Source organism: Furipterus horrens, unplaced genomic scaffold (genome assembly GCF_987537825.1).
Source record: "Furipterus horrens unplaced genomic scaffold, mFurHor1.1.pri manual_scaffold_17, whole genome shotgun sequence".
NCBI lineage: Eukaryota > Metazoa > Chordata > Mammalia > Chiroptera > Furipteridae > Furipterus > Furipterus horrens.
The window spans coordinates 105,638,569-105,710,657 of NW_028327187.1; the positions used below are offsets into that span (position 1 = coordinate 105,638,569).

Consider the following 72,089-nt stretch of genomic DNA (forward strand, 5'->3'; position numbering starts at 1 on the left):
TCTCTCTCTCTCTCTCTCTCTCTCTCTGTGTGTGTGTGTGTGTGTGTGTGTGGTGTGGTTACTGTAATTTTGAGATTATATATACTTTGTTGCAACAGTGAGAATGTGGTAGCAATCTGGTATTCTTCCTGCCAACAAGAGTGCAGTGCAGAGGGGCCCTTTCCCCAGTTCTTTCCGGGAGAGTATGTTTAGCTGATGCTGGAACATAAGTGAGACAGTGAAAATATGTTTGCAGAATAAATAAATGAATGAATGAGGAATAAATGAAGGGAAGTAGTTACTTGGCTGGGCATGAAGAAACCAATATTTGGAAGCACTTTTGGCTCCTTAGAGAAAAGATACTTGAGAAATTCCTGATTGCCCATTAGCCAAAATGAGGACACCAGGATCACACTCCTGATGAGGTCTTTATTCATATAGGACAGTAGTTCTTCACCCTTTTTGGGTCACAGACCTCTTTTGGAATCTGATGACAACTATGAAGTCTCTCTTTAGGGAAGTGTACATATCGAACACATAAACACATTTTTGCATATAGTGTAATTTTAGGGCGTTCAGAGTCCCACCCTCCCACCAGCTCATTCATGGCCCCCAGGTTAAGACCCCATATTTTAGATACATAGAATTTGGCAGTAAAGTGGCAGGATAGAGAAAGGACTGAGCAACTTCAATTGTAGTCCCTGTGTCTGCTTCTAACTAGCTCTGTGCATGTAATTTCACTTCTCCAGGTGTGTTTCCTTACATTAGAAACAAGGAAGTAGGCCTCATTTTAGCCAGAAATTCATCTGGTGTCCACATTGTGCAGGAGAGGAGGCTGGCATGTGCCACAGGAACAGCGTTCCTTCCACCAAGGTTCCTCTGTGGGTCGCCTCCTCGGTATGTGTTGTTTTCTTTGTATTTTGAAAAGAAGCCTTCTTTCCCCACTAGGTAGGTTCCTGAAAACCCTCGTGCTGCTAATTTTAATCTAACTTGAAAATTTGCGCAGAGGCTGTAGCTCCCTGGCTACCTAACTTCTTCTTCCTTGCGTGGCACCTTCATAGATATGAAAGAGGACTTCAAACAGATCCTGGGCAGGAGTGGGGTGGGTGAGAGGCAGGCTGGGGAGGATATCCTGACACTGCCTATTCAGGTGCATGGATTTTAGCTCATTTATTCTCCTTTCTGCTTTTTCCCTGAGTGGCATGGCACAGAAATAAACAGTGTTCACCACCACGGGGAGGAACTCCGCAATGTGCTGGCTGAAGCCAATTCTCAGTTCTTTGCCAGAGATTCCACTAGTACTAATTCAATATTTTCCATTGTGTGGCAGCTTTACCATGTTTTTTTTTTTTTTTTTTTTGATAGGAACTTTGTTTTCAAATACTTGGTGCTTCCTATGTAGCACAAACTTAGAAGCAAATTACCCAAAGGGAATGCACAAATGTCTCCAGATAAGCCACGCATAGTAATTAAATAGCAAGCGCCCTCCCCTCCCTGCTCCCATCCCTAGTGCCTGTATCCCATTCTTTCAAGGGTTAAAACCCAATTCGACCTCCAGGGCTTGTGCCCCTTTTACAATTGTCCTACTAAGTGGTGGTGATCTAGCCGAATTTTAATGTCCTGAAATGACCAGGACAACTGATTGCATCTTTATATAGCCCTAATCCTGGGCCCAAATCTGCAAAAAATCCACTTCTCTGTAGCTGTACATTCTGAGCCCTACTGTGGTATAGATAAACTACAAATAATTCTATGCCAGGTCTTGCCATGACTGCCTCATCTCACTTAATTCTTACAGGAAATCTGCGCCATCATGCCAATGTAGGTCCTCCAATGGCAGATGGTTGTGTCTGATTTGTTCACTGCTACCCCCAGCCTCCAGGAGAGTACCTGGGTAATGTTGGGCACCCAGTCAGTATTTGCTGAATTTCAAGATAGGGACTGTCGTTATCCCCATTTTACAGATGAGAAAGCAGAGATTCACAGACATCAAACACTGCTGCAAGTTGCAGGACTACTTTAATAGGATCCGAAGGAATAAAGCCATTAGGAGGAGGATACCATTTGTGACCAAAGGCTCTGCCTCTCGCCAAACCCGCAAGGCGGCTGCCCAGCCCACCCATTCTTGAGATAAACACAGGTTGGGGTGGAGAAAGGTGGGGTCAGGGTCCCAGAACACCACTTAGAACGACTGGGTGCTGGTTAGTGAAAATAAGAGTTATCAAGGGCCTTGTCTGGAGCAGTATGTTGCATAAATAACTGCAGCCATGGAGGCTGGATTCAGATTCTCACTTTTGACAGAAAAACTGAAGGGGTAAGAGTAGTAGGAAAGGCAGGAGCAAAAGAAGCAAACACAAACAAACACCACACACCAAACCATAGCAAAACAAAAGCCAGAAAACCCCAAAACCCTCAACCAAACCAATACGAAACTTATGTGCTGGAACAATGGAGAGGGAGTTGCATGAGGGTTTGTCTTATTTTCTGTGGGAAACATGTGGTCCTTTCAGCCTGAGGAGCCCTTATGCTGCTTATTGGACCATTGCTGTAGGACTAAACAATAATGCCCCATTTCAAGTATTGTTTTCTTTCTTGTAAACCCCAAGTCTCTTGTGAGTTTATATCTTCTGCTGAATGGCATTCAATGAGAGAATATCATCCTTACCCTGACTTTTTTTTCCCTTGTGAATGGTCAGGAAAGCCCAAGTATCACAGTTTGTTTGTTTTTTAAGTTGACCAGGAGAAATATTTTTGATGAATGTAATATTTTCTTTGGTAAACAAACACCAAACGCTAACTCAAAACCAACCAAATAAGTTTCTTTGGTAAAGTGAATATTGATGTCTTGGTTGGAATTAATTGAAAAATAAAACTTTTGCAAGTGTTTGCTAGGATCGTTCTTTCCCTCTTCACAGCAATTGAAAAAGTAAAATTTCATGAAGTAAAGACAGATTTTATAGGGATATGATTTTGAGTTACTTCTAAAGTATCTTCTCCATGGTGGGGCTAAACTGGGACTAAACCAATGCTGTCAGAGCAATAATCAATAACCAATATTAACAAATAAATAATGATCTAACAATAAATAATAATAAATCTTAGCATGCAGAGTCCCCCAGTAAAAAAAAAAAAATCATTCCACAGCCAGAATTTCATAAGCCTTGATTTCAAGTGTTGAAAAGAGAAGCTGACAAGGTTGAAAATGCCCTTCATTTAAAAATACAATATCCCAAGGAATACAGAGACTCAATCAAGTTGGAAAACTACTGTCTGTCATAAAACAAAGTTCCACAGTAAGTCATTCCAGCTGACCAAATTGAATGATGAAATTCTCAGCTAAATCCACTTAATTGGTGTGTGTGTCGTATCAGTTTTGTGGAGTCGTTTTAACCCGAGGTGCTCCACGTGGCCGACACTAAATCAATGGCTGATTTAGAACACACCATTCAGAAAATGATTTAGCAACATATGATTTAAGAATAAACCAATCCCCTCTTCAGCCGTGTTTATAAATAATAGCCTAGTTGTAGGCCCCTTGGAGAATTGATCACAGATCTGCTATGTGAACTTGCCCTTTTTTGAGGACTGTACTTGTCCTCAGATTAAAGCTCATTATCTTCTAGTTGAGTGCATAACATGTTGGGATGATCGCTTAGTGTGTCTGCAGAAGAGACTGAACAAGTGTGTGGTGCACTGCACATGTATTTAGAACTGTGTGAACAACAGCACGTAAAACAGAAAGCACAGGTTTGCACTTGGTGCGATTACACCTGAATCATTTGGGTGTTTTTGCTGTTTGGAAAGACAATGGCAAATCTAAATCCCAAACAATTACTCAGACATTAAAGAAAAGATCTGCCCTGTGGCCAACAAAGTCCTGTGTTCCTTCCTTGGAAATGTACTTTGAAGGGAGTAATAGCCCTCTTATGAGAAAATCTAAAATTGGCCTGCCTTGTCTTAGGCATGCTGAAGTGGTGTGATCCTGGGTGAATCGCTTTATCCTCCTAGGTCTGTTTCCTCCTTTGTGGAGGATGGGAAAGTTGCACAGTACATCTGCTAAGGTCCAAAAAGGTAAGGTGCTTTTGGGAAATGCTTACTGCTATAGATGTCTACATAAGCTACATCTCTAAAAGGGAAAAATACTGTAGATAGTTGCCTCAAAATGTGACCAGCTTTTAGCTTCACTGTTATAGACATAAAGAAATGCACGGGTCTGGGGCAACAAACATAGCCTCTGCAGATCAAACCATTTCTGTTTAGATCCTGCAGATACTGCAAGTCAACAGTATAAACATCTAGGCTCATTGACGTGCAGAAGGGCCATGCAGTGAAGTAGAGGGGCACCAACAAAGGCATGGGGTGAGGCAGGAAGGTGAAAGTGCAGCCAGTTCAGCAGGCAAGTTTGACCTTCATCACTGATAGATTTGTAAATCTTCCTGTCATTCCATCTATTTCCCTTTCAGCCCTCTATCTCCCTGCCTGCGGTTTTACAAAGTTTCTCAGTTTCAGCATTTGCGCCCACCAAAGAACCTTTTCTCCTGTGTCTCTGAGCAGGCGTGTGTCATAGCGAAGGCAGACTGGTGCTACAAGTTGGAAGCTCCGGCAAATAACCATTTCAGTGTTCATTTCTCCTTCCTCAGCTAGGCGTGGGCAGATTTTGTTTCTGGGCACCCACGCAAAAAATGCATGTAGGGCCAGACCAGAAACAGCTGTACCAGCTGGCCATATTTCTGTTAAAATGGAAACAGTGTCTCTGGGTTCAGGAAGACACCTGCTTTTCCTCCAGTGTGCCAGGTATTTGGGTTTGGCTCTGTGGTTTTGGGTACTCAGAGCCTCCTGCCAAGAGCTGTAACTAATAAAGCAGATCCATTTGGTGACAAGCAACAAGATATTCCAAAATAAAATCACCCAACTCTGCAATGCTAGAGCTGTCACTGGTTTAAAGGTATATTAACCAAACCATACAAATGTTAAAAGCATATTGATGGGGGGATCTAATAGATTCATTCTAGACAACAAAACTGCCTCACCTGGGTGAATTTAAGGGTGACTCTATTTCAGTCCATGGTGATGGCCACTCCACCATATGTCTGCTTCTGAGGTTCTGGCTTGCTTTTACTGGCCCGAACTTTCACAAGCATCTCCTTGGGGGTGTTGGGGAGCTAGATGAGGCGGCTGAAACCCCAAACAACAGACCCTGCCTGGAGCTATTGCTCTGCAGAAGTTCTGGAAGCCTTATTGTTTGAACAATGCTTAAAGCTATTTCTGCCTTGGCAGCTGACCTTTCAATCAGTAGGTTTTTGTCGCAAGACCAGCAACATCTGCAGTGCGAATAAAATAGGATTCTGCTTGCTAATAATCTTTCTTCTATTTGATCTTAGTTTAAGAGACTGTAAGTCTCCTAGGGTGTGTGTGTGCGTGTGTGCGTGTGTGTGTGTGTAAAAATTCTTTCTTATCACAATCTTTTGTTTTAAAGATTGAAAATATGCAATGCCCATTTTCCCCCCTTGTCCTTTACTCCTTTTTTTTTTTTTTTTTTTTTTTTTTGGCAATCAGTGCCTCTTTCTTATCCTTAGAAAAGAAAGAAAAACTTTAAATTTTCTTTGTTAACATAATCTCTTTGCTCTGGATAAGACCTAGGGTGAAAATATAACAAGCAGACACTATCACACTGTTGTAATTTGGTCAACCACTCGGGTACTATCAATATCCACCATTTCTACACACTCAATTTCCTCCCGGTTTTCAGGATTTTTCTTCTCTTTCCTTTTTTTCTTAGAGGGTGGCAGGAAAGTCAGTATCACAGGTAAAATGGCAAAGCAGTGAAAGAAGGTGACAAATGCTATTAAAAACAAGCACCTGAACAGTGTACAGGTCAGATTTGAAGGCACAGCTGCGAGAGGAATCAGACCAACAATATAGCAGAGGTAACTCTGTAAAATAGCTACCCCATGCACTTCCAGGGCATTTTTTACCCACTTAGTTCTCGTGAAGTCCTTGCCCAGAACGAATGTGGATAACAGTGGAGCACAATTGTCAATTGTGTAGTTAATTCCATAAATTAAGCATAGCACAGAAATGCAGTCTAGTTCTACTTTCCATAATGTCATGAAACCTATCACTCCGAACTCCACGGACACAACCGTCAGAGTGAGCCAGACGTTAATCAGAGAATCTGCCACCAGGAATGCTGAGAAGAAGAGCAGGAACAAAGCACTGATGCAGGAGTTGTGCAGGGGGGCGCCCAGAGAGGAGGCGTATCGGTCCATGTACACGAAGGACGGGTTGAAAACAATGAACTTCACCTTGGAGGTGACAGAAAGTCTCCTCAGGGTCTCCAGGAGATCATAGAGTTCTTCTCTGTTCGTTTCCATGGTCTTGGCCACCAAAAACATTCTGGAGGCCACTACATCGACCTCATCATTGTACTTTTTAGAGAAGATGATGTCCTCTTGGAAATGCGAAAATTGGGGAGCTTTCAGGAAGGAATTTCTCAACATGTCTGTGAAATTTTTCTTAGGCAAGCCAGTGGACACATTGAGCTTCCGAAGGTAATTTAAATAGCTCTCAAACCAGGAAATCCGCACAAACCCCTTGGTATATTCTAGCACGTCTTCTTGGACGCTAGTGTTCCAGTATTCTATGGACTCATATATGTAAAACCCAATCACCGGGCTATAGTTGCTAAAGTACTTTTGCTGGGCAGTAGTGTACTCAATGGTTTGTGTCGCGGTTGCTACGATGTTACTAAGGTCTGACCCTTCACTGACCTGCAGATAGCCCATTAAGGCAAAGGAAATATAAATAAGGTAAAAGAGAACTACAAAAGGCTTGACATAGGTGTTGGTTATCCAGTCACAGTAATAGCGTTTGAGGAAACATACCAATAGGTGACTCTCATAAGTGTTCGCTTCCTCGCCGTCACTTGTGTCCTCGCTGAATCTGGCCGTCAGGAGAAACCTGTACCATGCCGGCTTTTCCTGTAGGGCCTCAGGCTTTGGGACTTTTCTACAGAAGATACTATGCTGGTAATTGTTTTCTATGTAGCCAGTGAATACCAGGCTGGAACCGTAGAATGAGAGTACATAGAGGTAGTTGAAGAAGATTGCAATACAGGAATTGCAGCAGAAAATCCTGGCTGCCTCGATGTTCGTGAAAGGGCTGGCCCCTATGCCAAAGGTGGCCAGGTACATGGCAGTGGTGAGGGAGAACGACAGCATGGAGTCTGCATACACTGCGGCAGTTCTCTCTTTAACATGTTGGTCTTCTCTGGTTTTCCTCCAGGAGGACAACATTTCAAAAGTCCCATATAGTCCATGACCTGAGGGGGCAGAAGAAGACCAGATCAAAAGTTTAAAAGACTAATCTCTTTAAAGAGAGGAATCACTACTGGGTCAAGGGAAATAGAACCAGTCCTAGTGCGACAAGTGACAGGTAAATATCAATGATTTCTCCTGTGGGGAGAGACGCCCATGTTTTGGTGAATCATAAATGCTAATGGATAGTCAGAGGGCAGCTAGAGGAGCTAGAGTCTTCATGCTCTCTCCTGGGTCAAGAAATCTGGCTGGACTTTTGCCTATAGAAAGCTGAGTAGACTTGTGCCTGTGTCTCTTGGGGATTGTGTGCATCGATATTTTAAGGTTGGTGGTGTTGTTTGCAGAGTATCTGTTTCCCTTACTTGGTGGAACTCTGCAGAGAAGGTGCCCAGTTCATCATTTTGCTGGCCATCCCCACAAGTCTGGCTGGAGGTCAGCACAGAGGAGGGCAGTGGGCAGAGGGCTCTGAGTTACATCCCATCATCTCATCTAAGTCTGGCCAAGCAGAGGGCTTTAGGGAAAGAGGTGCTGTATTTAATTTGAGCTTTGACAGGAACCCAAATCACAGCCTCTGTTTTCCCCCTTCCCTAAGTATGAGTGCAGGAAGCAATAAATTTGAGAACCAGACAGCAGCTAAAAAAAAAAAAAAAAAAAAAAAAAAAAAAAGAAATAAGTTAGCATGAACAGGAAAAATGAAAGGAGTACTAGTCATATGAACTTTCCCTGCAATTGATAAAAATTAAAATTCAGGTTGAAGGTTTATGGTTTGTATTTTGTCTTCAGGGATCCGTGTGACCAATTTTCGTTACTCAAAGATGATGAATCAAGTAGGGGGTGACTCTTCTGGCTTCTTGGCACTATTTGGCAATAGCCTCCGAGGGAGAGAGCCATATCAGTAACCTCTTTCCTTAGCTCCCTAGTGCCTTTGCTTCCCGGGGTAGTATTCCAGTGACCCTAGAATAGCAGAAGCAGAGCAAATGCCCATGTTTTGACTCCATTCTACTTCTTGACACCAGATCTAGCTTGACTTCTCTCACTTCTCCTGGTTGGAGCCAGACACTTCCCTGATGGGCTTCCCTGGGTTTCCAGGCCACTGCAATGTTGGAGAGCCCACCAAAGTGACCCATCATGGCTTCTAGTAACCCCTGTCTTGGCACTGGGATCAGCAGATCTAATTTTCTGCTTCTACGCCTTGGCATATTTGATCCCATTATTGAGGGTAATAAAATCTTTGCCCTGTGGTACAATAGTCTTGTTCTTTTAAAAAGGAATTTAAAATCTCCAGCCAAGCGTAATGCTGAGTGAAGTGAGTCACTGTTATCTTGTGTATACAATAACTGAGTGCACGTCTTCCCTTGTGCGCAGGCTGGTATTTATATCCTTATTGTGAAATCTTGGCTTCAAATCCAAGTGCCCATTTTATAGTTATTATATAGGCTTGTTTCTTCAGAGAGATTTGGCATTTATATTAATTTGCTAGGCATCATTTTGCAGCTACTTTTAGAGGTCAGGTCAAAATTGTCAATTTGATGACTAGCACTGTGGCCCCTATGAAATTGGAGGTGCCCCAACTCCCCATACATGATGCAAAAAATGTGCTTGTTGACTGGCAACCTGTTATTAATTATGTTTTAGATAGTCAACATCTAGGCTCAGGAGCAAAAACTATTAAGTCTGTTTCCACTGTGTTGTCAGGAAGGACCAACCAGCCTTTGGTTAAAAGTAACTGACCCCTTGACAATGAAGGTAAAAGGAGGATTAATATCTCTGAGGCATCCACACCTGGGGAAACAGTATTGACCGTTTCATCTGGAGCAAATAAGTTCTGATGGGCAAAACACAATTTAGAGTTTCACTGAAAATGGCAAGTGTAAGTTTTTTTTCCCCAGTATTTACATGTTTGAAACAACAACAAAAAAAGTTTTCAAACAGGGCTTTAGTACTGAATCATTAAATATGCTAAGAAAATAAGGATGCGTATAGAAGGATGTGAATTAGCCATAGAGTAGAATTTAAATGAAATCTGCTTTACAGTCCTTTTAAAGAATTCGTGTAATGTTTTCTAATGACATTATCTGACCTTGATTGAAAAATACAGTAAGAATACATTTCTTACCTCACTATTGAATAATCTTAGAAGCTAATGGAGAAAAGAAATTTGAATTAACGGAGTTATTAGGTGAAAAGGGTGGGGCTTGAGGGTCCAGAATGTAAATAAACTGAAGGAAAGGTAGAAGTAGGCTGTTTGCTTGTCTGTTGAGTTCTGTTGCTGCATTTTAAATGCCCTGTTCTATATTTTGATTATTTTTATTGAATCTTAACTGGTTTCATGTATGCTCTTCATTCTGAGGGTAGTTCCAGAGAGAATTCAGATTTTATTCTCAGGGACTTTTGGAAACCATGCTTTTTTTTTTTTTTTTTTTTTTTTGTTCTTCTTGTTACAAGGGTGTGCATGCAGACACCCACAGAGGCCGGAAAAGGGGGCCCTGGGAAAGACTCTGTTCTACTGATCTACTGATCATTCAGCATTTGCTGTTTGTTAGCATTGGCTTTCCCCCACTTCCTAATAGGCCAGGATTATTGTTTCTCAAGTCATACCTAACAGACACCTTTACCTTTAACCCCAAACTGGAGTTGTGTGATGTCTTCGAAGAGTTCTTTGGGCTTCAGGGACAACTGCCTACACCATAACCGGGCCTCCCTCCTGAAGTTCAGTCAGTCAAGGGAGGGATGAGAGGCAACACAGCTGCAGGTGCCTCTCAGGGAATAACATCCTGGCAGCAGCCCTGATGCACAGCTGGTTATTTATGGTGACGAGGTCGGCCTATTACCCTAAAGGACAGCTGAACTGTAGAGCCCCTGTTCCCTGGCCTCAAGGGGAGACCTATTCCCAGAGCCTTAGGATGTGAGGAATTCCCTACTGTACACCCTGGGATGCCTGCTCTGCCTGTAATTATAGCCCATTCCCTTTGGTTTTGGCCTTCAAGGGTATCCTTTTACATGCAAACCTGGCTGGGACACTGATCTACTGAAGCAGCTTCCCTTAGGTGTGGGGAATGGGAGAGAGACTAGAAATGAAGAGGAAGTGAAGAGGAAATCATAGGTAGGTGGGTTTTATAGGGACAGATCCCTTCATACTTTTTTCTCCAGCCAGCCCGGGCCTTGTCCTTTACAGCCACTTCAGAAAGTGGGCCAGTGGAAATTGAGGAAAGGCAGGGGAGGAAGATTTTGGTAGGCTCTGCCCCTCTCCACTTCCCTCTCTCAGCAGCTGCCTCCCTTCTTTAGCATCACCACCATTCATCACTTGCATTAACTTCAGGGCTGGGGTCCAGCAAGCAGGGCTCTGAGGCTGTATCTTACAGATGCAGGTGAACAGATACTACATGTGGGTTGAAGAGACTTTTCAGAGGTTTGGTTACTGTTTTCCCTGTGTTTAAAAGGTGCTTTAAAAGCTTAAGTATTGCCTTGGTTGGTATGGCTCAGTGGATTAAGTGCCAGCCTGCGAAACAAAAGGTGGTGGGTTCAATTTTTAGTCAGGGCACATGGCTGGGTTGCAGGCCTGATCCCCAGTTGGGGGCACGTGAGAGGCAACCACACATTGACGTTTCTCTCCCTCTCTCCCTCCCTCCCTTCCCCTCTCTCTAAAAATAAATAAAATCTTTTAAAAAATCAAGTATTGCCGTCTGCTTTGAACTCTTGATATTAAATTTTCTCCATGAAGTTGGAGCTCTATAAGCTTTCCTATGAAATCTGACCACGGGGCCTATGTCACTGGCACAAAACATCACTTTGGCAAGGGACCATTTTCCATCTTCAGTATTCACGAGGACGCTCTAGCAGCAGCGGTCATGCAGGAAGCTACCTAAATAGGAAGTTCCAAACAGATTTCGCCCTTGCTGACCAGTGACCCTACAGTGGTAATGGGAGCCAGGGCTCATCACCAGAGGGGCAGGTCCGTAGCTCGAGACCTAGAAGTAAAAGACTGTATCATAACGAGCGTGATGAGCATGCCAGGAACAGATCAATGTCCTAGGCCATTCCCTCTTACGGTCACAACACTTAAGGCTGAACAGTTAGTTGCCAAAGGGAACTGTTAAACAACACATACTGATGCTATCAAATTTTGAAGATAAAGAAGCTTTTAACATATTCAGTTGTCTTCTAAATGCACATTAAAAATATTTGCTTCTAGGCCCTGGCTGCTGTGGCTCAGTGGATGGAGTGTTGGCCTGCGAACCAAGTGTCGCTGGTTCGATTCCCAGTCAGGGCACATGACTAGACTGCACACCAGGTCCCCAGTTGGGGGTGCATGAGAGGCAACCGCACATTGATGTTTCTTTCCCTCTCTTTCTCCTTTCCCCTCTCTCTAAAAACAGATAAATAAGATGAAATAAAATAAAGTAACCTTGTTAAAAAAATCTAAAAAAAGAATATTTGCCTCTATTTTGATTTCACTGCATGACTGTATAGTTACATGCATATCAGTATGTGTCAAGACACATACACACACAGGTCCAAGTTCTAATTATTCATGAGTGAATGCTCTGAAGGCAGCTAGGTCTTTAGCCAGGCCCTGGGGAATACTAGAGCGCTTCACCAATGTTCGAACACAATTCGTACCAGGAGTGCAATTTAAATTTTACTAGCAGCGGACTTTAAGATCGTCATCTAGTAAACTCAAATGCTAAAGGATTGAGGCTAATAATTTTTCTTGTTTTCCAAAGAATTTGATATCTTTATGTGTAGTTAACTTTCAGACTTTGGGGCCAATGAAAAGAAGCAGCAGCATAGATAATAAATAACACTAATGGTGGAAAAATTTCAACTGGCTACTCCTCCAGTCACTTAGGCTGAGTCTCAGGAACACTCACAGATTAAATCTCACTCTCATCCTGACCCTTTCCTGGGGCCTGAGCAAAGCCTTAAGGCTTGTTTATAATCCACTAACACAAGGAATCTGCTAACAAATACTTGAGAGTTAACCTAACTTTACCCCGTAGGTATACTGCTGGAAAGTTGTTCAGAAAGTGAATCCTGTGTTAAGTGTATTTAATGGTTTTGTTATCAGAGGCAGTCTGGGTGATTTGTATATTTTTTGTCAATGAACGATCACGGGCAAACTGATCTTTTTTGGACATCTGGATGTTATAAGGCAGATTTTTCTTTAGGCCCAGATGCTCCCGCCTTCCCCTGCACACTCAGCCACAGCACAGAGGCTGGTGCCTGCAGGCCCTCCTCCCAGTTTAACCCTTTCCACACTGGCAGGGTTTCCTCATCCTGAGTTCCTAAAAAAAGGGGGTAGCTGGTGAGATGAGGCAGTGAAATGGGATGGCTTGCTGATGGACGACCTTTCAGTTTCAAGGCAAAAACATTTAGTATCAGGAAACAGCGAAGCCTGGGCAGTGCTAAATTTCATACATGGAAATAAAATCACTACATTCTTCCAGATAATCCATTGAGTATAATGACTTCATGAGCAACATCTGCTGAAAACGTAGCTCATGTTTACAAAATGCTTTTCCTTGACTGACATCCACATAAATGTATGATTTTTGCTTGTTTCCAGAAGAAATTTAAAGTGTGGATATGTCTGGGTTGAGTAACATCTATTTTCAGGGGGAAGTTCATTAATTGGGTTACATTTACACTTTGCCAGTTATAAACATTTACTTTCTATGCTGACTTGTTTGGTTTATCACAGCCTGCTTTGTCTCACAGTGAAGAGTGAGAGTAACGGTGTGCTCTGCTTAAGTTAAGATGGATGCTCACACCAGGACAAATCCACCTCTTATTCTTTCTACCAGAGACTTGTCATAGTTTGGTAATTCTAATCACTGCACTGTGTTTTAATCTGAGAAATGATTTTCCTTTACTAAGGACTTGCAAATAAGAGTCCAAGAAATGAATTTGCTAATAGCTCTTCCTTTTTTAAGGATCACGTCTTTAGATACTGTGTATGTGCAGCACTATATAAAATTGGTGTGTACAAATATGGCCCATAATATATGCTATGGTCATTGCGTAATATCTTTTCATATAGAAGACATATGAAATATATACTATATAATAGGTAAATATATGGTATTCAAACATTCAAAGCATATACACTACATAATATGTTATGTAAACACAAAAATATATCTATACACACAACATGAACTTATTGCATAGTATATAATATTGCATATGATATATAAAATAACTATTGTGATATATAATATATATTATGCACCCAGATTATACATACCCACAGCCACAATGAACGGCAGCCTGATGTGAAATTTATTTTACTGGTAAGGAAAAGAAATGCTCGTGCCGCTACACCAATCATTGCAGAAAAGGGGCTAGAATCTACCATTAGGTTCAAATATGGTCAGATATTGGTACCAATTTTGTAGGTCAAAAATAGTTGAATATTGGCAATTTCATATGGTTTGGACTATATTATTACCTGGCTGATCCCACTAGCCAACCCCTGTTTCTCATGACTTAAAAAATATATCAGAATACCAATCAGGAAAGTAAAACTTTTCAGGTTTGCTTAAGTTTAAGAGCAAAAGTAACTGAGTTGCAATTTCTCACTTAGAACTACATTTATTGCACAAGAACTTCTACCCCTTTACAAGCCTGAGCTCCATATACTACATCATATTCCAGGTGGCACCAAATGAGAACAAATTCTTGGAGAACTGAACCTGATCTTCTGGTGTCTGCTAAATACAGATAATCTTAGAACATATATCTGAAAGAGCCAAACACCCCTGCTATTACTTTTCTCCTTGCACTTAATCACATCCTTTCTTCCTTTCCCTTTCTTGAATACAAGTGGCCTGGCTGGATAATTCAGAAAGAAGACGATCTGGCATTTGATGTTCTCAAAATCCCATACATTTGAAAGGACCTGAAGAACATTTGTCCTTAAGAATATTTTTTTGTCATATCCACATATAAACTGATATCCAAACTACCTTTTGTCAAAACTTTAATTCCTCACTTTCAGCTGGTCAGAATATACATGAAGCAACAAATGTTCCAGATGAAGAAAGACGAAAACCTTCCTTCTGTTCCCTTTCATATTCTCCAACATTCCATTCCTTTCCTGATTTGTGTCTGATCAGCAAAGCTGTGGAAATACTAAGCCTGTAAGGAGAGGTAGCATGTACAAAACCTATGCCAATTCTTAAATCATGTGCAACTGTAGGAAATGGTGTAAATCCTCATCCTTCAAAGGAAATCCACAATGGGTTAAAATGAGTGTCATATGTTTTCAAATGGCAGTTCAAATATCTTAATATCTGATATCAATATAGTTTGGAAATAAAGGCTATTATTGTACTTTAAGCTTTAGTGGTGCAATGAACTCCTCTCCAAATTATAGTGACTTAATAATGTCAATGAGCATGCATAATACAGTAGACCTTTAAGGGTTTCAGCTCGAAATAAACTGATCTGACTCATCTGGATAGGGGGTTTTCCAGAAGTGGGATTGTCTAATACATGTGACACTGATTAAAAACATTCTAAGTCATGATGTATCTATGCTTACATCATTGCCAAAGTGATTCATCTGTGTAGGATATATTCTTACTGCCAGAGATGTCACATATCATTTTGGCTAGAAACACACAGTCACATCCCATTATGGTGAACTCTCAGAGTTTATCCAAATTCTTTCCTATTCTGGAATTTTGTCAGGTTAACACTGCTTGACACATGTGGTCTTAAAATTTTCCATTCTAAGTGTACTGCCATTTGGCTAGGTCTGGCCTTATGTGACCGCATCACACTGAGAATGTTTAGTTCCTTGAATTTAAATCTATAATCTTTATCATATTAAAAATCTATTGTCAGCTAAGGAAATGCCTGTTTAGAGCCTTTTTCTAAGATACTTTTCCTTCTAAATGAGGCCATAAATTTTTAAATTTCATTTGCTATTCTAGTTAGGGAACACAAATATAAATTTTTTTTTGCTTAAATCTGCTTAGTTTAAGCATAGCCATTTCATTATAAACAGCCAATTAAAAAAAACTGGACACTTTATTGACTTAGTGCAAAATCCTTAGCACTATATTTCTTTTTAGTCATTTGAAATATCTGTCGGCATTTTAGGACTGGTCATCAAAAAACCAGAATTTAACACTGGCCCTGAATGCAGCTTTTCCAAACGTGCTATTGCTTATATTTTATTTTAAAATCAAACCCTGTGAATGAAGAGTTTATCTGAGAAGTACAGAAGGGCAACAACCATCCTAAATCCAGGCACTGTTGGCTTTATGAGCATGTTAAGCACCCATTAGATGGTGCAAAGTATTTATAGTGATTGGGCCTTAGCTACCAAACCACGTAGTTTCCTTTCATGTTGTCACTAAGTAATTTGCCATCTCTTCGGACTGAAAATGTACAGAAAGGTTGCATACTGACAGTCAGCAGGGAAAACTGCCATCAAATCAATGCCTGTAACATTCCTCACAAATTGCCAACAAGGGAGTATTGGGCGCCTGCAGTGCTTGGTCTCTTTCATGGCAAATGCCAGATTTTTCTGAATTGAACTCTGACGTCAAGTTTAGTGATACCCAGTCTCTGTAGGGTTGTGGCACTACTATTTCTGGATTTGTTTTTTAAAAGACACTCCCCTGCTAACAGCATCTTTCCATCTCTTACGTCCTTCTCTGCCCCAATACTACCTGGTATATTCCTTTTTGGGTTGACTTTTACTTACGATATTCAAAAGCCTCTCTAAAAACTACAAAAGTAAGTTTTAAGAAAATGTAAATATTGTACTTTCTTTTGCTTAATAAATTAATTTAAAGAGGTTTTGAATATTTAATTTCATTTTGCTTAGTGAAACTGATTTTTTTGTGAAATTAATTTTAAGAAATTTTTAATATTACTATTTTATTTTACTTAAAAATTAATATTAAGAAGCACTATATATTGGAATTTTATTTCATTTTGTACAATTAGTTTTAGGAAGTCTTAAATACTGTATCATAGTTTGAGCTCACTGGTAAACTACCTACAGTGTCAAAAAAAAAAAGTCATTTTTCTAGCTCTGACATCCTTGTTCCTTCAACTTAAAACCTTACTGTCTTCCTTGAGATCCCCTCCCTTTTCTTACTTCTGTTTATCTCCACCCCGTCCCCCAGAAAAACAATCACAACACAAAACACAATTTTTTAAATGAAAAGCTAAAAACAAACAAACAAACAAACAACAAAAATCCCAAGCCTGTGAGTAATGATGAGCAAACATCTTAATTTAAATCTTGACTCAAGCCTCTGTGGGAGCTAATACCCAGTCCTTACTTTTCGAGGAGCCAACCTGTATTTCACAACCGACACACTTTGTCTTGGGGTTATTTTAAAGAGGCAACTTCTGCTGCCTTCTTAACAGATTGAAGTTGGAAGCCCAGCAGCCTCCTTCTCTGTTAGTTCAGCAGCGATAAGTAAACTGACCTGCTAAATCTGCAGCTTGCTCAGTCACTGCACAGGGCCCCACTTCCCCCTCAAAGGCTACTGTACCTGTTTATCGCCTGGGTCTAAATTCCCATAGGCTGCAGAGCATGGAGGGCAGCCTGTAATTCTGCAGCACTTAACCAGAACGCAGCTGAGATCCCAAAGAAATTCTTTTGTTTTTGGCTACCCCCAACAGGGCATAAGGCATAGTAATGAACACCAGCATAGTTATTTCTCAACCAACAAAAATTGCCACTTCATTTGTTACATCAGTATCTGATTCCAAATGACATTTTAACTTTGCTAAAGGAATTGATGAGAAGTTGCCACAGAAAGGGGGGAAAGGTAACTGTCTGAGTCCTCGGCCTGCGAGAACTCTGCCGTCAGCCTTGCTGGGCATGTCAATACCACAGGGACAGCCACTGATGCTATATTATGACCAGTATACCTTTGTTTTGAGCATTATCTCTATCAGGAAATCCCTGCAGCCCCCAAGAGAGAAGATAGCGGGACTGTCACACCATCATTTAAAAATATTCTCCTGAGTTCATAGCAAGGACAGGAAAAGTTTCCTTCTGTTTATGTCTCATGTGCTGCTTTTCAAGTTCCCGTACATCCCCATACATGTATTTCTGTCCTTTTGTGTGCTGTTCATGTCCGCTCTATCTCCGGGCAGGGGAATGGAGGGTAGCAGATACTACCAGTGCTCTACCGTTGTTGCCCTCACCAGTCTCAACCTCACTGAGGGCTTCTTACTGCAAATACTGGTAAACAGAGGGGTTTCTGCAGCTGCAGGAATGTGCTCCCCTCTCTTCCCTGGGAAGTGCTGGGTCTTAACGACCCCACGGAGAGCTCTCAATGACTTGTACACAGGTCTTCCAGGTACACAGCCCAGCTTCCCGCTTCCTCACTCCTGAGGGAGGGCCTCTCTGAGGAGTGTGCTCTGAGATCTCCCAAAAGTCCCCCATAGGACTCAGCCATAGGCGCCCACAGTGGTAACCTGCTCATTAACATGCCCTGAATTGTCTTCCTTCCCTGTCTCAGGTTCTCTTTCCCACCTGGGGCTTCCTGAGCTCACCTCCCAAATAAACTACTTGTATCTAAATCCTTGTCTTGGGGTCTGTTTCTGGGGATGCTCAACCTGAGACACTGAGGCACAGAGATTAATATCTGCTAAATGCCACACAGCTACTTAATGGAGAACCAGGGCCAGAACCCAGGACTTTGGACTGCTGGCACATTGACCAAATAAGGTTGCCTCTTACTGACCACCAGCACTTTCTGCAATTGGTCCCAGGACAAAAGGAAGACACTATACATGAAACCGAGTCATTAGATGGCTATTCTTTGCCCTTTAGAAACCCAGTCATCATTGCCAGCAGGAGGAACCAGAAAAGCGAAGGGCAGTAATTACCTAGCATGATGAAAGGGACTCCCAGGAAGGTGGAATTGTATTTCCCACCGGTAAGATTGATGATCCCGGCCGCGGTGAGAGTGGCCAGGGTTATGGTCACCAAGCCGAGCAGGCCTAGCCAGGGCTTGCTGCGGACGCAGTCCTGCATAGAGCAGCACAGGATGCCCATGGTGACCACCAGGATCAGGCTGGTGACCAGGTAACGTTCTGATACACGACTGGTTTTCTGGAAATCTTCCCTCAGCGAGGAGGACGTATAAGGGTATATTTTGACTTTGCTGTTGGATTTCTGGAATAGTCGGACAGTGTCGCAGAAGCTGGACTCCCACCTCTCAGCCACCATGTCGTTGAGACTGTTGATTGACTGCAGGTAGTAGGTGAGCTGGACGGCCTCTGCAGATTTCACCCTGTCCTTGCTGTGCACGGTGACGCCTCCGAGCTGGTGCCCGTTGTATACGGCCCTCCCATCCTTTAAGTGAGTAATCGGGTATGTGATAGCAAAATTGGTCCGGTTGGTGGCCCGAGCATTCTTTAGCTCCTCCAGAACATGCACTATGTCATCCACGATGCAAGTCTTATCATTGTTCAGGACACATATATGGGCGAATGTGTAATTGAAACCAGGTCTGGGGACCTGGATCCTGGTCACAGCAGCATGCAACTATGGGGAAAGAAAATGAAAGTCAGTGTTTATTACCAAAAGTAAGGCACTCACAGTGACATTAGCTCTGTGGATTGAAATATCTGTATTTTGGGGGGTAGGCAGTCACTCAGGCCATCTCTAAGTTAAAGAGTTCAAATGGAATTATAACCTTACATCAGAAATGGGTAGTAAGGGTGCAAAACCCACATTGGACTAGTGGATCTCATGGTGCAATACCTGGACCAGCAGCATCAGCACAACCTGGGGACTTGTCAGAGGAAAATTCTCAAGCCCTATCTCAGACCTGGTAAATCAGAATCTCTGGGGTAGGGCCTAGAAATCTGTTTCACAAGCTCTCCAGGAGATTCTGATATAGCTAAAATTTGAGAAGTGCTGGGTTAAAGTACCACCTCTATTTCCACAGGAGGTGTTTTCATTTGTGACTCAATTGGTCTATAAATGTCTAAAATTCTTACAAAGGCCCGACATTCAGTTTCTCTCTCTTGAAAATGTCAAGTTAAAAGTGAACTGAGGTGCAGTTCCACGTGCAGAGGTCTCTGCAGGCCCGTCCCTAGCTGTTGATTTGTAGAGCAGCTAAGCGATTTCTGCATCCAATTCAATCACTCCTTGCCACAAAAGACAAGAGGTTCACCTTGAGGGCCCTCATATTCTCTGGCTGTCCTTGCCTGCTTATATGGGAAGGGAGCTATAACTGCAAGTCTTGCTGGGGTCCTTGGGAATCATGCTAGGGGAACACAGTGGGGTTCAATCTATGCATCTCACCCTCAGTCACATTTGCCATGCCCAGGTCTGTATGCCTGCAATCAAAGTGCGCTTGGGCATACCAACACTCATTTAACAGCCTCTGTGATGGGCTGGGCACAGTGCTAGGCCTTTTCTACAGATTATTTCATTTAATCCTCACAAGAAACTGTAAAGTAAAAATACTAGTCTCATTTTATATACGAGGACACTGAGACATAAAGAAGCCAAATCACTTGCCCATGATGACACATGTAGTTAGAGTGAGCTGGGAAGTCTGGTCCAGAACCTGTGCTCCTGGCCACTTACAATATATCTCTAGGTTGGCAATGCCAGCAGGTGAATGAAGATTCTTGCTAACAACTAATTCCTGGATTTGTGCTTTCACTGCTCAGCCCTAAAAAAATCAGAAGTGCTCAAGTTCAGATATGTAGGAGTATGTGTAATCCACAGTCTAAGGTGAGAAAATAAGGCCTTCTGTCCATGAATTGTGGCCAGTGTGCCAGAGCAGGCCAGTGGTGGTCATGGAGCTGAGCGTTAAGTAAATGAGTACATTAGGATGACGACTGGCCCCGAGCAGGCTCTCCCAAGAGCAGAGACAGCCATTATTGCAAATCTGATGACTGACGAAGAAAATTTCATATGTAAAGCTAAACATCCATGGTTGCCATACTATATTCCATTATAACTCATAACCTTCTGAGCATCTCTGTGATATTTTCTCTTAAATTTGTTCTAGCTGGATTATTTGCTGAGACATTTTTGCTGTGTGTGTGCCAGGGTAGGTGGGATATTTATTATGGTTTTTGAAAGTGTCTGAGGGGTACCAGCTGCCAGAGTCCTTTAGTTAGCACAGAGCATGAGCTGTGAATCCTGATTCTCAGTGCCCCGCCCCCACATCTCCTCCTGGGCACCAATAATTCATGTATTGTGTTTGGCTGAAACATTTTGAGTTCATTCCCTGTCTCTGTTTCTCTCTCTCCCAGAGATATCCAGGAGACTATTTTCACAAAACTCTTACCATATGCTAAATTTTTGTTTTGAGATTGGTGATGAGCAAATATTTTCCGTGGTTTTAAACTGTGAGAATGTGTTTTCATCCATTCTTCCCTAAGCATGGCCCAGTGAATTTTGATTACAAAAACTCCTAACTACAAAAGCATTCCAAAATGCAAAGGGTTATTCAGGAGGAGAGAAGAACCCAGAGGAATTTATAAAGACAAGGGAGAGTTTTGATAAGAGTTAAAAGAAAGACCTTGGGGAGATTCAGAATAGGCTAGAAAAGGAGTGGTATTGGAAGCATGCATATGTGTAATATTTAGTGCATTGTTTGTTCCCATGAACAGTCTAATAAATCTCCCTCAGAGTGATTACTAAATATGTCAAGAGAAAAAGATTGCCAAATAAGATGGTGTTAAGCCACAGGGCTGAACCCAATTATAGCAAGGGGATATTTTCCATCCATTCTCTAAGGCGACTGTGCCCTGCTGGGTGGGAAGTTGTAAACTATTTAGTGATCTGCCAACTCTGTTGACCTACTGCTATGACCTCTGGGACCACTGACCAAAGAAAGCAGGTACCTTGTTGACCCTGTACCACCAAAGCATAGAAGGGAGGCTTGGAAAAGGAGAACATTACTGAGGTTTGACAGGGAAGGCTTCTTAACTCTTAGTACCACTGCTGCTGTGAGATGCAGCTGCTTTGAATTTCTGATAGAGAGGTGGGTAGAACATGTGTCACTTTTGCTTCTGAGTGGCATGGAGACGTTGAGTGACAAAGCAGCCAGAGAGAGGGGGTGTTGGCTGAGGCCACCCACCTGGCAGGGAGAGTCTGGGATAAGAGGTGAGAGATAATAAGAGGCATGGGAATGGAAAATTAAGACTCCCTCTGATCTCTGGTTCTTAATGCCTACACATCACGGGCATGCACAGTCTACTCTTGGCCATCCATGTAGCCATGGGCAGACACACTGCTCATGGCTCCTTGGACATCTATCTGCACAGGGTTCTAAGAGGCCCTGATTTACTTTCCTAAAGGAGCTCCACTCAGGACAGCAGATACATCAGTAGGTGTTCTTAGATACATTCACAGGGGAAAAAGGGGGCCACAGATCAAAGTTACGATTTCTTTTGCTTAATACTTACTTTTAATGTCTGCGCTGAAAAAGAAAAGGAAAGTAAACATGATGACAAGTTAGCTCATGGTGACGTCATCTTTACCTTTAAATTAGTCTTTGCTTTTGGGGACAGAAGGGGGACAGAAGGACAAGAAAACATCAAAGCATGCCAGTGAAATGGTGACCAAGACACCTCAGTCCACAAAATGGATAACCTCAGTCCACACAAGCTTATTATTGGGCTAGGCAAGAGACCCTCCTCTCAGAAAGGAAAACAAGGGGAAAACAGCACAAAGTCCTGGCTCTTAACATAGTTTCATCGACGTATAAGCCAGGTTTCTATAACTATGTATACATTTTGAATTATTCCATCAACACACATTCAATAAGTTACCATCGAATCTATTGTGTTGTCAATAACAGGATAATTTCCCTGAGTTTAGGGTGCTCACATCATACTCAACACATGAAAATCACATAAGAGATACAATGTCCAGAACAATGGGAAGATCCTAACAGCAGACAACACCAAGTGTTCTATGCTAGTGAAATCTAATTCATTGTCAATCCCAATCACAATATTATTTATTTATTTATTTATTTATTTATTTATTTATTTATTTATTTATTGTTTTTCTGTTACAGTTGTCCCACTTTTTTTCTCATTGCTTCTCCGCACCCTGCCCACCCCTTCTCCCACGGTTAATCCCCACCCTGTTGTCCAGGTGTGTGGGTCATTTATTCTAGTTCCTTGACTAGACCCTTTCCCTTCTTTTCCCTCTTCTCTCCTTCCTCCCCCTCCCCTCTGGTCACTGTCAGTTTCTTTCTTGTTTACATGCCTCAGGTTCAGTTTTGCTCATTTGTTTGTGTTGTTCATTAGTTTCCTGTATCAGGTGATATCATATAGTATTTGTCTTTTGTTGCCTGGCTTATTTTGCTAAGCATAATTCTCTCTAGTTCCACCCATGTTGTCGCAAATGGTAGGAATTCCTTCTTTCTTTCTGCTGCATAGTATTCCATTGTGTAGATGTACTACAGTTTTTTGAAAAATATGGAATACTTCACAAATTTGGTGTCATCCTTGCACAGGGGCCATGCTAATCCTCTCTGTATCATTACAATTTTAGTATATGTGCTACCGAAGTGAGCACCACAATATATTTTTATTCATATTATATTTGCTGCCAAAGAGGCCAGAACTGAATGTGAAATTGAGATTCATTCAAAGGCTCTGAATGTACTGTTTAAATTGTTTGCTTCTTTGCTTTCATCACCCTTTAGGTTAAGAATGATGATAGTAATAGTAACTACTCTGCTAAGTACTTTCTATACAGTTTTAAAAATTTACTCAATGCTAGACTATGGAAATGGTTAAATTATTATTCCCATTTTATATCTGGAGCAATTGAGGCCTAGAGAATGTCAATAATGCAGCTAAGATGACCTAGTGAGGAAAGGGCAGATGCAGGATTCTCAGTGAGGCCTTCCTCCACAGTGGGACGCTTAGCCATAGAAAAGCACGACTTTGGAACTTTAATGAGGATTAAGAGGACTTGGGAAAGAATGAAGAATTGTCAGCCCATTTGGTTTCAATGATTGGTTGTGGATATGGCTGAGCTGTGGGATGGCCACACTTGGGGATCTGGGGTCCATTAAGAGATACCAGAAATGATCCAAAACACCAAAGCTTATCTTTTTAAAAAAAATCATCACCCGAAAATATATTTATTAGAGAGAGAGAGAGAGAGAGAGAGAGAGAGAGAGAGAGAGAGAGAGAGAAGAGGAGAGAAGAGGGAGGACAGAGAGACATTGATGTGAGAGAAACATCAGTCTGTTACCTCCCATATGTGCCCTGATTGTAGATTGAACCCGCAACCTAGGTATGTGCCTTGATCGGGAATTGAACCCACAACTTTTGGCGGTACAAGTGGATGCTCCAACCAACTGAGCCACCCATCCAGGGTGCAAACCTCATCTTTAGACAGCAACATTACATGGCAATATTAACAGGTGATGAAGGGGATGGGTTTTGAGCTTACTGACTTCGTATTCTCTAGCTGGCCTCTGTAGTTGCCACTTAAAACTTTTCAAAGACAGGCTTACCAAGAAAAAAGGCCACAGGCATTAAGTCTGGCTTCTGCTACTTAGGAAGGAGGGTCAGAGCCCCTAGGAATGTCACCCTACTTCTTCAGTCAACAGAGAGGTTGGTCTCGCTAATCTTATGGACAGATCCTTTTGCTTCTGACACAATATAATTCTAAGGTGACTGACATCCACAAACTATACAATCAGATCCTGGGTGAGAGAGAGTTAACTTCATAAACATCAGTTTGAGATTTATTATAGTTACTTTAAGTATGCTTTTACAACACTTTGAAGTTCTTTTTTAGGTCAATGACAGATCTGATAGTAAATGAAACCCAGAAGGAAAACTACGGGGTAGGGAAGATAGGGTTACTGGGGAGAGAAAAAAAAAGATTCACTTCTATGAGTGATTTCCCGTTCTGGGGAGGGACTCTGGCTGTTCTAATCCCCTTCTGCCAGGGCCTGGGACAAAGCCAGTATGGGCTGCTGGTCACGACAGGCCAGAGTCTAATTTCCTCTCTGCCTCTCCTTGGCACACTCAGATCTTCCTCAGAAGACAGCAGGGGCACCTTGTAGAGGAGAGTACAGAAGGGATCTGGGAGAAAGGAAGTGTCTGCTCCTGAGAGGTGATTAACATAGGAAAAATACCTGTGGGCTCTGAGGAAGATCTTTTACAAAACCTTTCAGCTCTTTTTGTATTTGCTTCTTGTTGAAAAGCGGGAGAGGAAAGGCAGGAAGGCCACTGTGCCAGGCAGGGCAATTAACATGTCAAGCTGTCCTCCAGCAACCTCAGCAGCAAGGAGAGATTCAGAGGAGATGGGGCTTCCCTAGGGGCAGTCGGTCGGATGATACCACCTCATCTTTCTAGGCTGCCTTCCCTTCCTTGTTTCACCTTCCCAATCCCCTCTTTCTGCCGCTCCCAAATATGCTGCCTAGCGTTAAAGCCATGTATGAAGGGAGGTTGTTGGTTTGCCTTTCTAACCTGTATCATGTGTCCCCTAATTTTACCTTCAGAGTGACACTAAATCAAACCTGCTTAAAAAATGCTTTCAAGGAATGCCTGGTTTTTACCCCCAAATGAATTTTTTTTTTTTTTTTTACTGAGTCCCTCTGAATTCCAGGTCTCAATCTGGGTCTGTATTCTGTAACTGAATGCATAGGCACTGACAGGCAAGGTACCCTCCTCCAGGACACAAGAAAACACCTTGCGGGGATGGATCTGGTCTTTGAAGTTCATCAATTACGCTAGCTCCCTTGCTGTTGTGTTCCGTCTTTGCATGATCTCACGCTCACCCACTCTCTTTCCTCTTCTTTTAATAGAAATGCATTACATCAGAACGCCAGAAGTTGCAAGTTGGGGATTGTTACCGTGATTCATTTGTAGTACAGCCAAAAGCAAGTTAGTCATCCCTTAATAAGTGAACAGAAATGTCATTCTGCCTTTGAAACAGTAACTGTTCGGAGGACACAGAGTTTAAGGTGTGGATGTAGCCAAACAAGTGACTGTCTGTCCACATGCTCTTTCTATATGTGTGTGCCTACTGTTATCCCAATCTCCTGCAGTGACAAGACAAATGGGTAACTCTGTCACTAGGCAGTGCCAGTGCAGGTCTGGGAGACTGGCATGTTTGTTGTTCTCCAGACATTACTGGGGGGGGGGGAACATTTTTTTTGTGATTGTTGACACTAAAAGGGAGCCAAGAGAGCCCCACACTGGGACTCTCCAAACAGGCCGTTTGTTTCCACAGCCTTGGCTGAAAAAAAAAAAAAAAAGCAGCTTTGGATCTGAAGCAAATAAACCTGAGAGTTTAGAAACAAAATAATAACGATGAAGGAAAAGGCAACTACAATATCTCAGTGCCACTTTTGCCTGATTCCACAGTGGTCTGGATGAGAAGGGATGCAGTGAACCACATGTCTGATACTTGGTCTTGAGTGCCAAAAAAATTTCCTTGATATCTTGAAGACCTCTGGAAATCTGTGAAGTTAAATTTCTGAATTAGAGTGGTTATTTTTTAATCCTGCTTCCTCACTTGATCTTCACAGTCAAGCTTAAACTCTGGTTTAGCAAATTTGTGACTCATGAGTTTGATGGACATCGAGGACCAGATACTCTCAGAAATGGAAGAATGTTAAAGCTGATTGGCTAAGAGGCAAAGAGAAATTCCAAGGAGCCAAATGACTGGGGAATGGGTACCAGCAATTTGAAGATTTGGTCAGGAAACCACAAATAACTATGCCAGGGACAGAAAAAAAGAGGATACCAATCTACGAATCTGGTTCTATTTTGTTTGTTAGTTTATTTTGTTCGTTATATTTTATATATAAGGGAGCTGGGTAAAAAAGGTGAGGAGATTAAGAAAAAAAAAAAAACCCAACTCATAGACACAGACAACAGGATGGTGATTACCAGAGGGAAAGGGGGTGGGGCAGGTAGAAGAGTGTAATTTTATTAAACACTTCACACCAATAAATCAAATTTAAAAAAAAATCTAAAGGAATGAAAAACAAACAAAACAAAGTACGATACCAAGGGTGTCCAGGTCTGGAGAACAGCCACGGACCTGGCGGGAAGAGCACTGGATCAGGAGTCAGAACATTTCAATTTGATTCCCGGTTCTGGGTCTTGCTGACCGTATGAGTTAGAGATGCATAAATAAAGGACCTTAGAAAACATATACCATGCCACGTCCCTGCTCTAAATCCTCCAATGGTTCCCCATTGGGCTGAGAACAAAAACCCACAGCCTGACTGGAGCAGATCCATGTCTTACTGCCTCTAATCACACTGCCCATATTTCTGTTCATTCTGCCTGCAATGTCCTTCCTCCAGATATCCTCACTTCCTTCACGTACCTGCTCAAATGGAATCATCTGCCCTGACCCCACCTCCAATTAAAAGAATCGCATGTCTTTGCCATTCCCTCATCTTTGCTTGCTTTAGGTTTCTCATGACACCAATGGTGACATTACATTATACATCTCTTTGTTTCTTTATGTTGCTGTCCCCACTGGAATATGAGTTTTACCATGCTGGAGTGTGTGTCTGGTCTACTACATCTCCATTACCTAGAACAGTTCCTGGAACATATACTTAACAGTTATGGAGTAAACACATGATTATAAAAATCTTGCAAGTGTATGGATTTTAGCCTGTCTCAGGGACATGAGGAGAACCAAATGATGTGATAGGCGTGCACACATTTTGTAAGCTAGAGGGCTACACAGCTGTGGTTACAGAGCAGGGAGGCACGGAACGGTCTCTCCTTGATGTCTTACAGCTGGCCAGATACAAGCCTAGAGTTGATTCCCAATTCTCCTGCAGTGCCTGATCTTTCCAGGCTGTGCCAACATGTTGTGCTTTAGTGGAAAAGACATGAGTTATGAGGTCAGAATGCCACAAATCTAAACCCTGCCTCTGTAGTTCTGGCCGTGGGACTGAAACACACACAGCTGGGCCCTCCCCGTCTCCTCTCCACTGCAGTGCACACCAGCAAACACATATCATGCCGTTTACCTGCTCTAGCTTGATGTGGAAGTACTGGGACATAAACATACTATCTGAATCCCAAGTGGCCTGGACTGATGACTGAAAATAGTTAGTGTAGCCCTGACCAGTGTGGCTCGGTTGGCTGGGTGTCATCCTGGTCAGGGCACATGCCTGGGTTTTAAGTGTGGTCGCTGGTTGGGGTGGGTGAGAGGCAATGGATTGTTGTTTCTCTCACACAATGATGTTTCTCTTCTTCTCTTTCTCCTTTCCCCTCTTTGTAAAAGTAAATAAATAAAATCTTTTAAAAATAAAAAAATAAAAATTAGTTCGTGTATAAACAGCTCAGCTTCCTAATCCTCACGGTGGGGTGACTCTGTGGCATATGTTTCGCACTGTTTCCCAGAGTTCCCCAGAGGGATTAGACTCCAGAGTAACAATGTCCCTATAACTTATTACTTTCCTTCCCTGTCTCATGTTGCCATTCTCTTACCAGTGCTTTCTGGGATTGCCTTCCAAATATACTACTCTCATCGAGTCCTTGACTTTGGGTCAACTTTTGGGGAAACCCACACGAAAACAATGACTTTAGGCATTTAACTCAGCTTCATTATCTGTAAAATGGGGATAAACCTGACCTCATAGGATCATTATGAGGATCAAGTGTGGTAACATATAAAAGGTGTCTGGCCTGTCATTTAGCACTGGGTTAAACTATATGAAATTGCCATTTGTACAGGTAAAAAAAGTGGTTCAGTGTTGGAAATTTTATATGGTTCATCTATCTGATCTTCATTGAGGGACTGTTCTTTTCCCTCCTAGTCCCTCTTCCTCCTTTCCAAGACGCCTGTCAGAACTGGAGCTTCCATAGGCGGGTATCAGACAATTCTACTTAGTTTCCAAGGGACAGTCTGGAGGTACCAGACAGGCTTTTAGGAATAAAAACACCAGTTTTGGGCTAGGAAAGATCTCACATAGCTTCTCATTCCCTTTTCCACAAGCAGAAGTAAGACTGCAGGTACTGGGGGCATCAGCCACTGCATGCAGCTCCTATTCACACCTTTAATAGCTTCAGTTTAAGACAAAAAGAGAGATGCCATGCAACCCACACCCCTGAAGTTTTAAAACTGCCAATAACTAAAACAATGTTAACACTATAAGATTATGAACAAGTGCCTCCATCAGAAGAGCTCCTTGGCAATTAATTTTCCTTCAAAGGATTTATTAAGTTTGTAATGGGCACTGAGCTTGCGAACAATGAAAATTAAGGCTTACAAAAGAAAAAACAAGAAAAAGATTCCACCTAATGACCTGGAAACAGCACTCCTGAATAAAGGACCACCAGCTTTACAGGAATGAGTACTTGATGTAATTTATAAGAGTGTATTACCTGATAGTACAGTTTTCCCTGGAAATATATATTTTTTGTTGTTCTCACACAGAGCTACTGACCTTAAAAGTCACAAGAGTGTCTTAGCTGCTGCCCTCCTCCAGATCTGAAAAGAGGTCTTGGAGGGCAAATTCAGCTTGCTATGGCCTTGAACCTTCTGGAAGATGGTAATGTTGATGTATAGTGTGGCATGGAGGGGACAGACTGCCTGGCTCAACTGCCAGCTTTAGCAGTTAGTAGATGTTTGTTCTTGGACATTAAGCTGTTACTTAACAGCTCTCTCTGTGCCTTAGTTTCCTCATCTGTAAAATGTGGAAAAATAATAGTGCCTATCTCATTAGGATTGTTGGAGGATAAAAGAGAAATTGAATGTAAGCTGATCATTATAGTCTCTGATACACAACTGGTACTTAGTAAATGGCTGTTCACAGAAACAAAGTGAACAAACAAAAAAGAAAAAAATATCTATCCTCTCTCTTGTTTCCCTTACATTTTTTCTCTAACCATTGAACTTCTCACATTTTCTTGAAAAGTATATTCAGTGACATGTATAGATGAAAGATTCTTGTTCACATCATTACTGAGAGACTAAAGAGTAAATGGGGTTAACAGTATGCACTAATACAAATATTTGAAGAGAACAGCTGGCTGGTAGTGTTTAAAAGTTGGCACTCTGTGATTCTAGGATAAGCCTGAAATCTGCACACCTTATCCAGGATAATTGCCCACTTAGATTACCACGTGCATCAGACTAGGCAGGGAACTATGGAGGCAGTGACAGAAGGAAACTAAAAGGTATTAAGTACCCACAAAGTGTTGGGGCTTTGTGCAAAGAAGGTTGCCATCTGTCATCTCATTTAATCCTCACAGCAACTCTGGGAGGTGGATGTTGTATTGACAGGTGAGGAAGCTGAGCCTCAAGTAGCGTAAGTAACTTGCCCATATTCAAAAATTTCATAAGTGGATCAGCAGTGATTTAAATCCTGGGCTCAGAAGATTGTTTCTTAAAGGGAGTTCTTTCGGTAAAGACTTTACCCCCCTAATCTCTCTGCTTTGGTCATCTGGACATTGACAAACTTGCTTTGGGGTATTAGGCTTAAGCAGTTAAGCCACAGCATGAGATGTTAGCTGCAGTTATGAATTAAAAGTGGTGATGACATAGCAAAGTCAAGGGGTCAAACATGACAAAGCAGCCTAGGAGAAAAAGCAAGATTCTGACCCTTACTGAATAGTGAGGCTCAGCAAATGCCAGATACCTATGATAGAGACCTCAGAGAGAAGCTGCAGCCCCATTACCAATGACAAGCACGTGTAACCAGCTGGAGATGAGGTAAACAGATGTGCAAAGAGAGAAGACCTTCATCATTCCAAACAGCATCCTTTGCATCTTGTATGTTTCCTATGTGACTCCTCCGCCACCTCTCTCTCTCAGTAAAAGAAAAATTACTTTATAGAACATACTAGTGAAAAGGGCTGGCAATTTGGGGATTCATTGTAAAATATCAAATTGAAGTTGGGGATGCTATTGGATTTGGGGATCTGGGTATCGCCCCCTCCCCAAAGGCAGTATGACATTAGAATATAGTTGCTCTATGAGGGCAGAGACTGTTTAACACCATCCTGAATCCCTGGCACATAGAGGAAGCCCAACAAAGATGTGCTGACTGAGAACCTTCAATGTTTATTCTTTCTGGCTGATTTATATTTTCTCTGGTGACACTGAATGATATTTCATTTGTACCCAAAGGCTACTGTGCTACATGCATATCATTTCCATCTTAAATAAACAGATGACATTGAATTTAGTCCTATAGTTTACACACTGCAGACAAATGGCTGATCTCATTAGACAAATGGATATGATTAGACTATAATCTAAAAATATAAGAGCAGGAAAACAATTTAGGTAGGAGATTGGGTACTGAAATAATTATGTGTTATGCTTAATTATAGTTTTTTTTTCTTGTGTATTTGTTGGATTTCTTTTGTTTGAGGGGGAAAGTTTTCTAAAAATATAGAAAAGTTTAGAAATTAATATAAAAATGCCTGTGAACCTATATCCAATGTCATGTCTATTTGAAGATTTTGCCTGCTGTTAATGCTGTTGGTAGTAGGGTGACCGTGTAATTTATCATCCAAATGGGAACACTTTTGAGAGTGCAAGAAGACACTATTAATTCCATGGGAATACCAGGCATGGAGTGGGACCATCACAAGCAAAACTGGATGCTCTCCCTGTTTGTGGGTAGGTGTCCCAGAGGATGGGAACACTGATGTGCCTTCACCCACTCATGCCTCATGGTGGGCATGAGATGGCAGTCCTTTGGTGTGCAGACCCAATCCTGCTGAAGGGACCTTGGCTGTTGTAGGTGATGCTATGTTGTCATCAGATGCGCCTCTGCAAAAACTTCTTCTCTAACAATTTCCAACCACATCTGACCTCCTTTCATTGTAGCTTCCTTCCTTGTCAAGGCTCTGATGTTCTGCAGAATTCAGCTCCCATGTAGCCCAGTTCTTTTCACTACTGCAGAGGTGGAGTGAATTCATAGCACCCTTAGAACATTCCATCTACTTGCCCTGAGCACACTAGCCCTGCTGGAACTGACAGATGGCTTCCACTTGATTGTCTCATTGACATGTGGCTTCGCCCAGCCAGGAGCAAAGATTGCTTTCATGTTCAAAGATGTCACTCTGGGTTATTCTATCTTGCTTTAATGCTGACAGTGCCTCACAGACCTGGCTGATGAATTTTTTAAAGGTTTGCAGATGTGAAATCTGCAATGGGTCTCAGATAGGTGGCAGGTGAGAGGCCAGAGCATTTTTGCTTTGTTGGGAGTTAGAGGTCATGCAAACAAAGTCTTCTGCATTTCACTATCAATTATAACAATGAGCCACTTACTCAACATTTATTAAGTGTCTATGGTATATTGGACTTTAATACAAACCCCAGGAGGTAAAAAACACTATGACGCAGTTTCACCCACAAGAAACTTAGAGTCTGGTGGACTTTTGGCAGGTTCTCAGAATTGGTTCGCATAGATGACACACGAAGTGAAGTGAAGGGTTATAGTCTTATGATAGGAGTAGCTAAAGGGTATAATGGGGATACAGTGAATCTAGTCTGTTATGTGTGTCTGTGCATGTGCGCATGCATGTGTGTGTAGCAGCGGGGGGTGCAAGGAGGAGACAGAGGCCAGATGAGGGAGGATCTGCTCATTCAGGGAATACAGGGTGGGGAAGAGTAGATTCACAGTGTGAGTATGTGAAACACAGAGTTTAATTTTTTTATATTATTTATTAATTATTGTATTACTTTCTGATGTAGCCCTGGCTGGATTGGCTCAGTGGATTGAGCGTCGGCCTGTGAGCTAAGTGTCGCTGGTTCGATCTTCCAGTCAGGGCACATCAGAGAAGGAAAACTCTGACTCCAAAAAACCTCCGCTGTCTTGCGGCATACCTCTTCAGGGGAAAGGCTAAGGGAGTAAACCCCGACAGAAAATCCGGAGCCGGAGTCCCTAAGGCGGTTTGACGTTGTAGTCAACACCGGCAACTCCTGCGGCGCACCTGAAGCCAAGCTGTATTGACTCCGTCTTTCCCTTGGACCCTTCAGCTGCGAAGAGAGGGGGGGTCTGCTGCATGGGCAACAGCAGACCCTCCATATCACCCTGCCCAGGCTCTGTAGCTTCAGCTTCACTGGAGAGGACACTCCAGCGTCATCGCAAGATGTCGATTCAACATGGGAGGAGACAGATACCATGTCACTCCCGAGTCGGACTGCACAGCCATTCTCGGCGGTGCAGATAGACTCTTAAGAAGCTACACCATCGTCTCTCGAGACGGACGGCTGCCGACGACTTTCTGATGGAACTGTGAACCTACGTTTGCCCGCCCCTGTCTTTATTACTAACTATTAATAAGTCTTATGTTAAGCCATGTGAACAAGACAGAGATGGCTGTGTCCTCACAGCACATTCAGACTTTGGGAGGTACAGATGAGCAATGAGGCAATTACAAAACCTGCCTGGAGGTCTGAGATGGGAGATGTACTGGATACTAAGGGAAGGGTGCCTGTGCCAACCTTGCAGGCACAAGGGAAGACTTCTCGGAGGAAGTGACTTCTAAATTAGCACCTGAAGAATGAAGAGAAATTAACCAGAGGCAGAACCTTGGCATAGAGGTATGAACTGGCAGGGAGAGTCTATCAGGCAGATATTGAGCAGAGACACCTTAGAGCCACAAAACACATGTCAGGGGGACGTGGAAGTGATTCAGGCTGGTGGGAGAACTGAGAAGAAAGCTAAAGAAGCAAGGTCCAACTCACACAAAGCCTAGTCTGCTGAACTCGGAAGATACGCTTTGTCCTTTGGGCAACGGGGAGCCAACGAAGGGCTTCAGACAGGATGGGATGATCAGAATGTGTCTGGGGAAGATCGCTCTGTTTGCAGTGAGGCAGCTGGATTGGGAAGGGTGGAGAGCAGAGGCAGGGAGGTGGATTACAACATGGATACAATAATGAGTTCATTGGTGAAGTGAAGATCTGGACTGTGGTGATCACACTGGCTTGAAGGAAGCAATTGACAGCTCTCCTTTTTTACGCATCTGGAAAATTTAGCCCAGGGAGTAAGCCAGGCAGTAGAAGCTGATGAAAACTTTTAGATCCATAGTACCAATTCAACATTTGAACTGCATTTCTGAGGTTTGGGTCTTTTTTTTTTTTTTTTTTTTGAGATGTTTCCTGCATGGTTTGTCTCCTCAATCACTGTCCAAGGGACTCTGAGAAGCTGTAGGAATATGCAGGCGCAGACTCAAGGTCCTGCTTTCTCTCCAAGGTTGTGGAAAGGGACTGTACATCACAGGACAGAGCCCTATGCTCCCCTCTGCCACGTGGACAGAGCCCGGGCAGAGTGACCTCCTGGGGTATCCACATTGGTGCAGATTTCGGTGTTAATGTGTTGTCTATCAATTGTAGATTTACAGATGTGCAGATCAAACCAATGTCTGGCCTTTCACATCTCTGCACATACTCATATGCCTCTCCAGTGCAGTCATGAACATACATGTATAGAAATTCTTGGCCAGCTGCCTCAAGTTCATCTGTAGCAGATGCAGTTGGCACCTCCTCTTATCCTTGAGCCCTTACCTCTTGAGAGCACACCTGCCTGACTTTGAATGCCAGCACCCACACTTCTTTGTCAGAGAGCCCACTTTGCCATCTGCTTGGCAGCCAGAGTTCTGGGGAATTAACATCCCCTGGGAGCATACCTCAACCAATGACAGATGGGAGATGGCATATAAATACCCTGCTCCCTCCCCATGGGTGGGATTACTCACGGGTGTGTTTTCGCTGTTTCCCAGAGCCTGCCCCCCCCCCGCCCTAGCCAGTGGGTTGCACTCCCCTTGTCCACAGCCATGGCCTGCTTGATCACACTCCCTCTTAGGCTCCTTCCCCTTTCTGTCTCACTGCACTGCTCTCCTTCTGGTTGCCCGCCATGTCCCCAAATAAACTTCTACTAGACTTCTTATTTCAAGGTCTGCTTCTGGGAAAACCCAAATAAAATGTCTAATACTCAAAACCTCCTGGCATTAGAGTTTCCTAGGGCCCTCAAAACACTACATCACGTTAAAACCAATTTTTGGTACATTCAAATATGGTATGTTGAAATAAAACAAAACTCAACCGTTATGGTGTAAAGTTAGGATCTTTTGAGCCTCTCTTCATACTCAATCTTTTTTGATGTTGGACACTTTTTTTTTGATGAGGCCAACTTGTATTCAGTAGGTATATGACAGATATTTCTCAAGTGGTTCTGGTAAGTTTATGAATGTAAATGGCCAGACACTATCAATGGAACACCTCCCCCGTTTGGGGCATAGTCCAGTCTATTCATTCAAGTTTAAAGTTAATCACACGTTGGGCCCTGGGTATATTGATGACAAGAATGCACTGTAAGTCCTCAAGGTCTCAGGTCTGTGCCCTGCCAGGAGTGGAGAACTGGGAGATCACATGCCCTCTCATCTTTCTTCCTGCTGATGCTCAAGGAGGCAGGCATTACTTTGGATTTTTAGTTTATTTGAAAAAACAAACACTCAGACTCTTTACATCCTTCTGGAACACCTCAGCAGGTAAGGCCTTAGGCTTCAGTGTTCTCTGTTGACAGCAAATGCTAGAATATCGCCCAAATGGGATAAGAGCCCCTATCTTTCCATTTCTGGATTTGTGCTGTTATGACGGTAGGTGTGTGGGAGAGACAGCTGATGTGTTCACTGGATTCCGTCCCAGGTAGTGATGTGCCTGGGGAGTGTGTGCTGGTGGAGGCAAATTCTTCCTGCATCAGCTCTGCTGCCACTAAAACTGAGCTGATTTGTCTTCCAGGATTCAGGCTGCCTTTCTTCTTGTCATTACTTACCATTGCTAGGTGCTCTGTACTGCTGGGATAGTAGTCTAACTCTTCTACCTTATTAACAGGGGCACTAAATAGAATGTGTGTGTGTACACTTTTCGTTATTGAGGTATAATATGTAGTAAAATGCACAAACCTTAAGTGTATATCTCAGTACATTTTCTACATACATGTGTATATAAACGTTGCTCAGATCAAGATACAGACTATCTACAGCACTCAGAAGGCCCCTCATGTCCCTTCCCAGTCAATACCCCTACTTCTCCTGAAGGAGAATGATGGACTTCTTTCAGCATTGATTAGCTTTGCTAATTCTTAATCTTTCCTCTTGTGTGTCTGCGTTCTGTTACTCAGCCTATGGTCTGTGAGATTTGCCTATGTTGTGTTTATCAGTAGTTTGCTATTTTTATTTAGTTTTGCTGTGTAGTGTTTCTTTGCATGATGATGTTTTCATTCTCTTGTTGGTGGTCTTTTTACATTGTTTGCATTTTGGGGCTTTATAAGTAAAATTGCTTTGGGCATTCTTTGTACAAATCCTTTGGTGGACATATACATTGATTTCTCTCAGGTATACGCAGTGACGTGTTGGTAAATGTTTAACAATAAGTTCTCTAACAAAAATAGCTCTGACTTGAAAGCATTTGTAAATTCCCCTTCCATGACCAATTTCAAACCCCGGGGGGGGGGGTGTGCGTTAGGAAGAGATGTGCCTAACCAGCTTTCAGGAGCCAGTAGGCTCCAGCCTGAGCATACCACTGCCTATATAGAGTTAGGAGTGGAATTTCAGAATCAGAGAAGAGGCATACATTTAGTTTAATTTTTCCAAAGTGATTGTATCATTTTATATCCCTGCCAGCAATGTACAACAGTTCCAGTTACCCCATATCCTCAGCAACATTTGCCCCATATCAGTCTTTAAAAAATTTTAACCATTCTGGTGGGTGTATACTGGTATTTCATTTGGATTTTTTAAAAACAGATTTTATTTACTTATTTTTAGAGAGAGGGGAAGGGAGGGAGAAAGAGAAAGAAACATCAATGTGTGGCTGCCTCTCGCACACCAGTGACTGGGGACCTGGACCGCAACCCAAGCACGTGTCCTGACTGGGAATTGAACCACAGACCCTTTGGTTCACAGGCCAGCACTCAATCCACTGAGCCACACCAGCCAGAGCTCATTTGGGTTTAATGTGCATTTCCATGAGGCCCAAAGCTCAGCATTTCGCATGTGCTCATTAGTGATGTGGCTATCCTCTTTTCTGAAGTGCCCACTCAAACCTTTTGCCGATATGATTATTGAGTTGTTTGGTCTTTTCGTTATTGATTTGTAGGGGAGTATCTAAATTCAAGTCAAGTGAGACTGGCTGTAAAGGCTGCAACAAAGAAGAGCTCCAGAGGCAGCCCCTCATGCTAAAAAGAGCTCGGGTCATACAGACTTGTGTTTATATGCAACCAAGTTAGGGACCACGTGATAGCCTTGATAAAATAAATCCCTCTTCTTGATCCTCAGTTCCCTTATCATCAGAATGGGGTTGCTGTCTAGAAGTGTGGTTGATTTCTGAAAGAAACAGTGTAGGTACGATGCCCGGCAGAGGAGCACATTGCAGGTTCTTCGTGAAGGTTGGAACCTCTCCCTATTTCAGTCAGAAAGTGTGGCTGGCACCTTTGCCCATGAGTTTCTATTCATGTGGCACATGATGATTTTAACCCAATGCCTAGAAATCCCTTATTCTTCTTGGCTGCTTAGTGGTGTTCTTGTCATAGAGCAACTGTTTGTTTCATGATGTGAGGATTTTATTCTTTCTTTAAAAAATTCTATTTATTTTTAGAGAGAGGGGAAGGGATGGAGACAGAGAGGGCGAGAAACATCTCTCAAACAGGCCCTCAACTGGGGACTGAACCTACAACCCAGGCATGTGCCCTGACTGGGAATGGAAACAACACCCTTTTGCTTTGCGGGATGATGCCCAACCCACTGAGCCACACCAGTCCAGGTGAGGGCTTACTTCTTCGTGAGAAGCAGCATTTCTCTATTTGAGAGGAGAAGCTGCTGCAGATTAGCAGTAATGGGAAATCGTGGCTGCTTTGGGAAGGGCTGCAGAGTGAGCACTGAAATTGCAATGTCCAGATCCCTCTGCTAGGAGTTCGGACTTGTGAGGAGTGATGGGCTCGGCTCTGCTATCACCTCCTCCAGGAAGCCCGCCCTGGAAATGCAGATGACGTCCTCTCTGCTCTCCTGTGTGTGAACACATCTGTCTCATCACTTGCCACATTATAGGACATATTCTTTAGATCTCTGCATTTTATTCTTTGTTTTATCTCCAGTCCCAGAACAGTGCAGACACACAACTCAAGACAGAAATGTTCTGGAGAAGCCTGCACACTCTTGTCTAGTTGCCTTGGCTTCACCAGCATGCATTAGACAGTTTCCACCTGCATGTCCTGAAGCGTAGTTAAATAGTGAGAAGTGATCGAGCAAAAGTACTAGCTAGTTGTCAAAGACCCAGGGGGTGGGGGAGCAAAACAAACAAGAGGAATCAGAATGTGTGGGATAAGATGATTACTTTTATGTCTACAAATAAAGATGCTGTGGCAATTTAAAACACACACACACACACACACACACACACAAACCAGCAGAAATAATGCATTTCCAGCCCAGCTCTCAAGGGAATACACAGGCGGATATTAATAGATGCAGTTCTGGAAAGAATAGGATAGTGAAATTAGGAATAAAGAGGTTTTTAAATTTTCAGTCTATCATATCCTCTCTCCTTTTCCAAGGTGAGGTAGCTTTATCAAATTCAACATAAAGCAGCCTGTAGATCTCAAACGAAGTTCTGGCTCACTTAAGAAATGGATGAACATAGGTGTTCATCTGGTTACCTTGTAAATAACATAGGTAGTGGAAAGCTGAGACTTAATATAGTAGAAGAACCTGGAACACAAAAGGATCCCTCTAAATGCCATATTAATGTTTTCTGTTTCACACTAACCATTTAAATTGTTAAACTTTGCAATGTGCTGATTATGTTATGAGGTACTTATGCAATATTATAATGGATACTAGCGGGCTTTGTAACTTCTTTTCTTTTTAAGTAAAAAACCGGCAAAAATGTCCTTTAATGGGAAAATTGAAATACTAAAGATCAGACCATTTTGAAATGGAAACATTTTCACGGTGCTTTGCACAACACTTTAGAAAGAGAGATTCCAATAGGTAGCAAGCAACTCTCAGTGGGGAAACCTCAGATTGTTTTTATGAGGGAAACTGGTGGCTTTGGCAGGTCACCCTGTAAAAGACAATCCATTAGCCATTCCCACTCAAGGGTCTGAGGGCATGGTGCACACTTCCTGGACATTTCTCATGGAATCCGGACATTTATTGACAGTGAGTGGCAATGGGAGGCCCCGCCCTGCCTGCTGCCCTGCTGACTCCGGAGCGGAGAGCGCAGGGGGGCACACTCTGCACATATTGTAGCATTTGGATGGATTCCCAACAACAGCCTCCCTGGACCAAAAACCAACCAACCCAACAAGGAAGACTTCCCTGGGGAAAGATGGAAATGGTATCCAGATGGGTTGAGAAGAAAGGTGGGGAGGGGCTTTCCGAGTCAGCAAAAACGAAGAATTCCACCTTGTTTGCAAAGCATTCCGCTCAGCCTGCTGAAGATTTCTCTGTTTGTACAAATACTGCAAAATTTGGGGTTAATAGCAAGTTGTTGTTATTTTAATAAGATGAGGTTATGTTTACATGGCACAGTTGCATTGTTTCATTTTCATTTAAAAATAGATGTGTTTAGGTAAGCCATGGGAAGATAGCTGGGCTGTAAGGATAATGGATTTACACATTTTAACTCAAAGTTTTACCATTTTACTCAGTGTAAAACCAGCAGAAGAGGAAGGACTATCTTCCTCACTTATCTGGGCATCTCTTTGCGACCTTGTCCTTACCCTCTGCTCCTTGGGGCCCGAGGAGATTAGAAAGCTGGGAGGTGTATTCTGCACTCCACCCGCCTCAGCCTGAGGCAGCTGCTTGGACCCTGCCCATCTGCGCCATGTGTGGAACTATCTGGGCTCACCCTCACACCTTTAAATCAGAATCTCTTGGCAAGGGCGAGGGCATCTGTATTTTAAAAAGCTTCCCAGGGGCCTGTACACACAGCCAAGGTTGACAATCTGTGAATCATTCATCCAGTCCTGTTGATTTTACGTCCAACATGTCTTAAATCCATCCTCTTGTGCTCCATTTTCATTGCTCCTGATTTGGTTCTAGCCCTTATAATCTATCTGGATGACAGAAACAGCTTCCTAACACATCTTTTTTTTTTTCTTTTCTTTTCTTTTAGTCAATCCTCCAAACTGCCACCGGATTTATTTTTCTAAAACACAAATCCAAACCTGTCAGCCCTCTGCTTTAAATTCTCCAGTGGCTCCTCCCCTCCCAGTGAATGATGGAGCTTGTTTATTTCTTAGAGGATGATGGAGAACAGTTGCCCCTCATCCTAGGCAGGATCTTTTTTAGTTTAAAATGTTTTCTTTTCAACTTTTTATTTTAAAATAATTTAAGACTCATGAGAAGTTGTAAATATGGTTCAGAGTTTCTCTAATGATAACATCTTACATAATCATAGTATATGATCAAAACCATGAACCTGACTTTAGTATTCCATTAACTCTCAACTACAGGCCTTATTTGGATTTCACCAGTTTTTGCATGCACTCTTTGTGTGTGTGTGTCATATTTTGACATTTTTATCATAGGAGCTAAATAGTTTTATAAGTATGTCTTTTTCTGCTTAGGGTGGTTCTCAGTTCTGGTTGCACATTAGAGTTTCCTGGGGGAGCTTTAAAAAAGTAGCCATGTCTGGCTGCACTCTAGACCATCCTCAGGTCCAGCATTTCTCAGACTTTTAATGTGCACATAACTCAGCTGGGGATCTTGTAACAATGCAGATTCTCATCTAGTAGGTCTGGGTGGAGGCTGGGATTCTGCAGTTCTAACAAGGTCTCAGCGGCTGCAGCTGCCAGTCTGTGGGCCACATTTGGGACAGGTCACCCTGTTTCAGACCAATGGAATGAGAATCTAGGGGTGTGAAACCTAGGCAAGGTATGTTTGAATTCCTCCAGTGATTCTGCCTGTAGCCAGGGTTGAGAACCACTGACATATGCGATAGACTTTGAAGCCTGTGTCACCCTCGGACGTCATGCCATCCCAACGTCTAGTTGAACCATTCTCATGCATTTCAGTCTCCCCTGATGAACCATTCAAATGCCAAAAAGCTACTAGAGTTAAGAAATCCTTCCTTCTATATAATTCATATTCTTTTTCTGAAATTTAAATATGCCCAATGTGAACTCTCAACTTGTCTCTCATTTCCATCTCAAGTTCTTCTTTATGCATTTGTCCATATTGAGACAAAAGGGAAGGAGAGATTGTCTCTTTGCTTTCATACCCAAATTCCTCAAAAAACACTGCTTCAAATTTACTACTTAGTCTCTTTACACTCCCTTGTCAATTGGCCTCCAAACGCATAGATATTAGACAAATACTCTCTTTAGCACTTGACAAGATTCACTTTCAGCTACTGACTTTACTATCTTGAAGAGAAAACACCAAGCCATCATATGTAAGTTACTCTCAATCTGCTGCTAATGTATTCATGAAAATACCCTCATCTACATTTTCAATCCTCTCCTGTGAAAATCAAGGCCATGGCTCACCCTCTCTCTTAAGATCAATTCCTCCCCTTGGGTTCTGGCTTTCCTTCCTTTCTTCTTGGTATTGCTTATCCCCTCTTCTCCCATGTACTCTTTTTCTACTAGTCCCTTCCCATGAGCTCTGAAATGTGCTTATGTCTTTCCCATATTAAAAAGGGCCTCATTTCCCCCTTCCCTTCCAATTCTGCCGCATCTCCCCTTCTTTACAGAGCTCTTTACATTTGCTGTCTCCAACTATACATCAGAGAGTCATGCTCGCTAACTTGATTTCCTCACCTGCCACTCCTCAAGCCACTCCAGTCTAGACTGTATCCCAGCATCAACCAAAACTCAACAGTGACTTCTAAGCAGGTAAATCCAATGGCTACTTTTCACTCCCCATTTTCTTAAACTCCCGGCAGTTAAGTCAATAATGTGGGGTCAAAGTAGTACTTTAAAAATATGTAAGAGGGTCAAGCATTTGAGCTTTTCATGGGAATCCAGTAGGCTCCATTAAGGCAGGGGTGTGGCTTCTTCACAGCTGTAGCCTCTACTATGTGCCTGGCAAACAAAGGCGCTCAGTATGTGTGGTTTGAATGAAACCCCCCTTCTCTCCCACGAATTCCATGGCATGATTTTTCTCTTGTTCTCTTACTTCTCAACCTGGCTTTCAGGTGTCTTTCTTACTGACTCCTCTACATTTGCCTACCTTGTAAATTTCATATTACTCAAGATTCTGTCTCTGGCACTTCTGATCTTGTTATATTCAAATTAATTCTTCTTGGGCAATGAACTCCACCTCCATGGTTTGGCTTATTATCTTTATGTTGATGAATCCCCAGTTCACATCAATATCTCACCTCTCTTCCCAACTCCAAATCTGAATTTTCATATGCCTTCTGCATATTTACAAACATATATCAATGGCAATATTTCAGCTGGTATATGTTCACCTGTTTCCTGTTATGATTAACAGCATCATCCTCTTTCTACTTAACCAGCTGGGAAATTTCTAAACCAATATCACCACTTTTTGTTTGTTTACTCACAATCCAATAAACCTCAAGTCCTATTGATTCCATTTCCCTATTCTTTTTTGGATAGTATTTTCAGTGTGTGCTCTGAAGCACACTGGTTCTTCGGGATGTTAATAGGAGTCACCAAAAAAGTAGAAAGTATCTATGATCAAACAAAAAAAAAAACTTTAAGAAATGCTGAGCTGGACAGAGTTAAATAGATTTCTTTTACAGAGAAACTTTTAAAAGCATTTGATATGCTAATTACATTCAACATGGGAATCTGATATGGGGATACCACATGCATTCTTTCCCAAAGTTATCTGGCCACAGAACCCAATTTTTGTTTTAGCATCAAAGGAGACATTCCTAAAACACATTTTGGAAATGGTGATCTAATCTCTCTTTTTCTTCCTTGTGCAGCTATCCTATTCAGAGCCTTTTGCTTACAGACTCATGTCAGTTACTCGGGTGAAGGAGAGGATGATCTCCCTATGTACAGTATTTTGCCTCTCCACCTTAACCTCTAGACATCTATAAGAGCTATCCTTAAAAAAGCTGGGTCATGATTCTGCCCAGGGTATTATCAATTTACCCCTTACCTCTGTGCAAGCATTCTATATCCAACTAGAATCACGGGTTTCTTTCTCCCCATTCAGTTCTATCAGTTCTCATATATTTTAATGGTCTGTTGTTAGGTCCATACACGTTTAGGATTGTTATGTCTTTTGGGAAATTGATCCCTTTAGCCCCTTTATTCCTGATAATTTTCTTTATTTTGAAGTCAGCCATATCTGAAATATAGCTAGTTCCGCTTTCTTTTTTTTAAGTATATTTTATTAATTATGTTGTTACAGTAGTCCCAATTTTTTCCCCTTTGCTCCCCTCTGCCCAGTACACCCCCTTCCCCAGCAATCCCACCCCCGTAGTTCATGTCCATGGGTCGTGCATATATGTTCTTTGGCTTCACCCTTAACTATATTATTCTTAACTTCTCCCTGTCTATTTTGTACCAACAAATTATGCTTCTTAATCCCTGTGCCACTTCCCCATTTCTCCCCCTCCCCCCTCCCAGCTGATAACCCTCCAAAGGATCCCTATACCTATGATTCTGTTCTTATTCTGGTTTGCTTAGTTGGATTTTGTTTTATTTTTTAGATTCAGTTGTTGATAGTTGTGAGTTTGTTGTCATTTTAGTGTTCATAGTTTTGATCTTCTATTTCTGAAATAAGTCCCTTTAACATTTCATACAATAATGGCTTGGTGATAACGAACTCTTAGCTTTACCTTGTCTGGGAAGCACTTCATCTGCCCTTCCATTCTAAATGATAGCTTTGCTGGATAGAGTAATTTTGGTTGTAGGTCCTTGCTTTTCATCACATTAAATACTTCTTGCCAGTCCCCTTTTACCTGCAAAGTTTCTTTTGAGAAATCAGCCGAGAGCCTTATAGGCACCCCTTTGTAGGTAACTCTCAGCTTTTCTCTTGCTGCTTTTAAGATTCTCTCTTTATCTTTCACCATTTGAATTTTAATGATGATGTGTCTTGGTGTGGTCCTTTTTGGGTCTAGCTTGTTTGGGACTCTCTGTGCTTCCTGGACTTGTATGTCTATTTTCTTTGCCAAATTTGGGAAGTTTTCCTTCATTATTTTTTCACATAAGCTTTCAATGTCTTGTTCTTCCTCTTCTCCTTCTGACACCCCTATGATTCGGTTGGCACGTTTAAAGTCGTCCCAGAGGTTCCTAAGCCTTTTCTCATTTTTTTTCAATTCTTGTTTCCTCATTTTGTCTGGTTGACGGTTTTTTTCTTCCTTATGTTCCAAATCACTGATTTGGACCCTGGTTTCCTTCCCTTCACCATTGGTTTTGTGTGGATTTTCCTTAGTTTCATTTAGCATAGCCTTCACCTCTTCACTTATGCATTTGCCATACTCAAGCATATCTGTCAAGCCTGTGAGCACCTTTATGACCAGTGTTTTGAACTCTGCATCTCTTAGGTTGGCTATCTCCTCATCGCTTAGTTCTCCCACTGGAACCTTGATCCGTTCCTCCTTTTGGGCCGTACTTTTCTGTCTCCTCATCTTGAAAGGCTCCTGTATTTGTTTGCCTGTTTGTCTTAGGTAGAGCTGTCGCTCCTGTTACATTGTAAGGGGCGGAGCCTTAGGTATTCGTCAGTACAGGGCAACCCGTTTCACCATGTTGTGGTGCTGTATGAGGGGAGGGGTCTGAGAGAGAACAATCCCGCCTGCTCAGCACTTGCCCCTTTTCCAGGCACTTTTCCCAGTTTCATATGGGACTGGTGCATCTCTAGCTGTTGCCCTGGCCGTTGTTCCCAGAGTGGATGGGTCTGCGGATGTTCTAGGACTATGGGGGACCTTTAATCAAGCGGACTCTGCTGAGAGACTGGCAGTTTCTTCCTCCGCCCCAACCCCCACTGGTTTGCACAGTCAGAAGCAACGAGGCTTGATTTTCCCTGGCGCTAAGACCATGAGCTGCACCATCTGGTCAGGAGCTGGGAACATGTGACTGCGCTTTCCACCAGCCTGCTGCCGCCGCCACCACCACCACCACACCACGTCCTCTCTGCCCTGGCTTCGTCCTAGCTCTGCACCTCCTACTTGTCTGGATGAGTATTTCTTCTTTATATCTTTGTTCGTCGGACTTCCATGGAGCTTGATTTTCTGGAACTTCTGGTTGTCTCTAGTTTTGAGGTAGTTGTATTCCTTCTGAGTTGTTGGGGGGACACAGCATGTCTGTCTCGGCCTCCATTTTGGCCAGAAGTCCCCAAACATTAGTTCAGCTTTCTTTTGATTAGTGTTAGCATGATATACTTTCTCTACCACTTTATTTGTAGCCTATCTGAGTCTTTAATATTTAAAGTAGGTTTCTGGTAGACGACATAAATTGAGTCTTAATTTTTCTTAATCTACTCTGACAGTCACTCTCTTTTAATTGATATATAAAACTCACATTTAAAGTACTTATTAATATAGTTGGATTCATATCCACCATGGTTGTAACCGTTCTCTAGTTGTTGTAGTTGTTCCTTGTTTCTTTCTTCCTTCTTTTTTGTGTCTTGTCTGGTTTTAATTGAGAATTTTATATTATTCCGTTTTATCTCTTACTATATCAATTAAACTTCTTTCAATTATTTTTAGTGGTTGCCCTAGAACTTACAGTATATATTAACACCTAATCTAAGTTAGCCTTCAAGTAATACTGTATGCTTCATGTGGAGTATGGTTATAATTTTTTCCAATTCCTCTCTCCTGTCCCTGGTGATATGGCTGACATCTATTCCTCTTATCCATGTTATAATCTCTCAATACATTGCTACTATTATTGTTTGAAAGTTAGGTTTTAGATCAAGAATAAGAAAACAAAAAAAGATTTTCTTTTACCTTCATTAACTTTTATATAGAGCTGAGATTTTGAGCTATTTAATTTTCCTTCTGCATGAAGAACATTTCTTATAGGACAGGTCTGCAGGCAATGAATTCTGTTTTTGTTTTTCTGAGAAAATTTTTATATCTCCTTCATTTTGAAGCATAATTTTGCTGATTATAGAATTTCAGGTTGGTGGATTTTTCCTTTCAACTCTTTAAATATTGCAATCCATTGTCTTCCTGCTTGTGTGGTTTCTGATGATAAATCTAATATGATTTTTATCCTTTTTCTTCTATATATAAGATGTCTCCCTCTACCCCACAGCTTCTTTCAAGATTTGCTCTTTGTCTTTGGTTTTCTGTAGTTTGAATATGATATACTTAAACGTGGTTTTATGGATACTTATTTACCTTGGTGTTCTGTGAGCTACCTGGGTCTGTAGTGTGTTGTCTGTCACTAATTTTGGAAAGTTCTTGGCCATTATTACTTCATTCCTTCTGCTACATTCTGTCTTCTCCTTCTAGCATTTTCTAATTACGTGTATCTTATACCTCTTGATATTGTCCCACAATTCTTGGGTGTTCTAGGGTGCTTTCACTGTTTTATCTCTTTGTGTTTCAGTTTGTGAAATTTCTATTATCCTGTATTCAAGCTCACTGATTCTTTCCTGGACTGTGTTGAATCTACTGATGAGTACATCAAAACCATTCTTCATTTCTGCTACAGTTTTTCTAGAACTTCCTTTTGACTCATCCCCAGAGTTTCCATCTCTCTACTTCCATTATTTGTCTGTTATTGATGCTGTCTACTTTTCCCATTAAAGCCCATAACATATTAGTCAGTTACCTTAAGTTTTCTGTCTGATAATCCTATCATCTGTATCACACCCGAGTATGGTTCTGATGCTTCCTTTGTCTCTTCAGACTATGTATGTTTTTCTTTTGATGTGCCTTGTGATTTACCCCCCAAATTGGACATATTGTATCAGTTAATAGGAACTGAAGTATATAGGCTTACAGTGAGGATTTATGTTAATCGAAAACTTGGGATATATCTAATATTTGTTGTGGCTATAGGCACCAGAAACTTCAAATTTCTCTTGTTTTTGTCTCTCCTTTTGACTCCGGACTTCTCTAAGTACAGTATTACCTCACTTATTATGGGTATTACGTTCCAGTCCCCCCCGGGAAGTAGGAACCTTACATTTATTCTACACTCTTAAACCTATGTAACTTTCACAACATACGTATACAGTACTGCAAAATCCCACGATATGTAATATAATATTTTTAAAAATCCCGTGTTACAGTGAGGCTGTGATAAGTGAACCGTGATATAGAGAGGGACTTCTGTACTCCTCCTCAGAGTCTGTGTTTTGCAGCTCTTTCAGCTATAATCTATATACTATTATTATACTGGAGCCTTGCTGATGTAGTGATAAGGTGTAGGGAGGGGAAGTGCTATACAATCTGCTGATGAAATCTGTCTTTAAGTGGGCTTGTGCCTTAAGGCTGTGACATTCACAAATGTTTCTCCAGTGATAACAGTTTTTCCCTCTGCCCCCTACTCTTTTCCCTGGCTGCAGCACTTCTAATCTATTTCCTTGAAGCCCTGACACCTGAGGACTCTTTTCCTTCCTCCCTACATTAAGAAGACAGAAGGAGGCTTCAGTGGAGAGTAAGGCCTTTGTCATGAAGAAGACTAGATAGATTTCACAATGACTACTCTTCCACCTTCCCCTGCCCTGTCCTCACCTTGGGAATCTGGTGGGGTTTCTGGAGGGGAAGCCCATGAAATTTTGAGCCCTGTGACCCCTCTTCCTCCAAAGGTAGTGATTGTAGCCCCTGGAGTCTCGAACTCTCATGGTACTTGCACACTCAGCCTTTATCAGTTTGTCCAAATGACCATTTCAGTGTTTCTACCCAAGGCTTCTGCTCCAGGGAAGCAGACTGTGTCTGTGTCTCTATAGACGTGCCTGCCTCTACAGTTTCAGGGATAGCAGTCTACCCTGTGACCAGTCTGCCCTGTGACCTCAGTTCTCTGATGTGTACAAGAAAAGTCATTGGTTTTCAGTTAATTTCTGTTTTTCTTATTGTAACGATTGGAGTGGTAACTTCCAAGGTCTTTACATGCAGAAGCTGAAACTGCAAGTTCCCCCTTACTCTGTTACTGATTGAAACACTACTTCAAGGCCATCAGACACCAAGGGCCATGCCTTGCTCATCTAGTTCTGTATTTCACGGAGGCAATCTGGTCTAGTTATTTTTTGAAATGATGATTTAGAACCCAGACCTGTTTGAATCTTGATCCCACTGCTTATTAGTTAAGATGTATCAGTTATTTTATCTGGGAACAGCAGTACTGTCGACTAGAACTGTCTCTGATGATGAAAATATTCTTTATGTCTTCTGGCCATTACAGGCACCTGTGGCTATTAAGCACTTGAAAAGTGGCTAGTGCAACTGAGGAAATGAGTTTCTAATTTTGACTAACTTAACTGTAAATCAAATAGCTACATGTGGCTCATGGCTTCTGAATTGGATAGCGCAGGTGTATGGCTTTATAAGTGTAGGCAGTGGATGATGAAATATACCATTTTTTATTCTTCTTGTGCCAGTCCAAGTAAAATGCATAGACTGAAGTAATATTGCATCACCTAGGAGTATGAGGCCATGTCAGCATAGCTTCTGGTTAGGAAAAGGTAGTCTCTGACTCCAAAGGCACCTTTTTTTCTTTTTTCTTTTTTTACAAAATAAGATGTGGTGTGAAATATATCAACCGAGTGACTAAGGTGTTTATTCTTATCCCCTGGGAATCCTTGTCCTAGACAAACATATGTGCGTTCAGTGAAGACACTGTGAGATCAGTGTGGCTTTAGGCACGTTATGCTTTAAAAAGTTTGTTTATATATGATCTCCTTTTGTCTTCCAACCCCATAATGGTGATTGTTGATCCAATTTTGTGAGTGAGGAAATGAAGACCCCAGAGCAGTAAATGGACTTTATCGTGGACCCATGAGTGGTTCACAGCTTCAAACATAGAAACTGGGGCCCCTGAAACAGCCCCTGTTCCACGATGCCAAAACCAGTGCTTACTGAACTTCACTGCAGTTCTGCTTCACCTCTAACAGCACTGACAGCAGACAGTAGTTGAAACTGAACATGAACCACTAGAGCCCTGGTGGTGGGCACCGTACCTCTGGCAACCACAGAGCTGGGTCCTTGTCTCAAAAATGCAACATGCACATCCTATTTGTACCCGCTGTGCCTTCTGGTTTGATGTAAAAAAAGTTACTCTAAAGGCAAGTGGCAGGTGACTCTGTGTGGGAAGTCTTGGGAAGAAAGGAAGCTTTGGCAATCACACAGTGAAGGTAGCAACAACAGCCACAGTGTCTGTGTGTGTGTGAGTGGGCAGAGGCTCATCTCCCTCCCCTCCATCTCAAAGTGCGCATTCTTCTCTTCAGCCCCTTTCTCCTAAACTCCAACACCTGGAGACAGGCACCAGCGCAGGCCCCTCTCTCCAATATGCTTGCCTTAAACCACAAACTTCAAAGGTTCAGAGTTATGTAGTACCCTTTGCAAATAGCTCATACGGCTCCATTCAGAATTAAGTGTGGCACAAATAACCTTTGCACCCTGCTTGTATGTGTTGCTCAGGCCCTACAGAGAGAGGCTGCATTTTTGAGATTAGTCCTGGCAGCCAATTACTAGGCTGCTTTATAGCAATGGCTCTCAAAGTGTGGCCCCTGGACCAGCAGGAAGAGCATCACCTTGGGAACCTGTTAGAAATGCAAATTCTCTGTAAAAAAATACAATACAAATAATGTAAAAAAGAAAAAGAAAAAGAAATGCAAATTCTCAGTCCCCGATCCAGACCTACAGAATCAGAAGCTCTTCCAGCGAGACCGAAAATGTGTGTTTGGACAAGTCCTCCAAGAGAAATCTGCTCAAGTCAGAGAACCACTGCTTTAGAGTGTGGAAGCAATTAAATTGCACTGAGTAATTAACTAGTCAGGAGACAGAAATGTTCCTCAGGTACCCCAATTCACTGCTTTAGAAATTGCAGTCCTCAGACCAGCAGCAGCCGCCCTGGGAGCTTGTTAGAAGTGCAGGACCTCAGGCCTGCTATCCCAAACCTACTGAATCAGAATATGCATGCTAATCAAATTCCCAGGAAATTCGAAAGCATGTTCACCTCTGAGAAGAACTGCTAATCCTCACTTACACTGAGGTTTATTTTGTTTGAATAGAATCAGGTAGGTAGGAAGATTTTCTTTGGTGGATTTAATTTTGATCCTAAATGATTACAGATTTCTTTTATATCCTATAAAAACAACTTTTAGAAAGGAGATGGGGAACACGTGGACCTAAATGATTAAAACCCTAATTAAGCAAAATCTTCCATTTCAGTTTCAAGGGGCTTTATAATGACCACTTTGCCTGAGAGTCCTGGTCTCTGGCAATTCTGACCACACTCTTTCCTTTGAAGTGCTCAACTGTTCCCAGATATATCATGTCAGCCAGATTTCCCAGGGAAACACTGTAGTCATGTATATCAAGTGAGAGAGGAGAGTTATCAGTTACCAACTCTCTTGCCTACATTGCTGGAGAATCTCTTTCTGGCATGCCCTGCTGTGAGGAATGATGAAGTTAACTGGGACACAGGAGTCCACCACCTCCCAAAGACACTTCTCTGGGCAGGAAGTGCAGGCTTCCTTTGAGCGAAAAGCACTGTCAAGCATGAAGATGAGGTTCTGAGCTCTGAGAAACCACCTTAATGAGATGGAATACAATCTGCTCATCCCCACTGACAGCTCTGCCTGCCTAAGAACTTAGGAGCTGCACGCTCAGCAGTAGGATGAATCCAATCGTCTATAATGACTCAGATGGAGTCATTAAAGACCAACAAATTGCCAATCTGAGTATTGAGAATGCAGATAGCGCACCCATTATTGCCTGTTGGATCAAAGAAAAAAATGCCTTCATGTGTATTTACTCAACAGGCAATAATGACTCTGAAAGAGCTGGCACATATGAGGAAGTAACAGTCATTTTCAAAGCAAATAACAATAATGATAACACACCTTACAAAATGTGGGAGTGCCTTCACGTATGGTATCTCATTGCATCCTTACCATAAGTGGGTGTGGGGGATGCTATTACATTCATTGCAGATGAGGAACCTGCTCCTCAAGGAGGTTAGGCAACTTACCCAAGGTTACATACTTAAAAGAACCAAGGATTGAGCTTGGATTTCCTGACTCCAAACCCAGTGTTCTGTTCACAGCAGCTGAATTTGAACCTTGCTACTCAAAGTGTGCTCCACTGAGCAGCAGCAGTAGCATCACCTGAGAACTTTTTAGCAATTCAGAATCCCAGTCCCACCCTAAGCTGAATAAGAATCTGTTTTTTTTGCCCTGGGGCGTGTGGCCCGGATTGAGTGTGGGCCTGTGAACCAAAAGATCAGGGCACATGACTGGGTTGTGGGCCAGGTCTGCAAGTGGGGGTGTGTGAGAGGCAACCCACTGATGTTTCTCTCCTCTTTCTCCCTCCCTTCTCCTCTCTGTAAAAATAAATAAATAAAATCTTTAAAAAAAGAATCTGTGTTTTTACTACATGTCCAGTGCTGTGTGGGCACCTTAAAGAGTCTAAGAGCAATCAGTCTACTCAGTATGACCACTTACTATGACAAGAACAAAAACAAAAGACAGCAATGAAAACCTCACAAAATTAAGGTGCTGAATATCACAAATATTTTTTGAGCAATTATAATGAGAGTTCTATAGCAGAGGTGCCTTTTTTTCTTGAGACAATTAGAAGGAATTGACAAAGCTATGGTATTTGACAAATTTGTGGAGCCCATGGAAGAATGGGCAAAGGAATGTCACCTTCAATGCTGAGAAATTAGTTCTAGTGTTTCTGTTACACTTACCAGAGATACACTGATTTTTGTGCCAGTATCATTTAAGTTCACCCCTTAGAACAAATCTTTCTGTTAACATGGGCTCCCTCTTCAGAAGAGTGAGGCTCAGTAACATCAGGATGGTAGCCTCGTAGACATTGATGCTACAGCTGGAAAAACCATTTGCCCTTGATTAAAAAAAAATGCATTTCATGTTTACATTTGAGTATGGTTGTGGCTAAAGTTTTGAGACTTTTACTTCATGCAAATAAGGACATGTGTAGTGGAGAGCTGACTTTCAGGTGCTCCCTGGGAACTGCAGACTGCTCCGCTCCCACATGGGGATGGACTGGAGGCTGAGGTCAAGCCGTACTTGGACCAGAGGAGGTGCTCAAGTGTTTGGTTTCCTAAGAGTTTCTCCTCATATAAAGTAAATGCCATAAGATCCTGAGGCAGAATGGGTGCTTACTGCTTATTATCAAGTTTGGAACCAAAATTTATCAAGGATTAAAAGGGAAGACACATCTAAAGAAATCACATGATCATACTACCAGACGGAATTCTATCTGACCAAAATAAATCAACAGGGAAGGAAAACACTTTCCATCTTTTATGCCATTGACCAGCAACAATTTATTAAGTACCTACTGCACACTCCACATTATACAAGGTTCTAGGAGAGATTTGGGAGTATGAGACATTGTTCCTGCATTTGAAGAGCCTATGATCTTGCTGGAAAGAAACTGTCACACGACAATACAGCAAATTATATAATAGTGTATAGCTAAGCATTCAATAATATGAACACGACTGAAAGCCGGCCATTCTGGGAAGGCCTCCTAAGGTAGAGGACAGGTGGGTTTGATGTCTGAGTAAGCAGTGAGTGCATTTCTAGAGAGGAGAGTAACAAAAGTAGATGTGTAAAGTGACCATCTTTATCTCTTGTTATCTTTCAGATGGAAAAAGTTAAGAATCATGATACCATATATGAGGTATAAAACTGAAAGCAACAAATGAACAAACAAGAAATGCAAATGAACAAAAACTCATAGACACAGGCAACAGAACGGTGGTTACCAGAGGGAAGGGTGTGGGAGTAGTAAGGGTAAAGGGTGTCAGTATATGGTACGGAAGGAGATTTGACTCTGGGTGGTGGGCACATAGTGCAATATACAGATAATGTATTATAGAACTATAACTTGACACCTATATAATTTTATTAGCCAGGGTCACCCTAATACATTTATTTAAAAAGATTTTTTAAGAGTAGATGTGTGAAAATGGGGGCCTATAAACTTTGTTTTTTTGCTTTTCTTTTTAAAAACATTGTTCTATTACAGTTGTGTGGCTCTCTTTTGTATTCATAAAGGGAAGAGGGGTGGGATACTTAGATGTGCAGGTCTGGCAATACAGAACCCTGAGTCCTGGTGGTGGCCCGGTCCTGTTTGCAATCATCTTTCCTACCATCCAGTGAAAAAACTGAAAATGGCAGCAGTTGCTTATCAAAGTCAATAAACGCAACAGCAATGCTGGATCATTCTTGCCTGTAAACTTCACGGAGCTGGGGTCAAGGCAATCCTGTTGAGTGAAGGGATGTATGTCCCTTAGATGCATGACTCCAGGTGGGCATAAGACCCTTCGGCAGATGCTGCAGTCAGAGACCCACCTCTACTCTCCCAGCTCACACTCACCTCTAAATGCCAAGGCCACTTCCTGCAAAGCCCTGTAGCTCTTCTGCCTGAGGCTTTTATAAAACAACAACAATTCTGATTATAGGGACTGCTATAACAGATGGAATTGCCATATATTTATTTAATGCTCCCTGATGCAGCTGGACCAATTACTGATGGCTGGAGAGTTAGGGACTAAATATCTAGCTTCTTCACCTACAGTTGGGATAACCTGGACATATACTCTACAGTGTCTCCCAGAGTTCTCCAAGGAGACTGAGCCCTGGATGCCCACAGCGGACACTTGCTTGAGAACATGCCATCTTTCACATCCCCACTTCCTTACTAGTGTTTTTGGATATTATCTCCCAAGGTAGCTGCTTGCACCCAAATCCTCATCAACTGTACACGGAGCCCACAAGTTAAACCTAAAGTAGACCTAACAGTGGGCATCTTTTAAAATACCAGAAACAATATTCTCAAGAGGGTTTCTTAGAGAGTGAGAAGATAAAAATAGCTTCCAAATTCCCTCATTGCCTCCTTTTGTTCAAAATCTCAATTCTGAAGTTGAAAGCATGACATTGTTATTCAGGGCTTCCCATATGAAATAATAACTGGTGTTGATTTCCTTTTTTTTCCCCTTTTTAAAGGTTAGAGATTACTCACCTCCCCTGCTGGTCATTAAATCAGTCTGGCAGGATTCCTCGGAAGTTCTGTGGCCTTCCGGGCATGTGGCAGTAGCAGGGGCCAGCTTGCTGCGATTTGCTACAGAGCAGGTGACTTCAAAGGGCTGCTTCAAGCCTATCTCAAGTATCACTTGGGGCTCACACTGAGCCCCAAAGTCAGGTACCAGATGGCACCTCCCACAAAGTCAAAGCTGATCAGATTGCCAGCACCTTGCATCTCCCTAGCTCCTGTGCCAAGGGAAGCTGCAACCTCTTAGGCTGGAAACAAATAATTCCTTTTAACTTCCTTCTCCTTCTAATTATCACAAGGAGTCACCAGTTAAATGTTCAGCTGTTTTGTGAGGTTTATAAGTCTGGTGAATCCTGTGAGGCTCATTTTTGTGTGTGTGTTAATTAAAACAAATCATCATTGTCATACAGCATCTATCAAGATACTATGAGTCATTAAAAAGGTGGGCCTCTTCTCACACTACAGCTTTATTTTTAAATTTCAGTTTTAATTAGCAGTTTACCCAGAGTTTTTTCCGGATGCTTATCTGTATAGGGAAGAAAAAGGTTGCCCCCCAAATCTAAATAAGATGAGCAAGGTGGGCATTTGAGGATACTTGTTACACAAATGAAATGTGCTTGGAAATCAGACAACCCTAGAATAATATTATGCTTGGATTACTTGGATATACCTCCTATGAAATGAAAGGAGAATGAAAAGCAATCTTGATCTCTTTTTAATTTTCCCCTAGTGCAAAAACAAAGTGCAAATGTCAACTGTAATTGAAAAGTTAAAAAAAATAAAGATTAAAAGGTGATTGGCTGGTCCAGCGGATTCACAAATGCTGCCCTTTCAGGCCTGTGCTCAATCTTTTCTAAGAGTACCTGCCCCAGAAAACTCACCAAAAGGACAGGATGGGGCTGCCCAAGGTGCCATAACCCCTGTCCCCAGACAAAGCACCCTGAGATGCTGAAAGCAGATTCCAGCATTGGCATCTGCAGAGATGACCTTTAAGGTGCCTTCCAAACCCAAGGGTCTTTGATCTCCTGTTCCTTGAATGCAAGTTCTTCTTTTGACATTTTATGTTCAGAAAGGCAAAGCAGCTGGACTAGGCGACAGAGCATTGCCTCCCACCTCCTTGGCAGGCCACTGCTGCTAGTAAGGCTGTACACACTGCCAGGAGAAGCCCAGCCTGGTGTGTGACTGCTACAGACTGATGATCAGACCTGCCGATAGTGGGCACCTGGAGAAGTCTCAAGACCGGGGTCAATTCAGCAGCTTTGCTTTTTAGGCAGTTCAACTGCATTTGGTTTCTTGGGTTGCTCTATAGCAGGACTTAGACCATAAAGGACAGAGCTATTGGAGAGAGCAAGATGACTGCACCTTGGGGAAGGTCACACTGGCCTATCTGGTCTCTGCCCAACTGCCCAAAAGAGCATTTCCTCAGAGGTTGTAGTCTTTGTCCCCAAATTCCTATAAGGTTTTGGCATTATTTTTTTCATTTTACATAATCAATGCAGCTGTAAAAAAAAATATATATATATATAAACAGAAGAAACAAACAAATGAACACCAAGCAGGGTTTGGGGCCAGGTAATTCTTTGTTGTGGAGGGCCGTCCAGTGCACACAGGGTGGGTAAAAGCATCCATGATCTCCACCCAATAGATGCCAGTAGCAACCCACTGCCAGTTATGACCATCAAAGCCATCTCCAACCATTGCCAAATGTCCCCTGTGGGGTATAATCACCCCTGGTTGAGAACCACTGCCTTAGAGGTTAATAGTAGTAACTTCCTGGGAACGCTCTAGCAAAGAAGTTTTGGAATACAGTATGGGAACTTCTTTATGTAAAGGACTAAAGAGTAAATATTTTTGACTTTGAGAGCCACATGCCATCTCTGCCTCATATTCTTCTTTGTTTTTGTTTTCATACAATTTTTTTAAATGTCAAAACTTCCAGGCTCAAAAATAGGCTGGAATATGCTGATCCTTATGCTGTAGAGAAAGAAATGATGCTGATTCCCGTAATGATTGAAAGTGCTGAGGTAGTTATTTGGAAAAACTGGAATCTTGACCCAGCTACCAGGTCTTCATGACCCTGAGCTAGCAATTATTCTGTCCCTCTTGGAAAACCTGAATTAAATAATTCCAAGTTAAATTCTATTAGTCTCATTTTGCAACTTAATTCCACTTACTGCATTTAAACATATAAAAGTTTACATAAAATAGAAACTGACGATCTGAACACAATGAGATTTCCCAGTAAGTGAGAGTGTCTGCATAACAACGATATGTCCTTCCCTTGGCTTGCAAAAAAAAAAAAAAAAAAAAAAAAAAATCCTGTGAGGTTCCTCTGAACAAGGGGACATGATGCATAGGAAAGGCCTCTACCCAATTTCAAAACTGAAATATGTTTTAATGCAATTACAGAGGTTAACGAGAAGAGAAAAATGTTATCTTGGAAAAAGAGAAGCCTAGAAACTGCTTGTATAGTTATAAAAATAAAAACGTCATTTTGAAAATACATCTTAAAGTGGTTTCTATAGAAGTTTCCTTAGCTGCCACATAAGGGTCTGAGTAAACCAGGGCAGGTCTGTTTGACAAGTATTTATTGAGAGTCCACTATGTGCCAGGGACAGTGTGAGGCACTGGAGTTGAATCCACCTGAACCTGGCCAGGGAGCAGCGCTCAAACATGAAATTGCCACATTCAATCATCTAGAAATATTTTTTTCCAGTAAAAGAGCCAGAAATATTTTTCCAGTAAAATATTCGATCTTTCTATCTTTATATACTGTTAATTACAAATATTTTATGCTTTACCTTTGAGCACTTGGAGTGTCTATATAGGGTGGGGCAAAAGTAGGTTTACAGTTCTTTGCATGGAAAATAATATACTAATTAATAAATAACAATAATACTGTGTTTTGCGTACTCACAGCTATGAACCTACTTTTGCCCCACCTTGTATGTGGATTTTCATTGACATCAGGAAGAATCAGGTAAAGGATGAGTATGAGACTTTGGTTAAGTAACTTCATCTGGATAACAAAAATGTACATTTTAAGTCATTCAAGTAGTTTATCATATGGGAGGCAGTAAATTATAGTAAAAAGAGCATTTTGCTGGGAGTCAAAAATCCTGGATCCCAGTCCTGGTTCTTTGTTTTTTTTCCATGGACAAGTCAGTTAATTTTTAAAGAGCAATTTTCTCATCTGTAAAATGGGATCACAACACTTTTCCTGCCTACTGTGAGGCATTTAGTGTATTTAGAACATACTGCATGCTTACATGTTTTAGTGTTATAAAGGGGATAACATTATTATAAGGACCAGGCTAAACTGATTCTTCACTCTACACAGATGATTCTGGAATAAATCAAGTATCCTCTTGGTCACAGCCCAGATCTATTATCAACAAGACCTTCCTACACTTCACTTTAGGTGCTTAAGAAAAAAACCCCTATCTATAAAAGCTCATGAGATACTATCCGGAAATTTGCTCTGAGAGAAACATCATGGCTTTTCTATTAAAATGTGATAATGAGCTAAATTTAATCTTCTGGTGAAATGAAGACTTTTGAAGATCAATATTTATTTAAACAGGTTCGGAAATTAATGGTTGATCCCTTACCAGCAGCATCAGGCCCCACCCACTTTCAGCAAAAATCACATCTTTGCCACACAGCCTTCAGAGGAAACCATTGTGAGGGACAGTCACCCTTCTTGTAGTTTGGCATCAAATGTTATGCTGCAGGGTCAGAGTATGGCAATCCCATCCCTTGCACAAATCTGAGAAAGCTTCAAACCAGATCAGCTGGATATTCAAATGTGGATTTTTTTTTTCTGTGATACTCTCAATTATATTTCTTTTTTGTTATCCTATCCCAGTATATTTTTTGGTCAGAAAGTAGCTGGACTGATATCCCAAGAAGGATCCCTTTCATTGAATATTTAGGTACAACCAAGAGCGCTCTAAGGACTAAAGGACACAGCCCTGGAAGTTCCTTCCCCTAGTTTCAGAATGGGGCCTGAAAAAGCCTCAAGCCCTGCTCACGCTTTGTCCACTTTACTTCCAATGTGATGTAATAAAACTGGCAGAGGCTGGCTGGTTTTGTGTACAATGTTAACTGTCAGTGCTATCCTTCATGCCAGCAACAAAGTATCAGAATAACACTAGTAAGGGCAGAAACAGTGACTCTCACCCCTAACACTTTCTGTAAAGGACAAGTCTTCACCATGTCTCTAATGGAAAAAAGGAAAAATAATAAGCGCTCCTCCTCACACTTTACATTATCATGACTACTGAAGGTCTACTTTTCTGTCCCCTAGCTCCATAAGTACCAAATACAGGGGATGAATGTAGAAAGAAAAAAATGGAGACATAAAATCAAAGGCAATCCTTTCATATGTCTGGGTTTTTACAAGCTGTGTGAATTTACTTGACCAGAGAGCCAACAGCTACAAATTAGTCCTGACCACTATTTGACTGGGTTGTGATTTTCCTCAGACACCTGGAACATGAAAAACCATCCCATTTCTTAAAACAACTCACTGACAAGACCACTGTCCTTTAAAGTTGCCCTTTAGACACTGAGGCAAAGCCAGTTTTCTTCTCTCTCCAACTTTCTCTTATAATAAGGTTTTCTGTTTTGAACAGATCAAAATCAAATAGGAGAGAAACAATCCAGTTGAAAAGAGACCTGATGTGCCTGTTGATGTGTCATTAAACTTGAGAGTGAATGTAACTGGGGAATGCCCATAACCTGGGCATTAGAGTTTGTTAGGGGGAAGGAAATTAGTGGAAACAGCACCTGGGGCAGGGGGGATACAAAGAGAAATATCTAGTACATCGTCTATCAAAACATGGGGCAGCTTTGCAACTGTCAGGACTGGCTAAATTACAGTTTCCTTAAGCCTGTGATGAAACTACTATGTGTATTCTTGAGAAAGCATTTGGAGCAGTATTTGTTGGAAAAACACACTTTGATGTTGGAAGTATAATCATGAGAAAAACAAACATCTAAGGTTCTGTGATGAGTATGTGTGATATCTATGTGCCATTAAAAATGTGACGAGCCACCCAATGTGGGAATGTCCTAGTTCCATTGAGTCCCTAGTCAGATTCTCCTCATTACTAATTGACAACATGTCAACAAATGGAGGGAAATTAGCTTGCCTCTAGGGATAAAGAGATACCTGTAGAGGAATAGAGAAGGAAAGAGTTGCCCAGGTTCACGGGCTGTCTCCCTTTGAATAAGAAGACTAGAAATCTAATGAGCCTCCAATCCTGACTCTAGACCAGAGACTAGCACAAAAGCAGCCTTCCCATTCCTGGGCCCCAAGGCTCCATCTGGGACCAAGTTCCTGTCTGCGCTTCCCAGAGGACCACCTCAAGTAAACAAACAAGCTCCATGATCCCCACCAGGGACTTGGATAGAACAGTCTCACCTAGTTTGGGTTTTCTCTCCCAAGCTCTCCACTTTTCCATCTCTAGTCCTTACTCCTCTGCTTTTCTTAGGAACTTCCTGAAAGTTATCATCATTAAGCTCACTTTTCACATCAAATTCCCACCTCAGGCTGATGGCACAACCTGTTTCTGCAAGAGTCACCCTCTAACCAGCTGCTTGCTCCCCTGTGCTCTTCTCTGGGCCACACAGCCTGGCGACCATCCTCACCCTCTGGCTCTGCGCCTCACCCTCGCACCCAGATGTGCCCAAATAAAAGTGGATCAGTTGAACCCCTCTTTTCCCAAAGACGTTTTCGCATTTCGAAAGAGAGGAGATACTGTGAAAGGTGAAATAACTGAGTTACCAACATCATTTCTTCACTCCTGGGAAGAGGGCAGCAGGGCAGCCCCCTGTCCTTGCCAGGGACCGCACTTCTTTCTGGGTGGGTGGGAGGCATTTTCCTCACCACCCCCCTCACATTCCTGTGCCCCCTCAAGGCCCCTCCAAACAGCCTTTCCCAAAACATTGTGGGGGCCAGAGGAAGGGGGAGAAAAGCAGAGGAAGGGGAGAGGGGTCTCGGAGTTCTTCGATGCATAGTATTTTGTAATCAATTAGGACTTTTTTTTCCTATTCCTTCCTGGACCAGTCCAAAACCTCCCCGCCCCAAAGACTACTGTAACCAAAATAAGCGCACTGACCACAGCACCCTAGCTGCCACCGCCCCAACTGTTGCAACAGCTGCCTGGGTGGCGACGGCGGCGGCCAGGGCAGGGCCGGGCCCGGACCCGGACGCTCCCGCCCAGGAGGCTGGGCGGCTCTGGGCGACCTCCAAGGGGCGCGCGGTGCAGGGAAGCCCCTGCGGCAGCCGCCTGGGATAGGAGAGGCGGCGCTCTCAGCCCGGACCCCACGCGAAGCTAGTCCAGCCGCGGCAGCGGCGCTAGTGGAGGCTGCCCGCTTCCGCCCGCCCCTCACCTTTAAGATCAGGTCGGTGTGATGCTGGTCCAGCATGTTGGCTTTCTGGAAGGAGGTGACGATGACCCGGCCGTAGCGTCCGGGGGTCTGCAGGTCCGAGTAGAGCCGGTGCTTGGAGCGGTTGACCGGGAAAAGGCTGTTAACTAGGTTGCGCTCGATCTTGGCGAGGCTGTGCTGGGGCGCCAGCAGGTGCTCCACGCTTTCCTCGACCTGGTAGCGGCTGAAGCTGGCGCCGAGGAGGATGGAGATGAGTACGGGCGCCGAGGCAAAGAAGACCGGGTGACTGGCAATGAAGTGGCCGAGCCGGGAGAAACACGTCCTCAAGCCCCTGTGTAGAACCTGCCGCAGCATCCTAGAGCAGAGCGGGCGCGGGAGGAGGGCGAGGCGCACGCTCGGCGCGGGCTCGGGCGGCGACGGCGGCGGCGGCGGCGGCGACGGTGGTGGCGCCCGCGGTGGCGACGGCGGCAGCGGCGGCGGCGGCGGCGAAGGCAAGACCTGGAGCTTTCCCGGAGCCGCGGCACCACCATCGGGGAGTCCCGCGCCGCGCTTCGGGAGGGTCCCCTTGGGACAGAGACACGCCTTCCTGCCAGCAGCTGCGCGGGCTCGGAGAGCCCCCCAGCCTGGCGGTCTCCGCGCCGCCCCCACCCCGCCTTATCCCGTGCGCCCTCCCCACCCTCCGCCGCCTCCCGGCCCGAGGGTCTCTGCGCGGCTGGGCTTCCTCCCGGCTCAGCCTGGAAGGGGCCCGGGGCAGCCCCCGCGGCACGTCATGACCCCACTCACCCGACCCCCAAGGCCAACAACGGGGTGGTGCGGGGGAGCGGCGGTGGCGCTATCGCGGGGAGACTCTGCGCGCCAGCCTAGGAACACGAGGACAGAGAATTCCAGGCTACACCCAGTCCCCTCCCCTCCCCTTACTCCCCTCCCCCGGCCCGCCCCGCTCACATCTTCTGCTCCCCTGTATCCTCTGGGGAGACCCAGAGATGAATAAGAAATGTCCCTGGGTTCCCAAACAAAAAGTAAAGAGTTCTCCCGGGGGGCGTCGGGTGGACCCGCTCAGAGCTGTGTCCCCCCAGAGTGGGAAAGGAGGATGCTGAAGACTGCGTGCGCCCTGGCTCTCGCCTAGCTCAGGTGGTGGCGCGCACTGGCTGGTGCGGAGAGGGGGTGGGGAGCTAAGACGCTCGAACGTGGAAATCACACCTCCTCTCAACTAAGAGCCATTTAAAATATTCCCAACACTGCAGCTTCCGCGGGACCACGGGGTCCGGGTGTGCGTTTGGGTCAAGTCCACCCAAAAGGCTCCTATGGAGAATCTTTATACCAGCCCTCATTTAGGATCGTTCCCAGACCGACTGGGGTTGGGCAGTTCTGCTGCGCGTCCCTCAACCTCCCCATCCCGTCCCCCAGCAATAAAAGTGCTGATAATGATGGTCAGTCGCTGGAGCCTCGGGTCATCAGGGCTCTGGTGCTGTCGGAATCCCGGCTCTCCGCCGTGCCGCCTCCGCCTCCTCCTCTCCTCCCCCTCCCCCCTCTGTCGTCATTGGCGGGTCTGGGGGACCTAGTGCGGTGGGGCTGGAGCGGGCGCCCCTGCGGGCGTAGAGTGTTTATGAATAGCTGGTCAGGGAGTCAGTAGCATTGCTCCCCTTCTCTCCTCCACCCCGCCCTCTCTTCCTTAAACGCGAGAGTGTGGGGAGTGGGGGACACCTTATCTCAGACCTGGAGAGATACTGGTCTCTGAGCTTGCCGAGCCGCAGGGGGCGCGGGGGAGCCTGGGGGTGCCGAGGGCTCGGCAAAGTTGGGCGTGTACGTGTGCGCGCCAGCTTGAGCTAGCAGGCAGCCACTGTGGTTCCCCCCGAACTCTCCCCCTCCAGAGAATTCCCCGAGAAGGCGGGCGCCGGCTTCGGCCCCGGGATAGACCTGCGGCGGCGGGAACAGCCATGCACAGGTACAATTTAGCGCCTTTCCTTGCGCGCTCCAAGCCCCGGGGTCCATCCATTGCAACGCAGACCGAGCCGGCTCTCAGAGTCTGGGTCACTGAGTCAGTCGCTCTGTCCGTCCATGGGGGTGGGGACTGGGGCGTGGCGAGGGGTCCCCAGGCTTCACTCTCCTAGGGCTCGGCCTTCGAATCCTACACCTCTGCTAGCTCCTGCTTGGCCTCCTAGTGCCAAGGGTCTAGCCAGAGGCAGCCGGGAATATAGGCGCGGTCTCCGGTCTGTGGCCCGCACTACTGAGCATGGACATGCATATTAATTAAAACAGAAGGAAGATGGAATGGGGCGAGGAGGAGGAAAGGGAAGAGGTGGAAGGGAAAGAGAGGGGAAGAGAAGGAGAGGGAGAGGGAAATGGGTGGGAGAACGCGACTCTGGGAGGTATTACTCCCCAATGCCAAGCGGCCCTGCACTTCTCAAACTGAACTTGGGAACTTGCACGTTGGAAACAGGAAGTCGTGGGCTGGGAAATCTTCTCTTTAGGTTTCTCTCCTCCCTTCCCCCCACACCAGACCTTCCTTTCTGTATTCCCTCAGAAACACCTGAAACTGCGCGCTGCCCAGCTCGGGGGTGCAACTGCTCTGCTCTGCCTGCGCTCCCTAGGTCCTTCTCTCCATCCGTACTCTCACCCACTTTCTCTGCTCACCCTCTTTATTCCCCACACCGCTCACTGCTTCCAAAGGCTCCCCTTGGGCGCCTAGGTTCACTGGCAGCTTCAGCCAACACCTCCCTCCACCACTCCGTATTGCCTTCCCCAGGAGGTACATATTGGGAGGGGCTAGAAATTCCCCAGCTACACTCCACTCGTGCCCTTCCCCCAGCATCTTAATTTTTGCTTGCGGATACGCCGCAGCTCTGCAGCGCTTTGCTGATTCACGATGATCGCGGAGCGAAAAGCCTCATTGACTTGTGCCCCTGCAAGCGGCAAGGCAAGCGCGAGTGGCTGCTAGGGCACAGGCTTTGGGAAACCACCCACCTCTGCAGCCAAGGTGCTAAGTGGCAGGGTGGATGCCCTGCGTGGCTCTCGGTGGGGCAGACTGAAAGACCGGAGGGGGGGCGGGTGCGGCGGCAGTGGGAAATGCGAGCGTAGTTCTCTGCGGCTGAGCCAGCGGCAGCTGGTGGGTGGGCACTTCCCAGGAGGCCTAAAGTCGGTCTCTGCGCGGGGACCAAACAGAGATGTTTCATGTGCCCTGATGCTGGCGCAGCGGCAGAAGTAAGAGAAAAGAAACCAACCCACAGGTCTCTTTGGCAGCCTTTCACATTCCGCCGAAGCTCTTTTTTATTCTGAAGTCTTTGCCCCTCCAAATGGTTCCCTCCTAACCTTGGATCTCTCTCATCCCTAGAATTTCCGGCCTTTTAATGTTATCCCTCATGCAGTCGTTCCCCTCTCTCTGCGCCTGGGCTGAATCTTAGATCGGGAGAAACCCAGCATTGCTCAGCCGACCGGGGTGGGAGTGTTGTCCTCCCACATAGAAAGGGCCTTTCCTTCGAGACTGAGGCATTTGCTTCTAGTTCTCCCAACTCTTCCTAATTGTCCTTATGTATGTTTGGGGAAACTTCTACCCTGCCTGCTTTAATTTCGAGACACACAATGGCCTGAGAGTTGATCTTTCTGCCACTTTTTATGGCTGGCAATCCAGTTAGTACGTATTGTCAAAATTGAGTTGGAGCCAGAGAGACAGGATTTTGTCTCCTCCTAGTTTTTCTCCTCGTTTGATTAGACATTCAGGGCCGCTTTGCCACATTTGAATACTTGAGCTTACATTTGGGACAATGACCTTGAGAATGGAGCTTCCATCAGTACATTTGTAAATTATTGCTTTTTTCTGATTAAAAATTAATACATACTAATTGTAGAAAAATTTAAAAATAACAAGAAAAGGAAGGAAACCAATGGACACTTGTTTCCCCTGAACTCCCACCATCTTTCAAAGGTAATCTCTGTTTATGTTATGGCACAGGTGCACAGCATAATACAGAGGTTAGGGCTATTGGTTCCATAGCCATTATGCTGAACCCCTGCTCCACTAGTTACTATGATGTGTTGAGTAACTTAACCTCTTTATGCCACACTCTTCTCTTCTGGAAAATGGCAATATTGGTGAGGATTGAGTAGGTCAAAAGATGTAAGTCACTTAAAACATGGCCCAGAATATCATAAATACCTAGCAAATGATATTTGTTATAATTCTAGTCTTTTCTAAATACGTAGTTGTGAAAGAGAAAATCAGTTCCTGCCACCCAGAAACTGGCCTGGTATTGCCAGCTGGGACTTGGTGTTGCTAAGAGCTGCCGTGGGTCTCACATCTAAGCTTTGGTCTCTTATTGAACAAAAACCATTTGCCACAACACCGATGTCAGATAACGTCACTCTGCAACTGGGATGAATCCAGACAAAAGACCACTTCATTATCATGTTTGAACACAGACAAAACGTGAAAGCTTCTCCGAACCACAAAAAATGACCAAACATGTCCCTACCCTGGCTAATATGAGTGACTTTTGTGGTTTTTAAAAGAAACAAATCACAGCTTTAGCTTCAGTCTAGTCTTTTTCCCCCTCTAGATAAAGATTTATTAAGGAACTCAATCATAAAACTACTTCTGCAGCCTGATAGCAGCCAATCCAGAGCAAGCCCCGCTGCCTTAAGCCCCTTCCTTAAAATTACTTAATGTAAGCTGAAATCTTATAAGTCCCTCCTGACACCTTATTGAGACACCCCTGAGTTCTCTATGGTGAATGCTCTCCCTTACTGCAATGAAAAATAAACCCAGCTTGTTCAATTACTGGTGTGTTCTTGGTGCTCTTTGGCAGGAGGACTTTGGCAATGTATATAAAATGTTTATACACTTTTTTTTCTTCTAAAATTGAGGGTCATAATAAACATTCTGTTTGGCAACCATTTTTTTCCATTAAATAGATCGTGAGCATTTTCTCATGTCAATTAATATTGCTAATAAACATTTGAATAGCTGCATAGAATTCCATCATATGGCTGATACTTCATTTATGTAATATATACCGTATTGTTGGACATTTAGTTTTTAAAAAGTTTGAACTAATATAAATAACACTGAGTTGGACATCCTGTACATAAATCTGTGACTGCATCTCTATTTTCTTAGGGTCAAATATTCATCACTACATTTTAAATAGACTATTCCTAACAGATGCCTTTCTAATTATTGTTAAATAGTAAGGGACAAGGGCATTCCTTCATAGGGTTTAAATTTGTTGACAAAAATAAATGAAGTAGTCTCACTGGAAGGGGGGGCAGGTTTCTATCATCTGTTACCTTTGGAATCATTCTCTTGACTCAGTCTTGCTCAGAGATGCCAAAGAGATTGATCATGGTGTGGAGAGAGTGGGGACTCAAAAGGAAAGGTTAGAAACAAAGGTCTGTTTTTGTCTACCAAGTTTGTCAAGCACTACCTTTCAATAATCAATCCCACCACCATTTTCTGCCAGAAAAAGAAACAAAATCTTTTTTCATGCATATATCTTAAATCTAAACAGGTCTATGTCAACTATGAAATGACTATGCAGAGCAGGATCATGCAAAGAACACTTGGGCAACTGCAGTTGAGGCTTGCACTTAGTATGGTGTGTTTATCATTACTTTATACTTTCCTGATCTCTGAACACTGAAATATTTTTAAAAGCTGAGTGTTTCTGCCATTCTAAAAGATCTAGGTAAGATCTCTTGGAGAATAGAAACACATGCAGGGAAGGCTAATGTATAGCAAGGATTATTCTTTCAACAGTGGGGAAGCTCCCCTGACAAACATCAGCATTACCTTGAGTGGGGATGTTTTCGTGAAATTTCTACTGGGACTTAGCCCTGTTTTTACCAAGAGGCTGTTTTATACAGAACAACACTATACTCTCAAACATTTATCCAAAGGGAGACTACTGAAGATAGTTTAAATTTGCCGTTGAAGAGAGAACACATGTGTGACAAATCTTAATAGGCTGTTTAAGGTGAAGAAACACACTTATGTGTAGATGATTCCTACTCAAAAGTAGGAATGATATCCTGATTGGATATCCAAGCCTTTCCGGATATTCTGCCAACTCAGTCAGCTCTCAATATTGTCATGAATCCTTTAGAAGAATGATCCATCATGCCATAAGGAAAAAAGTAATGTGAAATCATTTTTCTGAATAAACATAAGACTCAAGGCTAAGAGAGGTATATTTCATGCATTGATTCTGGGAGAAACACTTTGGAATACACTCTTGGTGTCTGTGCTCATCATGTCACCAGGAGGTTGAGGTGACCAGGTCCAAATCTTAGCTTTGTTTTTCTTCTCCTAACAGAATGCATAGCTTTACCTTCTCTCCACCTTTCAAAATCCTTCCATCCTTTAAGGTTCTTTTAAAATTCTAGCTCACATATCTAATAAGCTTTCTCTGACTGCCACACCAACATTGATTAATTTAACTCTAGTGAGTGATTTTATTAGAGTGATTTCAGTGAGCAAGTTCCCACTGTGGTCGACAACTAGGAGAAATGGAGCAAGGGATTCCCTGCTTTTGAGGAATTTGAAGTCTAGTAGGGTTGAATAAATCTATGGAGGATTAAAATATAAGTCCAACTAAAGGAAATGCTGGAGGAGAGGTCACAGCAATCTGTGAAAGCTCAAAAAAGGCATAGATAATATCTGGTTTGTCTCTAGTCTTAGAATACCTTTAGCCTAGAGTTAGCATCTTGCTGTTTTAAACTTCTTTGTTATCTAATGTTATATATATATGATCTATAAATATCTATATCTATAAATATAATATATGTAAATATTACATATCTGTTTTTTTATAGCCTTTTGATTCCTGTGCCGGACTGGTTAAGGTCCCCTTCTCTCTTCTCTTGGGATAGTCCTAAAGTTTTGAGCTTGGCCAAAGAAGGTTATAACTCATTCTGGGACTTCCTGAGTAATGCCACTTTCTTGATGTTAAACTAAGTGCAACTGAGGTTTTTCATTAAGTTAAACTAGTTTTTCTTCCACTGCATCTAAATGAGGATAGTTTAGGTATATTATTCAGTTTCAGCATCAGGGACAGAGCCATTTACAGCCCACCCCCCCCACCCCCCCACCCAGTTACTCCTTCCCCTCCCATTCCCCTTCACTTGGTTTTAGAGAAATTTTAGATCTAAGGAGGTTATTTAAACTAATACAATCCAGGGGATCAATAATCTTTACCTAATCCAGGACAATTAAAATGGAAAGAAATTTAGATTAGTGGACCACTAAAGCCAATACATATGTTCATATTTAAAATTGTGCCTTGTGATATGTTTGTGTGGGGAGGAGGACATTTAAAGGTAAATGTTATAACTGACTCTAAAACAAAATCTTTTGAATTTTAGGAGTAATTGTGCCAAAGACTTATAGAAATGAGAGAAAAGGGGGAAAAGGACATTTGTGTGTGATTTATGTGCTAAGTTTAGCCCTAGGCACTTTCACAGATCTTGCCCTGTGTAATTTGCAAAATTACTCTATAGGCTGTTAAGTATTGTCAAACCCATTTTAAAGAGACGAAACTGAGGATTAAGGATGTTAAATATCTTGTATAGAGTTATCTATAATGGAAGTATAAATAGAACCAAACCTATCTGATATCAGAATCCATGTTTTTCTTTTTCTTTTTATTTAATCCCTTACCTTCGTTCACCAAGCCCCCCAAACCCCTCCCCCTCTGACAGCTGTCAGTCTGCTCTGTATCTATGAGTCTGTTTCTATATTCTTTGTTAAGTTTATTTTGTTCATTAGATTCCACATGTAAGTGAAATTATATTATACTGGTTTGTCTCTGACTGGTTTACCTCACTTAGCATAATGCTGTCCAGGTGTTACTGAGCAAAGCGGGGCTCATTCAAATGGCACCTTGGTGTAAGACCCAACAATTAGTGCTCAGGTCTTTAATTACAATATTCCAACCTTGGCAGGGCAGGAGCACTTCAGCTCAGAGCCCTGCTCTCCCATGAGACCCAGCAATTCCCTTGCTCCCCAAAAGGCTATAAACCAAAACCAAGCCCAATAGTCCTCCACCCCTTATCTGTCAGCTCTCTCCTTCAGGATCTGGGGTATGTTGCCTTCAGCCTCTGTGTAATAGTCCAGGAAAGCATGTGCCGTGTTACACTGGGTCATGGTGACGTCCAGGAAAGGCACACGTCCTAAGAGAGTGTCCTCTCCATATGTCCCGAGTTCCAAGAGTCCAGACAGAGTCCAGGTCTGCAAGGCAGAGTCCTTAGTGGCTTCAGAGCCAGCTAGAGTGGGCATGCTCAAAGCAGCAGCGTGCCTGCTTTCTTACTACACCAGGACGCATGGCCGGATCCTGACTACAAAGTGGATAACTACTTCTTCACGCTAGAATCCAGACAAGGACTGCAGAAGTTTTGCCATCTGCAAAAAAAGTGGTTGCCATCTGCAACCTGCTGCTCCATCATGCTCCTCTAACATGCTCCTTCCATCGCGCTTCTTCTCATCGAGGACAGCAGGGCCCTTCTTCATCCTTTCAAACAGCATGGCCCCTTCCTTACGTCTCCCCCTTATTTTAATGCTGACCCGGAGAACCATACCTCATTCTATGCGAAGTCTCTTAAGCTGTATCATTCACCCTTTTACTGGCCTTTTCCCAGGCAGAAGCGCAGCTATTATGTAGCCACCAGCCTGCCACAGATATGCAAAGTATCTTAAAAGCTGTACTATGTCCTTCCCCCATCCCCTAAACCATGAGCTTTGGGGACTTTGGGGACCCTGCTGTTACATAGGTCCATCCATGTTGCAAAAGGTAAGATTTCCTTCTTTTTTTTTACTGCCAAGTAGTGTACACGGACAATAGTATGGTGATCACCTGAGGGAAATGGGGGTGGGGGGGGTAAAAGAGTAAAGGGGAGATAAATGGTGATGGAAGGAGACTTGAATTGGGGTGGTGAACACACAATACAACATATAGATGATGTATTACAGAATTGTACACCTGAAACTATTTAATCTTATTAAACAATGTCACCCAATAAATTTAGTTAAAAAAAGAATTCATGGTTTTCTGTCAATCATTTTTTTAGCCCCAAAATTACTTGTTTTCTCTTCTAAAATGTCTTGACTGTACATTATAATGTGTCAAAAGCATTTTAATCATATAACATTATATGCCACAAATATTATAAAAATTTAATGATAATTTTCTACTTTTTATTCATTTAATAATGTTGTGAAGTGGCAATATTGTGGCCTAGCCATTTATCAGTTTTTCAGTATTTGGATTCATTTCTGATGTTGGTATTCTTTAGTGGAGCCTGTGGACCAACAAAAGTATTATTATGGAATCCAAAGTGTTTGCTGATCTAATCCAACCCACTTTTTTTGCAGATGGCAAAACTTCTGCAGTCCTTGTCTGGATTCTAGCATGAAAAAAATCCCTCAAAATGTTAAAATGGAAAACTGTCAAGTAGTTCCAAAATACATAAGAGAAAAAGCAACCAAACAGACTCTGATCTTCTGCCTGTTGAAATTCGTCCATTTCTTTTTTTTAAATTATTTATTTGTTTATTTATTTATTTATTTTTAGAGAGAGGGGAAAGGAGAAAGAGAGGGAGAGAAACATCACTGTGTGGTTGCCTCTCACTCGTGCCCCCAACTGGGGACTTGATGTGCAACCTAGTCATGTGCCCTGACTGGGAATTGAACCAGCAACACTTGGCTCGCAGGTCGATGCTCAATCTACTGAGCCACAGCAGCCAGGACTCTAAATTTGTCCATTTCTTAGTGGTTCAATAGTAGTCATTACACTGAAAAGGGAAAGATTTTTTTACTTCTTTTCCTTTACTGGTATAAAGTGAACAGAGACCGTTATAATCGCCCAATCCATTGTCTTATGTATGAACATAGGGGACATAAGAAAGCAGGGGATTTCCTGATACAACTTTTAGCTTCAGGGCAGTTATTATTTGATGTTTATATATCTAATCCCTTTAAAAATTGTCCTCCAGGGCATAACCTAAGAAGAAAGCACTTCATTCCTTCTGTTAGAGAACTGTGTACTTCTTGCTTTGACTTTTAAAAATGACACAGCTACAAGGAATTCCGTTCCCCATGGCTGATCACTTCCTTCTAGTGAATGGCATTATGGTGGTGAATTAAGAACAAAATCTGATTTTTGTATTAACAAATATTAGAATTGTAGGAAAGTTACATCAGAAGGCAGCTCCTAGGAGAGGTTCAATGAGAACAGGGAAAAAAAATTCAAGGTTTATTTTTCAGACAAAGCACAGGACTTTGCATTTCTAGGCCTGCTTTGCTTCCACCTTCAGGCATCTTCTGAATATTATAAAGGGGATTATTCTGCACAGGGGAAAGTCTGTTCCACCTCAAGTGGCAAGGTTTAGCCTCAGGTGAATGCTATTACCTCCTGTAGGGTGCCAAGCAACAGAAACTAGTTTGGTTACTGGCCAGGCCATTAGCAAACGAGGTCTTCCATCTAGCTGGGTCTCATCTCTGCATTTCAGATTTGTGTTCACAAAATCAGAATAATAAAGATGATGATGGTATTTCTCTGGTAAGGAGATTTTCAGATGCAAAACCTGCTGATGAATATAAAGTGCTTTGAAACAACCACACCCATTATTTGGCCTGATAGATCCAAGGCACTTGGCTAAAAGTGGAGCATGAAGACTGTTAAAGACCTTGCCTTTGAGGTGTCCCCAGTGCAGTGAACTGAGGCCAACAAGTGAAACAACAAAACTGTATAGTGTGGCAAGAACATTGGTGCTGTGTGGCCAGTGAGAAGGTTCCCCTAACACAGGCCAAAAGGCAGAGGTAGGGATTGGAAAAGCTTTTAAAGAGGATTTATAGAGATGCTGTCTGGTGCTCCATCCTTATCCTCTCAGCCCATGGTAGAAGCTCACTCTAGGTAGATCCCACATATGTTGGTGGCTTCCTGCCTCTCTCTGTCTGAGATATTCTCTGGGCATGGAGCAGGCAGGAAGTGTCAGGGAGCTAGCACCTCTAGGAGAGACCCCCAAACTCCTTTGCCTCTCTGTGGGACAACTCAGAGATATGCGTGACAAGGTTCTGGAAGACTTCCCTGTAGAATTGTCCCTCAGTTACCCACTGCAGTAACCTGCTCAGGAGCACACCCTGTGTTGACTTTTCTCTCCTATCTACCTTCTCTGCTCCCTGCCTTTGTTTTCTGGGACTCCCCTCCAAAATAAACCACTTGCACCCACATCTTTGTTCAGGATTTGTCTTTAGGAGAACCCAACCTTAGACAGGAGGTGGAGATGATATCCTGATGGAGTCTCAAAGGTTAGTAGTTTGTGAGCCTAGTGAGTTTAATGGTACATAAGTTACATCTCAGTTAAGCTTTTTGAGGAAAGAAAAATTAGTCAACCCACCATGGAGGGAAAGAATATTTCAGACGGAGGGAATAACATTGGAACTTATGAGGCTAGGATAGAGAACTTAGCTTGTTTTGGGAACTACACATTGTTCAGATTGGATAGACAGCAGTTTGGAAAAGCAGATAGGGGCTGGGTTAAAAAGGGACTTACAAGCTTGGATAAAGAGCTGAGTGTTTATTCTGAAGGTGATAGGGAACCATTTTAGGGCTTTAAACAGATGAGTTTATTGCCGGGTTTATGTTTTATAAAGTAATTTGGGTGGCCTCATGGAAGGTGGATAAAAGGAGGGCAAGCCTAGAGGCAAAGAGACCAGTTAGGAGGTCATGATACTAATTAGGACAAGAAGAGATTAGGGCCTGAAGCAAGGTCGAGACCAGTAGGATGGAGGCAAAGGGAAGGACTGATACGTTTTTAGGGAGATACAGCTGGCAGGACCGAGGTGACTGAAGAACGGAGCTAAGATTCTGCGTCATGGTTTCTGACGACATAGTATCATTCCACAGAGCTATGTTAAACCATATCCAACCCTAGAGATGGTAGTTTATTTTTACCAAATTGTACTGGAGATCAGAGCTTCTGAGGGAGAAGAAGAAGAAAAGATGAACTCTGTTAAGCTCTAAGTTACAACAAAGTGGGGTTGAATGTAGTGGTTTGGACATGAGAGCTGGACGAGAGAGGTTAGTGGCCTGAAGGCGTCCACAAGGTAGAGGCTAAAATCCATTAGGTTAAATACATCACATGGTCATTCTTGGGGATTAATAAATGTCCTTGCTCCCAAGGGAATTGAGTTTTATCTTAGGGCTAGTTGATTAAATGAGACAACTTCATTTGGAGGACAAGGTAAGGAGATATATGAAGAGGTTGGGGTAGGGGAGGAAAATTAAATG

The 72,089-nt window shown here is 42.9% G+C and overlaps 1 protein-coding gene and 2 non-coding genes across 3 annotated transcripts; all 3 read right to left on the reverse strand.

The window, feature by feature from the left end:
• Positions 1–5,526: 5,526 nt before the first annotated feature.
• PTCHD1 (patched domain containing 1) lies at positions 5,527–60,165 on the reverse strand. Its single transcript, XM_090264755.1, has 3 exons — positions 59,815–60,165; positions 18,165–18,825; positions 5,527–7,300 (listed from the first exon to the last, which is right to left on the reverse strand). Exons 1-3 carry the CDS (start codon positions 60,163–60,165, stop codon positions 5,646–5,648), a joined length of 2,667 nt encoding a protein of 888 aa, XP_090120881.1. The 3' UTR covers positions 5,527–5,645.
• On the reverse strand, positions 22,731–22,836 carry LOC149991764 (U6 spliceosomal RNA). The gene has a single exon (XR_016508705.1). It is a non-coding gene; the product is annotated as a U6 spliceosomal RNA (small nuclear RNA).
• Positions 33,373–33,576, reverse strand: LOC149991765 (small nucleolar RNA SNORA73 family). The gene has a single exon (XR_016508771.1). It is a non-coding gene; the product is annotated as a small nucleolar RNA SNORA73 family (small nucleolar RNA).
• Positions 60,166–72,089: the final 11,924 nt, after the last annotated feature.

Coding starts and splice junctions, on each gene's coding strand:
- PTCHD1 (XM_090264755.1), bottom strand. CDS start 60,165: ATGCTGCGGCAGGTTCTACACAGGGGCTTGAGGACGTGTTTCTCCCGG. Junction 18,826..59,814: donor ACACCGACCTGATCTTAAAG/GTGAGGGGCGGG, acceptor CTTTCCCCATAG/TTGCATGCTGCTGTGACCAG. Junction 7,301..18,164: donor AGTCCCTTTCATCATGCTAG/GTAATTACTGCC, acceptor CTGCCCCCTCAG/GTCATGGACTATATGGGACT.